This window comes from Gallinula chloropus (assembly GCF_964237585.1).
Source record: "Gallinula chloropus genome assembly, chromosome: 5".
Classification (NCBI taxonomy): domain Eukaryota; kingdom Metazoa; phylum Chordata; class Aves; order Gruiformes; family Rallidae; genus Gallinula; species Gallinula chloropus.
Window position 1 is genome coordinate 39,969,796 of NC_140090.1, and position 71,249 is coordinate 40,041,044.

At 43.8% G+C, this 71,249-nt stretch overlaps 2 protein-coding genes and 1 long non-coding RNA gene across 3 annotated transcripts; 2 read left to right on the top strand and 1 right to left on the bottom strand.

Annotated features, from left to right (window-relative positions):
• Window positions 1–9,097: 9,097 nt before the first annotated feature.
• LOC311192570 lies at window positions 9,098–20,224 on the top strand. The gene is made up of 3 exons (XR_014617346.1): window positions 9,098–9,184; window positions 10,334–10,462; window positions 20,207–20,224. It is a non-coding gene; the product is annotated as an uncharacterized lncRNA (long non-coding RNA).
• A 3-nt stretch (window positions 20,225–20,227) lies between these two features.
• Window positions 20,228–39,807, top strand: MFSD6 (major facilitator superfamily domain containing 6). Its single transcript, XM_084265089.1, has 6 exons — window positions 20,228–21,797; window positions 27,162–27,259; window positions 32,578–32,739; window positions 33,328–33,426; window positions 35,530–35,810; window positions 37,601–39,807. Exons 1-6 carry the CDS (start codon window positions 20,260–20,262, stop codon window positions 37,781–37,783), a joined length of 2,361 nt encoding a protein of 786 aa, XP_084121215.1. The 5' UTR covers window positions 20,228–20,259; the 3' UTR covers window positions 37,784–39,807.
• Window positions 39,808–44,239: 4,432 nt separating this feature from the next.
• On the bottom strand, window positions 44,240–55,575 carry NEMP2 (nuclear envelope integral membrane protein 2; the record flags this gene model as incomplete). Its single annotated transcript, XM_084264339.1, has 9 exons — window positions 44,240–44,593; window positions 46,705–46,881; window positions 48,303–48,528; window positions 49,029–49,143; window positions 49,847–49,940; window positions 50,907–50,979; window positions 51,152–51,380; window positions 52,900–53,015; window positions 55,458–55,575. 9 exons carry the CDS (start codon window positions 55,573–55,575, stop codon window positions 44,359–44,361), a joined length of 1,383 nt encoding a protein of 460 aa, XP_084120465.1. The 3' UTR covers window positions 44,240–44,358.
• Window positions 55,576–71,249: the final 15,674 nt, after the last annotated feature.

The window sequence follows — 71,249 nt, forward strand, 5'->3', positions numbered from 1 at the left end:
AAGAGCACTTCTTTAGGCTCTAGGAGCGAGAAGATGCTTTATTGTGTGGTTAACTGCAGGAGTTAACAGCAGAGTTTCAATCTGGGACCTGCCAAGATATTAAAGCACACAAATCTGTTGCTTGAATTAAAGGCTGCATGTCTGCCTAGGATGTAGCACCGTGTAGAATTAGCCTGGGACCTCATTTCAGAAATTTGAAACACGTTTTTTGACTTTTGTAGCCTAAAAAAATTAAGGAAGAGAAAGTTTTGGCCAGTTCCAAAAAGAAAAATCTTTTGTGTTTGTTTATGCTAAACTATTTTCTGAGAAAGCAGACACTGTTACAAAATCCATTTTCAATCTGAAATATTAATGGAAATCATCTATTCCCCACCCCTACCCCGCCCCATGACTGAACAGGAGAATCATGAAACACATTTGGACTGTGAATTCCTTTTCCTGTGCCACCACGAGCATCCCCATAGCTTTTCTGAGCCTTTTGGGACGTTCACCATGGACTAGTTTCTTCCTAGTAAGAGACAGTTGAATTTTGCAAATGCAGCTGTCTGACAGCTTAATTACAATACCAACACAGCATTTTCAACATTCTTTAAATAGTCAGGAGCAGTAGACGTTGAGAAATAAGTTTGTAACTCTTTCACTATCCTGTTTCAGTTTTCACCTCCGTAAAGAAAGTATCCTTTACTGTCTCTTTGTAATACCCACGTTACAGTTTAAACTTCGAGATGCTAATCACTGGTGATAACAAATGGAATCTTGTCACACCAAAGATAGTTCCTGTTATTGAACTGAAGCTTTAGTATATTCTATTTATATGTTTGCGGTGCATATACCAGAAAATGCCACGTAGCACGATGACCCTGGATTACGGGATTCAGACACCACATGCTTTGAATTTCTGTTGTTGCTTTACAAATCAACACATGGAATCTATTTTACCCACTTCTTTATTAAAGAAAAGCAAAGCTGTTCCATAAGCTGTTACAAACAGGTATCCAACCAGGGGCTTGTATGTATGTTAGAAAGGATGCGTATGTCTCCTTCCCCAACAGCTCCTCTGACCACTGCTTCACGTGCCGGCCTGTAACACGGCCATCTGCCAGCTCTCACCCAGCTCTGCAGAAGGAAACAGGGATTTTTCTTTACCATAGGACAAACAAATCCATGCTGCATCCACTCAGTCACACTCCTTTCCTTAGCAGCATTTAAATTCTCTTGTCTTCTGAGGAAATTTCCCACCTATCTAGGAATTTCCCACCTTCTTTGCTTTTTAAGTAAAAACAGCCTAGTAAAGAGAAAACCAATTCTGTCAGGTCCTCAAGTGTGCAATTGCAGGAAGTTTGTAGGGTAATTGCACAAGCAGTCAGCTCTGTCCTTCTCATAAACCGTTTGCATTCGTTAGATATTCACAATGAACAGTCATAATGCTTGTAGGTAACACAATTACAGCAAAATTACCACAAAAAAACAGACTGTGACTTTGTCACTGCATAATAACAGCCAGAAGCAGATTGCTCAGGAGTATGTGAAGTTATTTCTAGAAGGTAAAGGAAACGATCCTCACTGGAAGATGTCACTTCATTTTAAATACCCGGCATCTTTTTGCCGAAGACTTTGATGACCCGTGCTGTGTAAGTTTCACCTTTCCTGTCCAGGAAGGGGACTTGTTTGCAGATCCATGTTAATCTTTCACGCCCACTTAACATGTAGAATGTGGGAAGTCTTTAATGATCTTATGAAAATATATATATATAGGGAGAGAGCTCAGCCATGTTTTTAAAGTGCTGCTTTGCAGTAAATAGCTACATGAAAAGTTCAACTCTGTGGCATTGAAACTAGTTTAGTTCATTTTCTGTCTCACTATCTTTTTCCCAGATAGGCCTGAGTTAATTAGTAGCTAACCTTCCAATATCCGTTTCCTCCTTTTAAGCCTTATGTGTATAAACCACGTATGTTTGTTCAGCCGCTGTTGTTGCAAGGAGATCACCCCCACCCAGCTCAGAGTCCACTGCTCTACAAGTTTTGTTGAGCTAATAAATCTGAAGGTGGGCAAGACGAGACCAGTTTTGTAAACCGATTACTGTGTTCTATTTCAGTGATGCTGCATTGACTTCAAGTGCTGTTGGGTCAAAATTTAAAATCAATTGCAATTTGAGGTCTCTGAAACTTTTCTCCAATACTACTATTTGGAAGGGTAGTTGATGCTTAAATTGTTAATTTAGAAAGTGACACATATAAGGTAGACAGGCAGTCTGTGTGTCATGTACATTCATGTCCATATGCATTTTTATTTTTGCCAAAGGGAACTACAAATAACCCAGTTTACCAAAGGATTTTCAAGGTAAGAAGGCTTACTTTTGACAGTTCTGTCTGAAGGCTTTCAAGAGGACTGATTCTCAATTGTCCTCCATCATCAATATGGAGGTTTAGTCATAGGTAATTCTTTAACTTTTGTATTCCACTACAGCCTGAATAACAAGAAAACCCTACAGTTGAGAGCCAATAGCACATACGCTCTCTGTAGTGATACTATTCAGCACGTGTGGTAGAAAGAAAGAAGGAACTGAGACATGAGGCTTTGTTTAACATTCCTTGCTGTTGCTACCAGCAGTGGCCAAGGCCATGGAAGACACAAGAAACATTTGATTACTGCTTTTCTGACTTAAATATGACTGATGTCTCCTTCTGAGATGCATGTGCTGATGGACCTGCACTAAGAGGAAAGGTTATTATTTGAAGTATGTTAGAATGGCTCTGCAGAATAGGAAAAAAGGCCTTCCTAAATCAGTACATCTGTGAGCTGTTGTTTAAGGCAAAGCGTGAGGGTTAATAGCAGTTCTTACATGGTAGCCTAGGGAACTTGAGGGTCCATGAAACCCTCAGTGGCCTCAAGGTGATCTGCTAAACCAGATCTAGAGCTTACTTAAAACACTTAATTATAGGAATGCATGATATTTTGAAAAACTGAAGGGACAATAAACTCTGGTACAAAATGTTTGAGAATTATTGATTTATTGTTATTCTAATTTCTCTGAATTGTCCCCCAGAAGATTTCAGCTCTTAGAAATGAAAAAGACATAAAAACAACCATTGTGAGTCAGACTGATGGACTGTCTAGCCCAGGACATCATCTCCCAAAACCAACCCTGAGTGGAGGCTGCCTAGGGAAAGGTAAGAAGAGGGCAAACATAGCTCACACTTTTACAGCTCAGGGGACGCCTGAGTTGCATAGTTGGATGTGGTGACATTTGGGTTTTTTTCTGCCTAGTAATCTGGGACTTTCTTTTTCATCAATTTGTCCAGCCTCCCCCAGAACTCAACAGACTTTTAGCATCCACAGTATCTTTGCAAGCTTTGGACATGTCTCCTACTGGCTTCATTTGATGTGCCCTAATCCATGAATGAGAAGAACTGCTTTTAGCAGTTCCTGACTTTGTAAATGTGCTATATCCCTGTTAAATTGCCTCTTTTGCTGACTGGTGAATACTAGGCTTCTCAGTTGTTCCAGGCAGAGAAGTCATTCCAACCTTTTGAGCATCCTTCTTTGAACCTTTTCCAACTCTAATATATTCTTTTTGAAATGAGGAGACCATACTGCTTTTTTTCCTATAATTCATATGGGATCCAGGTCTGAATTTTTCTCCATGTGAAAAAAATCCATATATTATGCTAAAATAGAATTCTTCCTTACTTTGCAATTGGCTTTGCACTTACAATCTTTTTTCTTTTTCCCCTCTTAAGTACGTTAACGGTTTTGAACTTTCTGGTAATAAACAGTTAACGTCACACTGTAGCAGTATAAGGAATCCTCAGGGAGCTAGGTTGTACATCCTAAAAGCAGATAAAATAGTCTAACCCTGCAGGCAACAGACCTTTTCTCAACTATTAATAGAACAGGGATAAGAGAGGGGAAAGAAGAAAAGGGATTAGTAAATGACTTTAAAAAGCATAGGTACTTAGAATTCATAGCTGGTGTGCTGATTTAGGAAGTCGTGTGAATGACATATGAAAAAAGGTAAGAAGTATTGATACTGTTACATAGACAAGGATTATTTTTCTGCTTTTGTCACTCCTGTGTGTTTTTTTTTCTTTTCCCACCCCACTGTTTCAAAGGCATATCCCTGCAGTGACGCATCAATTTTCTGTCTGCTTGCTGCTTGAGGTTTAGAAATAGCTGAGCTGTTATAAATAGATCCCAATCTGCAAGAGACAAAAGGAATGGAAATATTGTAAAAGGCTAGCTGAAAAATTTAGGTGTGGATTGAGATTTTGGATGTCTCTGACAGTGGAAATACCCAGTTTGAAACGCTTTATTAACCTACAGCAGAGGAACCCATGCTCCTTGTGCAGCAGTGGGGGACAGCCAGGTGGAATCAGGTGGTGCTTTTGGTCATGCTGCCAAGCAGAGAGTGACGTCCAGCATTGTCTCTGGGAGTTCACAGCTCAGCGATGCGAGTAGAAGGCACCTTGCCATTCCTTACTGTGAAGTTAAAACATGAAGAGATTACTAAATGTGTATCTACCCTTAAGACATGGGCAACCAAAGAAAAAATTTTAAAAGTAATCACAGAATATGGAACAGTGCTGTGTCTTTTCACGTCTTTATTTTAAAGTAATGATTGGGTGTTCTACTTTCTAAAAGAAAAGCTGGCTGACTCAGACTCTTGCTGTAATTATTCTGCCCTGTAAGTCCAGTTTCATTAAGGCCCCCTGCTATATGTCACCATCAACTGAAACTACATTCCTAGGAATTCTGTAGGACTGTATCCCAAACTAATCTTAAGTAACATAAAAGTAACTTTAGTTTCCAGAGTCTGCAATTCTATTTTAACAACTAGATAGTTATATACAAGGATATTTTAGTCTACAACAATGAACAAAAAGTATTCTAAATTGAACACAACAGAATGTATCTAAAAATGTTAGGAGTTTGGGGGACAGTGCTTTGCTGTGGGGTTTTGCTTTTATCCTTTGCCTTTTCTTAATCAATAAACCAGGCTACTCTATAGGCTTACCCACTTATAGCCAGTATAAATCAGAACGTATAACTTTCAGACCATCATTTTTCTGGCAGTACTTGTGCCCTCTGAATGGGGAGCAGTCATCAAGTTTGCTACTTTTTTCCACTCTGCCTCCAAAGTGCCTTTAGTGAAGTGTCCATTTTCTTCTATCTAAATGTGTTAGAGCGACTGAGAGAGATGTTTTGGTGACTTTGGGTAAAATAAGACATTAAATGGAAGGGACAAGCTTTCTCTATGATGTGTTTTTGTTTTGAAGAGAAGCTCTGTCCTGAAACCAGGCTGGGTTTCATGGTAGCTATAGGCTGGCAACCAGCTTGACATAAGCTATGCATTCTCAGTCCTTGCCCAATACAGTGTCCTACCACAAAAGCAGGACCGGGTCTTTGCTTGAAGTGTGTCCCCACTGTCATTGGTTTTAATAGACATTTAGGCCAGTACACACTGCAGAATCAGGTTCTTCAAACCTAAATTAACGTTCTGTTGGACACTAAACATATGTTGTTGTTTTTCACTGTCAACAATTTAGTTTCCAGGTTTGGAAAAGAAACATTGCTGGGGAGGAATCCAATGAATTTATTAATGAGCTTGGAAAGTATGGAACTATTAATATCTTCTAAGATGCTGTTTGTCTTATTTTTATCTTCAACTTCAGACTCTGAAATAAACAGATGTTCTGAAGCTTTCCACTGCGAATACTACGGTTATGTTAAGTCCTATCTTAAATATATTCTGATTATCAGGAAATTGTAGGAAACAGGCAAATAGCTGTGCACAGTATTTCGTGTACCATTATGTGAAGTCTTTAGGTCACATTGCACTCATAGCCCTAAAAAGAAAACTTCTAAAAGATTTCTTATATGTTACTAACAATTTTACTATCCAGCTTGAAATCTGAACACAAAAATGGTAACACTATTTTATTCTCTAATATCATCAGAGAATATTAAAGATGGTATTACTGTTCTGTGTCATGAACTGACCACGTAGTTTACCTGTCCTAAGCACATTTTAAATAGATGAGTGCTTCTTATTTGTTACTCACTGTAACTGAAATCTTATGGCAATCCTCCTACTGACACTTAAATACCAAGGTTCTTTGCTCTTTGTAGTGAGGAACGCAATCTCAAGAATTTCAAAAGGGCGTCTGTACATTGCTTGTTGTTTTCACACTTTGGGGAGGGGAGAACTTTGAAATTCACCTTGTAACTGAATTCAACTACCAGTGCTATTTGGATGTTGTCATATTAACTAAGAAAATAAGACCGATTAACCGATCAGTTATGCTGGAGGTCCCGAGATGAAATATGAAATATGAAATAATAAAAGATCAGTCGGCTTTCGGAGAAAGAGGTTAGGTGGCTCAGCTAATGGTGTGACCCCCTTCTCTATGAGAAATTACATTTACTGCATCTGTTTGCAAGGAGCCAAATTGAGATCTTGAGACACATGTGAGGCCTCTGAGGTCAGCTGTTAGCCTTAACCTGAATTTCGTACAATGTGTTCTTCGGTCCAAAAGATTGTTTCACTGCTTGCCTCAACAAGATGTTTTCATCAAAAATCACTTTCACATATACTGAGTAAAAATGCCTGCCTTAGTTTTGGTTTAAGTTTACAAAGCTACATCATAGATGACCTGAATTTAATCAGGGAGATAAGATCATACGACTGTGCTTTTATGTGATTTAAAAAAAACCCAATTCAGTTAAAAACTGCTTTGAGCCATCAGCATTTTTCTAGCCATATAAATGGTTAGAGCTAGTCCTCAGAGTAACAGACAAGAATAGATAATGCTGTGTAAAATCAGAAGTAATTTTCTTGAATAGTATTTCAACATGTAGAATACCGAACCTCAACTAAAATCAGTTTTGGTCAGGGAATATTTTGCTGTGCAAGGGTGTTGTATTTCCTTTAGAAGCTATTCTCAGAAACCAAGAACTTAAGTTCCCATTGACCTTGAGTCATTGACTAGTAATTAGGAAAACAGGTATATCTGACCCTATATCCTTTTGGGGGTTTTGGGGGATTTTTTTTCAGATGTAAAGGACAATGCTAGAAAAGTATTTCTTGCTTGAATGCCAGTATTTGCTCAACCCTCTTCTGTCAGAATGGATAGAAGGAACTTCCTAGGGATCAGGGACAACTGGTCAGTTTGCTGTCCCTTGGTCATACATCTGCAGTTATTAAAACGTTAGGCTTAGTAGTGTTTTAGTATGCTCTGAATACAGCATAGAAGGCATGCATTTATGTTACTGAAGCCAAGTGTGGATGGAAGAGACCTATCCTGCAAGGACACAGTGGGCAGGGGAGGTGGGAGTATACATCCTATTTTTAACTATTGTAGTTAAATTACTTAGCTATTCACCCTAGGCAGTTTACATTTTGATTTTAACATTTCTACATTTATTTAGAATAAAACGTGTGCATGTGGAGACAATTTTAGAAGTTTGGTCTTCTCTGTCCCAGGATCCCACTATAAGAGAAGGTCCAAGTAGATCCATCTCAAAGCTCTGGCCAGTTAAGCTTCCCCGACCCTGTGAAGACAGGCCCATGCAGAATTCTTCGCAGGTTCAGTGGCTAAGTTGCATACATTGTCTCTAGTTCCTGCCTGGACTACAGAGTCAGCAGGGTGTCAATGTTAGCAGCAGCCCAACGTAAACAATTTGCTCTGTGGACAGCAAAAATGAAGAAGGTTGATTCCCTATGGGTTTGTGTATTGTGCTTTTATAATCTGTTCCCTTGTCTCTACTGCTTTAAAAACCTCAGCTGTCCCTTCTGCCTTTCATCCCGTTCCCTCCTCGATTCCCTTCTCTGAGCCTGTTGTTCACCAGTAAGGTAACTGCTGCTCAGACACCAGCAGTGATTCACTGGCCAAGGAGCCTGCTGTGAAGTCGGTGCTGAGGGCTGTCCTGCAAGGGCACGCTCCTGCCTTTCCTTCAGCAGCCACTGATGGTCATGCAGCCTTGTAGGAAATTGTATTTGTGAGACTGTCCTCGCACATCAGAGTTGATACCTGCCTGTGGGTACAGAGGTTCTTGGGCTGAGGAAAGGCTGAGTAATGTATAAGCAGGTACCGTGCAAACACAAATCTAATTTTGACAGGAAAGAAAGGTCTATCCCATAGGAAAAAGTACGTAAATACACACAGAGTAAACATAAGTCACAGTAAGACACGGTTTCTGTAATTAGTATTTGCTTTTGCACATTGCTTTGCTTTCTCTTTGCTAACGAATGCAATACTTATAAATGTGTTAGGTTAAAAATCAGAGGAAGAGAATCCTCTGTTTCCCTGCCAAACCAGACCGACCGCTGCAGTGGTGGTAGTTGTCTTACCAGCTGTGAATATTTTGTCATTGGTTACCATTAACATTGCTTGCAGCTTAGGATGCTTTGCTGAGTCACTGGGTGACTGTTTCTCAGTTCCTCTGTTGGGATTTTTCTCTTACTGGTAATACAGTCGCTTTTCACCTTTGAAACACTGGGGGAAAGTTACTTTGTTCCTCAGAATTACTTGACTTCTGCCCAGATTTATACTGGGATATGTACAAACTCTTAGAAGAAGAGATTAACGTCATAGTTGCCTTAATGGAGTGCCTCTCCTAGCAAAGGACTGACTAACAAAAGTAGTTTTGTTCATGTTATGCAAAATGTATTAAAGGTCTGATGGAAATGAAAGCTTTTCTCTTGCCTTCAGTGTACTCTAGGGCAAGTCCTAGCAGCACAGATCTCTTGGTTTATCTTTCTAATCTGACTGATGTAAATTTGTTTCTTTTTTTCTTTCTTTTTTTGTTGGCTCAGAGTTAAAAGCTGCTAAAGGACAACAGAATATTTTGGGTCAACTGGAAATTCTTGCTTTCAAAATACAGTTTGAGCTTATCAAAGAAACCAAGAAGTTTTTCTAGACATTAACACACTCCTAGGAACTGTTTCCATAAGATGGAGCTGACATACATTACCTATGCCATTGCTGGAAAGTACCAGAAGCACGGGATACAGATATAATACATAAAACATACAAGATATTTTTCCATGAAAGTTTTGTGTGTTGTGCTATATCTGCTTTATTTTTCCTCTAACCTAAGGAACAAGTCACTGAGTCAGCTGACACCGCTGAGTCCTTTTCAAGCAAAATCTGCTACAGTTAGCGATGTGCAGTTCCCTAACAGGTATTTGTAAATAGCTTTGTTTATTTTACTTTTAAAAATAACTGCTTTATTTTATCAGGTTTTTTGGAGCTTTTTTTAGATGTTGAAGTTTTTTTGTGTGTTTGTTTTTTAGGCAGTGAGGCATTTGTAACTATTTTTGGCAAGCATTCTCACCATTATATATCATAAAGTGGTATAGAGCACATAAATTGAAATCTTTATAAAGTAATATATGCATTTAACCAAAACCCACAGAAATTTTTCATTCCATTTTCCAGATAAGTTTAACCCAGGTGTGGGTTTATAGTACAGAGTTTACTATATGGCATGCATGTGTATGAATTACATTTTTTTTTTTAAAGTAATATTTCCAAATATTCTAATGACATGTAGTCAGGTACATATTTGTTAGTGTTGCTCTATATATTAGCTAAAAGGAAAAGATTGTTGTTTGATAGTTTCTCCATATATCACATTTTATTGTGATTCAGAGCTCGATCCAGACATATTTGGTGAAAAAATATCTTTCCATTAATTTCAATGGATTTTACACCTGACTCAGCTTTATTTTCTGTAATGTTTTATGCTGGTAACTGTTTTAGTAGAAAACACAGTACTTTAAGTAGCTTACAACTGTGTTGCCTTTTTGAGCACTGCCTTGACTAGAAATATATAGCCCTTTGAGATAAAAATGCATTAGGACGGTTTGCGTGCAGTGCAGCAGTTCCTCCATTTTTGAAAGTCCTCATTTTCACAGCTGAAAGAACAGAGGAAGAACTCTCTGAACAAGTGTAATAATTTCTAACAGGCTGTAATCCAGATCTTTGCATGGAGCCTCACTGAAAGAAACGCCCGTGCAGAGCCCTATTATGTTCAGTTCTGCTCACGCTGGAGTAGCGTGTCAGGCTGTGTCAGACCACATGGCCAAGCTCAGTACCAGACTGTGCTTTTCAATTAGATTAAAAAATAGTGGTGATATTGTTTAGATGTTTATATATATGAAGAAAATGTTATAAATGACTGCATTGGTCACATCCAACATTCTGGTCATCAGCTGTAATTTCTTGCTCATGTATGTGGTGATGCAACAGTCTGCATAGAAATGTTATGCATTTTTTTTCTTCCATTGAGACATCATTTTTAATTTTTTTTTTTTTTTTTTTTTTTTAGGAAATATCCCTGGCACTTCAGAAATGCAGTGGAATGAAGTGGGGTGATCAGGGTGTAAGTCCTCAAAGACACAGCTTCAAGAAACAGTAATACAAGCAAAGCTGCAGAAAGAGGTCACCTTCTTATCAGGTATGTGTGGGTCCCTGTGTTTGCAATGTTATCAGAGCTTAGGGAAAGACTCCAGTAAATGTAGTTGGTGACTACAAAGATCAGCTTTCCCTTTTCAGTTCACAAACAATGACTGGGAATTATTTGAAATACTCGTTCTTCCTAAAAGCATTTTTAGTAACTTGCTGAAAGGTCTCTATCAAGGTTAAATAATTTCAGTTGGAGTTGGTATCTGGTTTATTGCAGTAATACTTTGTAATAAAAACCCCACTGTATGAGCCAAGAGTTCTCTGTCTCGGAGTTCTGCAAAATTATGGGAGACCTGTGCTCTTGGTTTCCTCAGACATGGTTTTTCTTGGTGGTTAATTAACTGTGGCAGCATTTTTCAAAGATTAAGAGTCTTGAAAAATCCTTCCAGAGATGGAAGGTAAACAAGCCTTCTCCTGCCCCAGGTCATCTTCCTCCAAAATTCAGCTTTTATTTCCTATGTTCTTCAGGAGAGGCATTTATTGTCGGGGTCGGAGAGCTTTTAATTGGATGGTGTCCTGAATGTTACCCCATACAAAGATCACACCCCCATCGGTCCATTTGTGGTGGGGGAATGACCTTGAGAGAGAGCAGTGCCTTCATAGGGACTGGTGTACCTTTCACTTTGGTGAGCACTCACACTAAATGGGTCAAATGCCTGTGGTGCCATTGTTCCTCTTTGGCGGCCTCACTTACACAAACCTATAGTTTTCTCTCAATTTTGTCCTTCAGGCAAAATAATGTTTTTTTTTTTTTTTTTTCCTTGAGGAATGGGGGATCCTCCTTCAGCAAAGGGGGGTACAAAGAAGATGATACCAGGAGTAATGCATTTTCCCCAGTTAGCATTGCCAGCAGTCTGGTCACTGTCCTGGGGAGAAATGGGGAATCTGATTGCTTTATTGACTCAGCTTGGCTTATGGCCCAGCCTGAGCTCTGTGTACAGAACACCAGCACTTGAACTTAATCCTCAAACAACTTCAGTTCAGGTCTGATAAACACCCCAAATCTCAGGCTGGCCTTTCGCTTTCTGTCTTGATTATCCCTCTCCTTTAGCTCAACACCTCTGACCTTCTGATAGTGCAACACGACTCAGCTGTCGCTGGGGCAGTTATCCTCCCTGCCTGGGCTTTTCTGCCTCAGTAATTACTGCACGGGGGTGGGAGTTTATGTTTTTTAAGCATTTACAGAATTTTATCTGTATCTAGTTCTAGCAACAATGTTACTGACGGGATGATGCCAGTGGCTGCCGAAGGCGGTGGGGTAGTAATTGAATTCCTTGTGCTGTAATACGTGCCTGGTGCTTCAGAGGAGCAGGAAGCGCTATGAGAGCTGTGTTGTTTGGCTGCTTGGGGCCCAGGAGCGCTCCCCAAACACTGTTTTTAAACCAAACGCCCATCCCGTAGCTCGGGATCTGCCATCCGCAGCCTCAACAGAGCAGCCTCTAAGAGAGCTCGCTCTCCCTGCCGGCAGACACCGTCAGCCCTCCGGTAGCCGGCTGGTCTGCGACTGACCGGGGCGCCCAGGGGGGCGCGGAGGCGGCGCCGGTCGGGCGGGTGCGCGGCTCCGTCCCGTCCCCCCCCCCGCGGCGGGGGGTGGCTCAGTCCCTCCCCGTAGCGCCCCTGCGCGGCGGCGGCGCGGCGCGGCCCGGCCGGGGGGGGGCGGGCGAGGGTGCGCGGAGCCGCCGCCCGCAGCAGCCGCGGCGGCAGGAGGCGGCGGCGGCGGCGGGAGGGGGCTGCGATGCTCCCGGTTGAGCGCCCCCCCGGAGCCGCCCCCGGGCGAGGTGAGTCAGCGTGGCCCCGCGACGCGCGGGGGGCCGGGCCGGCAGCAAGGCCCGCGGCATGCCGCCCCGGCGGGGTGCCGCCGCCTCCCCTGCCCGCGCTCCGCGGGGAGCCGGCAGCGGGCGGGCCCGGCCGCGGGCCGGCGGGTACCGACCCGGGGGTCGCTGCGGGCCGCGGCGCGGGGCTGCCGGCGGGCGAGGCGACCAGCGGGCCGGCTGTGGCGCACTTCGCGGCTGCCTGTGGGAGCCGGGCAGCCGGCGGGCCGGTGAGGCCGTTTCCTCCCGCTCCGGATCTCTGACCCGGCTCCGGCTCTTTCCCCGCTGGCGGCGACGGGCCTTGTACCCGCAGCTGCCCAGGATGCTGCCGTTGGGCCCTTGCCTCAGCCTTTTCCTTCCCTGCTTAACCGCAGCTCTGCGCCGCTTTTCCCTCGGACGCGTTTCCTGCCGGGGCCGATCAGCTGCTCCTCAGCTGAGCCGGGTGGTCGCCTTTGCGCTCGCGTCGCTGTGGCTGAGGTCCACTGGAGTTAGTTGTGGCTGAGTGATGACCCCGTTAGGATGCCGGCCCTTGTCTCCAGAAGCAGCGCTCTGTCTGAGGTGTAACCACTGCCCGTGAGACCCAGCCATCCAACGCCAAACTCCTCGTACCCTCCCGTGTCACCACCCCTGATGGTGATGGGATGCCCGTAGATGGCTGCTGGCTGGCCCTGTCCCATGGGAATTCCCGCACAGGCATCCCCAGCTTGTCCCTGCTGCCAGACCCAGGTGTGGTGTGACGTGTGGCTGTCGCTCGGTTTCTGAGCCCTCAAACCCGTAGAATGGGATGATTTTTAGTAAGCTCCTCTGTTTATTACAACTAGCATAGGAATAGTTATTTAAGAAATTGGTGCTGGAGGTACCATAGGTGTTGCCTGTGCCTGTTCTATCATGTTAGATGGAGTTTAAACCCCATGTTTGGTCAGCAGCACTGAAGTTTTAACAGCAGACTCTTCAAATGTGTTAACGAAAAACCCTGTGTTGAAGAGCAGTAAAAGTGGAGTTTAAGGCAGAGTGGCTATCTGAATATTGACACTGAAGTATTTCAGTAAAAACTCACCCAAAACATTAGTATGTTTCTAAGATACATACTACATACATGCCCACAGTATTCAGTAAAGGAAAAAGATCATAAAATGCTGGTTTTCTAGCTTGCTTAGTTGGTTTGTTTCTCTGGATATAAATAGTGGACAAAACCAACATTTACTGTACTGTTTGTATTTTCTGAAGACCTACTGGGAAACAGGGAAAAAACAAAACAGTCCTCTTCTGAAGGCTGGGGCTGTGATAAACCCAGTGAAAATCCTAAGCAGGTTTTATAAAAATAAAATCAAATAAAAAAATTCAAGCAGATGGAGTGAGAGAATAAGAGCAAGAGCTGATGATTGGAGGAAGCTGATGTAATTAGTGCCAGGGCACAACCTAAACACAACCTAAAATTCATCTTAATCTCCAGCCACAGCACAACGGGCTTGAGTTTACACTGCAGTGCAGGAGAGTGAACTGCTGGTGAGATCCAGCTGCTGTCCCGAGGCTGAGTGTCACCTGGCTTGAGACAGGGCATTGCTCCAGCCCCTGCCTGGTCCCAGGGTGCAGCCAGGGGCCCGTGTCCCTCCCCAGTGCCAGAGGAGGCTGTGCCTGCCGGGTGCTGCCACTCTGACTCAGGGAACTTGCTTGGTCCCTAGTTGACAACATGCTTGTTATTTGCCATCCTTACTGAAGTGTAAACCTAGGCACTATGGATATGTGGTTGGTAAATTAAAAGCTGGTTCAGAAATTGGAGTCTACTAGGACATCTGAAGTTGCATACATTAAAGCTTGATTGGAAAGCAGTCCTAAGATGTAACTGTAAAATTTTTTCCTTAGCAGATGAGGATCTGATAGTGTTCTTGTTGTCTTTAATGTTAATACTAGCACTATTTTATCAACTTAGCACCTTCAGACCTATTATAAAGTGAATTAAACCTCTTATAAACCTGATCTTGCCATACTCCATACTGTAGTCTGTCAATCTAATTGGCTAAATGTATCAAAGTTTGTGGGGTTTTGTATGTGTATTGAATGAAACAGAAAAGCCTATAGACCAACATGCTAAGTGCGTGCATGGGAAACACCACAAAACAGAGCAGTTTTAAGAGTTAGGTGATTTAGAATGAAGTAGTTTATAGAAGCCCTGGTAATGGTTGTTAATGTTACAGTGCCTCATGTCTTGCTTCAGACTTGAAACAAATACATTTCCCAGTGCTGACTTAATCAAGAAATGTGATTTATTCCTGATCGTATAAATTCTAAGGCCCCCATGCTGGAGCCTTGAGAGAGCAGGGGGTTGGTCATGTGGGCAGGTAGGTCAGCCTGCCCCGAGTTGGTCTGCCTGGCTTGACAGGGGACAGCCCCTTTGAGGGCACTGCATGGAGGTTGGCCTGCCTGGGATAGGTTTGGAAATGCGATGCAAAAGTAAATGAAGTCTGTGCACACCTCTGTCATGATGTAAGTTGTTTGCATAACATTCTCCTCCTTGGCAGGGACCAAGACAGCACCAGGCTGTTCCTTAGGGGTGAAACTTGCTTGGAAATGGAAAGCATGGTCTATTATTCATGTTTATTGCAGCCATGCCTTGCAGGCTGCTGGGTGCAGGGCTTGACTCTGAGAGGTGCTGCACAGATACTGTAGCAGAACCTCTTTGATCCAAAGGTTGTACAGTTTATGTCAGTGCGAGAAAGGGGCTGAGGAGCAGGTGGTGTGTGAGCAGTAGGATGGGTGTGCTCATCATGGCAGTTTTGCCAGCCAGGGGATGGGTGAGGTGAACTTTCTTTGGAACATGCCTGGTTTTTAAGTCTGCTTCTCTAGCACAGACCTGTTCTGAATCAAACAATAATTAGTGACTTAAAGGTTTATTCAAGAAACATGTTTTCTGTTAGCAGATTTTTAAATGGCCGCACAAAAACTTCATGGGGAGTTTCATGTGTCTGGTGCAAAGTCAGTTTGCTGGTCTGAAAGGGGTGAAATAAGCTGTGATGCCATGTTGGCTTGATTTAACCACTCTACAAACAGTGAGCTGGTCTGCTCCGTTCTTGGAGCTGCATATGTCTTGAGAGGTGAATGAAGGATTCCTGTTTTGAAATTCTACTCTTGGCTTATGACTGTATAGATACAAATCTTCAGCAGTGTTTTTGCTAGGTATTAAAGGGGCAAAGCTACTCTTGAGCATTTGTACTGTCTTCTGTCCTGTGGGGTTTTTTGGTTGGTGGCTTTTTTTACATTCACTCTACATCCAAACTCTGAGTTGTAGGCTCTGCTTTGTCAGTCTTAATTGTACGTTAATTCTCAAAGCCTAGTGAATGGAATATTTATGCTGAATTAAGTTTCATTTAAAAATGGCAGCGTTCCTTCACCCCAAATCTAATATTCTGGTGGTTGGTCTGCAAGTGAAGTTTTAATGCCTTGTGCTCTAAGTGCCCTGGTAGTTTCCCTAAGAGGCTTAGGGATTTGCCATCCCAGTCTGATCTGTTGATTGGTTCTTTTTTCTTTTTTTTTTTTTCCCCTGAGACATAGTGCAGAGGAGGTTTTGGGGGTTTGTTTGGGTTTTTTTCCAAGGTTTTGGGAAGAGTGACTCTAAGAGGAGAGCTGGGGTTTTAGTATACTATATAATTTTCTGTTGTTTTATACAGCATATCTTCTAATGTCAGGTTGTCTTGAATAGATTACCTTTTTATCCTTTCTGATCTTGAAATCCTCTTAATTATCAGGAGAGCCAGGCTAAGTGAGGATCGATTTAAGAAATAAAAAAGACAAGAATGCCAAGAAGATACTTAACTAAATGTAGAATACCCATATCTGCCTCTTTCTACCTGCTTGCCAAAAAGCCTCGTTACAGTCCTTAAAACGATCATTGCATTGTCACCACTGAACTCCTGGGAACAAATGGGTTTTCCTCTGTTCCTCCAATAGTTTCTCAAAGGTACAATTCTGCAGGAAAGTTGCTGTAGCTGTTTGCAGAAGGTGACTGGGTAGAAGGCACGTCATACATAGCTGTAAAGGTTTGAAAGTTGACTTAGAATCGCTGGAGGAATAGCTGTAAGCCAGGCAGCAGCAATCTGCATCAGGAAACTTAGAGACACTAGTACATACCTTAAAATCTGCACAAAGCTTGAAGAACGACTAGTCTTGTGGTTAGCAAGTATATTCTTTATACCTACAAAAAATAAGCACATGCAGTTGTGGATAAACAGCCTTAGAGCATGAGCGATCTTGCAGAGCAATCCCCAATCTGAGAAAGCCGGGTTGGCCGCAAGCTTCCTGTGCAGCTGTGAGCAAGGGACTGGTGCTCCTGGGTGTCTACGATAGCATCATGGCTTGGGGGGGCAGCTCAGATTGTAATGGAGTCTTTGTCTGTTGCAGCCATGTCAGGGGTGACGGGATGGTGAGGGAACAAAGCCTCTGTTCCCTACTCTGAGTTCTGTTCTGGTTGGGAAACATAAACCTGTGGGAAGACAAAAGCTTGTTTGTCTGCCAGAGGACGAAGGTGCTTTCTCGTGACACGGATCTGCTGCGCTGCCCACTTGCTACGCCTCTTCCCTTTCCTTTTGCGGGGCTTTCTCAGGATCTCAGCAGAAGCTTCCAGTTTGTGTGTTAGGGCTTTGTTGTCTGTGTCTGTGCCAGCTCACCTCAGTATAGGGAAGATAGCTTCAAAAGTGTTACTCCTGGTTTTCAGAGTGACGTTACCACTCTGGAACCTCTCTGGTCTCCCTTGCCCTGGCTGCGGAGGTGATACTCAGCAAGCCCCTACCAAAGTTTGGTCCTCCATTCTGCCTCACACAACTTAAATTTTAACTTCACACCAAACCTTTCTTCCTCATTCCTATTCTCTGTTCTTTGTCTTAAGCTTGCCAGTAGGGCTGTCTTCTATCCTCCTGCTGCCTTGTGCCAGGAAAAGGTTTTGCACAGTGAAGATACAGTGTTTGAAGGCTGTGGTTAAAATAGCCAGTAGATAACTAGTCTCTTCTCACTTACAGTTATGTCGGTTTTCCATCTGTTTGAATTGCTGCACACTCAAGCCCTGACTGGCATGTTTTGTGGTTGGGTTTTTTTGTCAGTAGAAGGAAAACCCTGTAGATTATTAAGGTTTTTGGTGTATTTTTTCAGTAACAATACCACTTTGTTGGTTTTCTCATTTCTAGTCACTTATTTTTAGAATTTAAAACATTACTAAATAAAATCACTTTCAAAAACCTGACTCTTAAACAAACTAGTGATCAAAACATTAAAGAATGCCATATGGCTCCTAGCAGTCTTGATGCTGTTACATTTCTGAAGAGTATATTCTGTGTTTTATTAATAATATTCAGTGAAGCACTCTAAGGGTGGGAAAATATTTACAGAAATAATTGTGAAGTATACTTTTCATAGCATTCTTACCCAAGATGTTCTAGTCAAAATACTAGAAGTGGATCTTTTGGATTAATCAGTGCACACAATGGCTTAGAAGAAGATGGATGCTGGGGCAGATATAAGTTATGGGAGGCGGTGAGGGAAGAAGATGCAGCAACTGAAGTGTTTAAAGATTAACAGTGTAACAGTTTTTAATATACCCACTATTCATACAATGTACAAATTAAAGTCCCATTCCAATAGAAAAAGGAAACTGAGTAAAAAAATGATCAAATACTAATTGCTCTCAAAGCCTTCAGTATAATTTATATGAAATCAGACGGTTCAGGTATATGTCTGTATTGTTTAAATCAGGATAATTTCAATTTATGCTTGCAAAGAAGCTGTCCTAATATCAAAGTGGCTAAAACGTGAGTTCTATCTTGTTATGTCATGGGGACAGGGGAGGAAATTTATTATTCAAAATTAAATACTGTAAAGCTGTGATACAAGTGAGCAAGCTGCTGTAAACAGATGAGCGAGCACTGATTTTGCTAGGACACGGTAACAACACTGAAACCTCAGTTATGTCCTCTTGACATAAATGGGGCCCTGCACAAGTTCTTTAGTCTTTGTTGTCAAAGCAGGGCAGGGCATGAAGAAAATAAAAGCACAGATGATGACTGATTTAACTTACTCATTAAAAGGACTTGTTTTATGGATATAGAAGCCAAAAATGAGCAAATATATGAACAAAAGAACCACACAGTCCTTCCAGCTGTCAGGTGGAAGTAGCTGAGTGAACTGGCAATTGGAGGAGATAACTAGACTGCTGCTGGGTTTTGGTTCATTTGGCTTCTGATGGTAGCAGGTAAGAGCAAGAAAATGTGTTTTCACATTTGACTGTTCTAACAATTTAATGAGGACTTGTAATCTTTTCACACTTGAAATACTTTGGTTTTTTTTAAATCTGATTGTCTCTGAAGAAACCAAAGAAAAAGCAGTCTGTGTGTGCGCGCGGGCATCGCTTCCATTGGCTTAAATACCCATCACCTTGAATACATGGGTATTTAAGAGTCCAAGATTTTTATGCAACCTTTTCTCCCTAACTAAAAGCAGAGATCCTCACAGATATTATCCCATAGGAATATATTTAAAAAGTGAAAAGCACACACAAGCCTCCTGAATGTTTGGGATTTTAATGATGATATTTTTAGATTTGTCTGTCACTGAACTGTGTAAGATTCAGATTATTTTAATGGACTGCTGTTTTTAGAAGTATCCGTGGCTTGTTCTGTCAGCTGTTATGTGCATGTTGAATCAGTAAGAAACAATTTAACGTACTTGTGAATGTTAGAGTCTCTTTTCTGTTATTAGCCTTGCATCAGCTTGCCAATCCACTGTCACTATTTAAATGAATTCTGAATTAAAATTAATTGGTTTAAAGGCACTGGATAGATGAATGCATGACTAATTTTAAGGGGGTGATCCTTTGCTTTTAGTTGGGTTTTTTTGAAAGACTGTGATTTCATTGGGGGAATAGAGTTCAGGCCTGCAAAAATATATTTCAGATTCTTTGAGAATGTATTCCTGATCCTAAATTGAATGATCTTAATGAAATTCAGGTTCTCCTGGAGTAAAACGCTCTTTTCAAATACCAGTCCTTGAAAAGGTTCCTGGGGATAGTAACACGAAAGCCAACAGCAATGACAGGGGTGTCAAAGCTGAAATACATTAAATGTTTGACTTTCTTATAATGAACGTGAGCTAGGTTAAATTTACAGATATTAATATAGCAAAAAATATATTGCCTAATACAATGACTTTGAGCTGGTAGCCTGCTGGTAGATCTCTTTTTTTTATGCCTTGAAGGGAAAGCTGCAGTTAGCAAGCTGAGCTTATTAGAAGGGTTTCTTGGTTTTAAATGTGAAAGCTGGTTGGTCAAATCAAAGTCTAAGTAGTGGTAAATTTATTTTTAAGTGTTGCTTGTCAGTTTTGCAGCCTTGTGCAAAGGATAAGTGTGGGCAGTTGCTTAGAAAATCACATTTCAAGAGGAGATTGATGTATGTTTTGAAGGCCATTGTGAGGCTTCAGATAATTTGTTTTGATAATTAAAAAATGCTGTGTATATATATGTGGCTGCATTATTTAATTATGAAATCATGGCTGTCCTTTGGTATAGTAGGGAATGCTTGAAATAAAGCAGTTAGCCTTGGGGGAGAAGAGGCAACTTGAAAGAAAAGATTTAGAAATGCTAGTGCTTAATTGCCACAGGAACTTTGAATATATAAATTATTCTCTGTCCTAAACATGAAAGATGTTGTATTGCACAATATTAAAGCCGCTCTTGGGAGAACTTCACAGGATTGGTCATAAAACGCATCTTTATTGATGCTACCATGTACCACTCTAGACAGATGGCCTTCCCTGCGCTGAATACTGCATTTATTGCTCAGGAATGTCACTTATAAAGAAAGAAGCTGTCTTTGTCCTTGATGACTGGCATTGCAGGTCTCTTCCCCTGTGGTACCTTAACCATGTTACGTTTTATTTGCTTGCAGGGTAGACCTGGTTCCTTGAGAGCTCACCAGCTACTGGATGCTTGTGGTAAACCATGGCAGCTGATGATAAGGTTGCCATTTTAACCGATGATGAAGAAGACCAGAAAAGAAAGTATGTGCTTGCTGATCCTTTCAACGGCATTGCCAAGGATCAAGACTTGCCACCCCAGAATGAATCCCCTTCAACGGAGACAACCACTGTCCCGGACGAAGAGCTAGATTGGTTAGAAAAGCACTGCGTCAAAATAAACAATGATCTTCTGATCTCAAAGGTCTTTTATTTTTTCTTCTATTCCGCATATGGCTCGCTCTATCCCTTGCTGCCTGTGTATTACAAGCAGCTGGGTATGACACCCAGCCAGAGTGGACTTCTGGTGGGCATCAGGTATTTTATTGAGTTTTGCAGTGCTCCCTTCTGGGGAGTTGTGGCAGATCGCTTCAAGAAAGGGAAGATTGTTCTCCTCTTTTCGCTTTTATGCTGGGTTTTATTTAACCTGGGGATTGGATTTGTTAGACCAGCCACCTTAAGATGTGTACCAAAGGGCCTTCCCCCAGCACATCCCACCAATGCAAGCAGCCTTTTAACAACAGCTTCTCAAAATGCCTCCATGGCTTCATTGCTAACCACAGTGAGTACTGCGTCCCTGAAAGTTCGTGGGAAGAGAGACCTGCCCAGTCCAGTCACTTTGGAAACAACAGGGACAGCTAATCCTGAGGTAACATTCCTGTTACCTACACAGAGCAATGATGTAGACTTTGTACTGGAAAACAGTACCCACTTTGTGTTGAAAAACACCACCTCTAGCCCAGTCTCACCAGGGAACATGACTCCGAGTACCACCCCAGCTGCCATCACCGCAAAGCCAATGCCTTCTGACCAAGCTGTGCTCGTTTATGATCAACAAGAAGTAGAAGCCATCTTTCTGCTCATTCTGCTGGTTGTCATAATAGGAGAATTTTTCAGTGCTTCCTCTGTTACTATTGTGGACACCGTAACCCTGCAGTACCTTGGCAAACACAGGGACCGGTATGGATTGCAACGTATGTGGGGGTCTCTGGGCTGGGGGCTGGCCATGCTCTCCGTGGGAATTGGCATTGACTATACCCATACAGAAGTTGTCATTGAAGGTCAAGGATGTAAAGCTCCTGAGTACAAGAACTACAGGATAGTTTTCATAGTTTTTGGTGTTCTGATGACAATGGCATTAATTGTGGCCACCCAGTTTCGATTTCATTACGCGCACTTCAAGCAAGAGGAAGATAAGAGAAAAGAGGTGGAAATCTCCCAGGTTGACAGAAATGCCTCCAACGAGTCCTCCGATAACACTCCTACCAGTATGAGCCAGTCACAGTCTTTCAGTTTGTGGGACCTAATAAAACTGCTGTGTAGTATCCAGTACGGCTCAGTGCTCTTCGTGGCTTGGTTCATGGGGTTTGGATATGGCTTTGTGTTCACCTTTCTCTACTGGCACTTGGAAGACCTGAACGGCACCACAACTCTCTTCGGAGTTTGTTCTGTGCTCAGTCACGTCTCTGAGCTGACTGCCTACTTCTTCAGCCACAAATTGATTGAATTGGTTGGTCATATCAGGTATGATGTGAGTGATCATTAGAGAGCTATACAAAAAAAATGTAGAATTTCAGGCTTAGCCTTGTTTAACAAAGCGAAATCCCAGCTAGTCTGTTTATTTTGAAATACCAAGTCCTGCTGAGTTACATAGTTTGCCTGATGGGTTTATTATTCTTATTTTAAGAGTTGAAAATGCTCTGAAATGCTTCCTTTGCATTTCAGTTGCATAGTATGTGCATTATGCCTGGCAGCGTAATCTTTAGCAGACAGTTCCAGAAGACATCCTAGATTCCTACTGATGCAAAGCTCTGTTAGAGATCTTTACAAATCACCACCCACTCAAGGATTGTCTGTTTTGACATAGAAATACCATTAATTTTGCAATTTTTTTTTCCTGTGAGTATCAGTGTTCTGGAAACCTCCAGCTTTAAGCCTGCTGCTCCGTGCAGGACAGGTCTTTGCCCCCACAGTAACCTGGAAACGTGTCACTTGCGCACTGCGAGGGGGTGGGGGGAGGAGGAGATGAAGCAGTGAGGTGAGCACCTCCTGTGCACATGCCCTTGTAATCAGACTCTGGGTGTTGGCAGAATGAGGTTGCAGCCCAGCAGTGTTGCTTACCAGTTCTGTTCCCTGCTCCCTTCCTTTAGTTGTGACTCTGTGTGTTAGAGCCGAAGTGAGATGGCTGTGCAGGGCTGCTGTAGTTTTTGCTTTGTTTTAAGTGGAACAGATTCCTTCCGGCCTGTTAGTGAACACCCAAATTCACAATTGACTGAATTTCTGCATATTCCAGATCCCTTCCATATTTTCCCTTTTTCATATTTACTCAGGTAGTCTCTGTAAGTGAGCAGAGGGCTCTGCATGCTGTTAGCATCATGCCTTTCCCAACTAACCTGTTTATAATCATATAGTCATTGAGATACAAATACTTTTAAGCTGTCTGTACTGTTCTGTTTGTATATTCTGTTCTGTGTTTTTGCTCCTTGTTTTTTTGTTTTGTTTTTATTGGCATTAAGTTTTTGATTCATTTGATCTCTTCTAAAAATATTTGAGATATTTAACATTGTCATTTGAGAGATTACTTAAAAGATGGTGTTGGGGGTTTTCTTCCCTTAAATTGAGGAAGATTCCTTTACTTTGAATTAGTTTTTTAATCTCTGCATTTTGACAATAATTAGTATGAGAAAATATGACACCTTGCATGCAAAGAATGGAGGAAGGATTTGATGATGGAGGAGTGGTGAGAACAGATCACAGTCTTGATAGCTAAAGATAGCTTGGGTATGCTTTTTCAGTGTGCATTGTTACAGTACAGAATTCAGGCTTAGGTTTTAAATATAGAAAGAATGGAAAACAAAAGAATTGTGAATAAGAAGAAGCAGAGAGGGGACAGCAACCCCTCTGTAAAAGGAAAGATGATGTACAGGATTAACTTCGGTTTCTTGGGTTTTTTCTTTGCACTGTTAAGCCTATGAAGCCAAAATTGGATCAAGATTAAGTTGTTAAAACACCAGCTCCTATTTGCAGTGAAACAACTTCTTTATACCTACACCTGGGAAATGGGCATTAGTCATACTTTAATGTTATCTAATGCTTGCTTGTATTTAGTCATCCCACTTTATGAGATGTCTCCTTCTGGTGGCCTGCTGTCTTGTGCTTTTTGAACTCTGCCTAATGTAGGGTTTGTTCAAGAGGAGGCAATTTTTTTTTTAAAAGGGGGAATTATATGTATTTTAATATACCTATTAAAATATTATAAATTTATTTTTATAAACATAGTATGAGTATACACATAAATCTTATATATATTTTAAAAGAGGAATGTTCATTGCTCACGCTCTTTGACAGTTCTGTGTATGTCTGCTGCCTTACAGTACAGACATTCTTTCTCCCATTGCTAAGAACCAATAATCTCCAACTATATATCTTTCTTGGAATTGTTTAGTCAGAAACATTTGGGACATTTGTTTGTTTGGTAAACCAGGAATTTTGAGCTGCTATAAACATTTTGGCATAAAAGCAGTTCTGTGTTCATGGGAATTCTGGTATAAGGTCTTGTATGATGTAAGAAAGAAGTACCTCTTAAACCACAGGGTATTTCACAGTTACAGGGAAGGTGCCTTGACGTCTTTCTTTGGTAAGATGACCTCAGTGCTGAGGTTGTCCCACCATCCACTGACTTCTTTCTGCCAGTAATGTTATTTTTTTTAAAAAAGAGCATTTGCAGTCATTCTTCTGGGTTGCAGGCAATCTTTGGGCAGTATTTATCTGGACATTATCATTCAATTTACCCTGTGTTCCCCCCACCCCACCCCCAGTTCTTTGAAGACAGGCATGAGAACCAGGATTGTTTGCACTGTTGCAGTACCAGGAAAGGACACTATTAACTGCCCTTTGTAGGACTACAAGAAGCAGGCTTTACACGCTGGTCAGGTAGAAGGGCTGTTTCTTTTTCTAGCTTGGCAAAGCTTTCTGTTTCTACCACTGTATGTGTTGGCGTGTAAGATCCTTATGACATTTTGAAACCTATTCTGTTTTCACAGGTTATTTTTAACTAATATACTAATTGTTGTCCAAGCATTTTAAGCATGACCATGCTAAACATGCTGATTAAAATGCCTGTTTTCTGACTTGAGCTTTACTGCAGTGGTTGTGCGTGTACATTATACGTGCTGCTAGTGTTTCAGACACTATGTTAGGTCACCAGTGAATCTGGAGTAATGCCAGTGATCAGTTCAGCTAGAAAGTGTTCTGTGACTGTAGAGGTGTTGGAAGGGTATTTTCTGTCTCGCCTCCTCCAGCCATCTTCCAAGAGGTGACAGTAGATTTTCATTTAAAAATAAAGAGTTAAAAAGAAATAAGTCGTTAAAAAGCGTGATGAAGGCCACAAGTTATTTGAGAGGATGTTGTTAGGGAAAAGCCTGTAAAACTGGCTGTCAAATATTTAGACACCATTGTTGGATGGTATCCTGTGTAGAAGCACTCATAGCTGTTGTTGACTTTAGGAAGATGATGTTAATCTTTGAAAATAACCTCCTACTTGATGTTAAACTTGAATGTGTTTGACCATAATTCCAGCATGTGAGTTTTTATAGGAAGCAGAGACTGGTAGGCATGGCTGTAAACAGCTTAGTCTCCTTATCATAAATAAGGTTCAGTGCTTTAAATGTTTAACCTATAAATGTTAATGCTGATTAAAATGCCTGTTTTCAGACTTGGTGTCTCTGTGGATACTTCACAGGGGGTTCATCAGGAACAGGTTTACATTATCTGTTTTAGTCTATTAAAGAGCCGAAGTGGTTATTATAAATACATTTTTGAAAAAGTAGAATTATAGAAATCTTCATGAACTATAATTTACCTAAGCCAGTACATATTCTAACCAATTAAAAAGTAGAACCTGATGAAATTCCTGCTCTTAAACTCCAAATCCAAATCTTTCTGCAAGTGTAACGTGGTAGAAAAGCACAGGTAGACAGATGTGTTAGTGATGATGGAAAAACTGTGAAGCAGGAGATGACACATCTCTGGTTTGGCTGTGGTATGGCAGAGTGAGGTGGGAGGAATGTTCCTGGTGAGCAGGCAAAGGTTTTACTAGACAAAAATTAAATTAAGCTGGCAAGAGTTGATCCTAAACAGAGAGTTGGGTTCGTCTGTACTGCTAATCAGGCAAAAGAAGTATGTGGTATACTCTTTGTATCCCTGAGTGCCCATTATCACGGGGTTTAGTAGTGGGGACCAAAGAAGGGAGCTTGCAGACCTTGGATGTTTGCTTGCCTTTGATGGGAAATGTGTCATGCATCAGAAACACACTTCGAACTGTGATTGTATGTAAGAGTTACAGTTAAGTTGTGGCTACAAAAGGAACACGATTCCTTCTTTGGAACAGAAGACATTAATGGAAGGGGGAGATGAAATTTTTGATGCATGGTGCAAAGAGCAAGTTTGTTTTCTTTATTGCATATTACTGAACTTTTTCATGGCTTCCCATGTTTTCTTCAATGATGCCTAACACAGCTTAAGCCAGCTGTTCATGGACCTTACGTGTATCTGCAGGCAACACAGCTTGGTCTGGTATGTGGTTCAGGGTGAGGGAGGGAGGCAATTTCCTGCAAGCTTATCCAGCTTGCTGAAAGTAAAATATATTGTTTCTGTAAATCCACATTGTTTTGAAATGCATGGACCTGTCTTGTTAATTTTGAATAGTTTTTAATATCACTCACATGATGAAAAGTACAGTACTGGTATTTTAGCTGTCAACATGTCTATTTGGAGACCTCAAATGTTAACAAGGTGCTGCATTTTTGGGGTTGAATCTCACTCTACATTTTTCAGTAGCTGTGTACCATTTAATTAAATCTTTGTGTGCTTTTGTAAAATAACTTAAAAAGCAGCTCAGAGAATAACGAGACCTTTCACAGTGCCTGTGCTTACACCTTAATTATCAATTATTGCATTTATTTCATGTGTGCCAAACCAAGGGTCAACCAAGAAGCCATGTTTGGACAATAGATAATTCTTGTCCCTGAAAAAAACATTTAAATGCTGCAAAAGCATATTTTCTCAAGCTAAAAACATGTTTTCAATTAGGTCTTTGTTTCCTAAGATCCATCTAAAAATAAGAGAAAGATGGCTGGATGAATAAGCAGCCCAGAGGTGAGCTAAACTAAATCTGAAAGGAAGGGAAAAGGCATCAGGATAGCCATGCAGTGGGAAATGCAGTGCACAAATAGTATTTGTGCTTCATTGTTTAAAAACTGTTATAAAAGCTTTTTTTTCTCTTCGTTCTGAGATGCAGCATCTGCTGCTTTTCAACAGGATGGTTAAGTTTTATCCTGAGGCATGTTGTTATGAACCATATTGCTTCTGTGGGATGTGTTTTTAGAGTAGTTCTGAGCAGTTTGCAGATACTAGAACTATAAACTTCTATTAATTGGAGTAGAATTAATTCATCTAATACAAACCTGCACCAGCTTTACATTAAAATGGAAGAATGAATATCTGAATGATTAGAAAACAGGATTGTTTGGAAGGGATGTTGCACGTGTTTAGAAATGGTCTCTAAAATGCAGTCCTGTGTAGAACTACAGAGCTTTATTGAAAGCTCAGTGGGTCTGCTGCCCCTTCCAATTTCTCCTTTATTTTTTTTTTTTCCCCGTAGGATTTTGAAGGCATAATTAAGTTTAGCCTTTGTTTGAATATGTGCTTGGAGTGGGCAAAAGGAGAGTGTATATTTGGGTGTAGGGCTTAAACTACTTTGTGTTGAGTGAATGCTGTCAAACAGTTTGTACACGTGCGAGTGATTCCTGAAGCAGTAAGGCCTATTACAGTATACCAAAAAAGGCAAGTGCAAACTATCCTGACTTCCCTTTTCCTTTCTTCCCTTAGAGTGCTTTATATTGGTCTTGCCTGCAATACAGCTCGATATATTTACATCTCATATTTGGAAAATGCCTGGACTGTTCTCCCGATGGAGGTACTTCAAGGTAAGACAGTGCAGTAATACCCTTCCAGGGTACCATCAGGTGCTTGTGTTTCTCTGGTTTGCACAGGAACTGTGATTAACTAAAAATCTGGTATCTCTCTAATTTTTTGACCGTAAATATCTCAGAAGACCTAGGTTCATAAAAGATCACTGTTTATCTTGGGAAATACTTGACGTCAAAAGGGTGGGTTTGCATTTGATTGTGCACAGTTCTCTGTTTATTCAAACAGAACAGCGCGAGAGGAACACACCCTTTAACTAAACAAAGACACAGAAGGCAGAACCCAGTACACACCTACTGCAAATCCTGTTTAGTGTAAATGTGAACTTCATTACACTAAAAAAGGTCACAGTTCTTGAAAGGATGCTGTAAGGGGGGGAAAAAAAACCTCACCGAAACCACCATCACAGTCTGGGTCATCCTGTCTGTTAAAGGATTTTGTAGGTTTTGAGTGTTATTGTTCAATCTGTAGCTTTAGACTATAGAGTTTTCTTTTTTAATAGAGAGGAATTTCTTTCATTAGCTTTGTGCTAATGAGCTGCTTTGAGATACTTTCCCTTTTAATTAATTTAATTAGAAGGACAGAGCTGTGGTCTATGAAAACCAATTTGAACCCTGTTTTCAAGTCGTGCTGTCAAAGAGGTCTGTAAGACCTTCATTGCAAAGTTAAAATATAAATTGTCCTAATGTAGATTTTACAATGGCTTTTGTGTCTTTCTAGTGGGTACCACTTCTCAAAACCAGGAAGAATGTAAATTTTGGTATTTTCCATTTCTCCAGTATTTAAGCATTTGGATTTGTAAGCTTGCAAGACAATGGTTAAAGTAAATACAGAAAATGTTTTCCCCGCCTTTAAAAATAATTGTGCCATCTTGGTTAAAGCCAGTATTTTGACTTTATACAATACTACTTAGAAAATTTTCCACAGATTATACTTAGAAGTTTTATTCTTCTACGTGCAACAAAATTTGGATTTGCTTTGCCCTTTTCTACTGTATTTACATAAACCTTTGTAAGGTATATTTTAACTTAAGTTATAAAATGCCATTGGAGAGCACTGTGTTGATCTCTACATGCACGCAGAAAGAAGAAATCTGTGTGTGTCCTGGCCCCTCCCTGCTAACAAAAGCATTTTATTGTATTAAAACTGCCACAGCAGCATGCTTCAGGATTTTGTTGGTAAAAACCCCTGAACTACAGCTATTGAATTGATACTTCACTGTGCATACTAAGTCTTAAAAGAAGAAAATGGCACAAAGAACCTGAAGAATGCAGGTGTGTCATACTCCTGCCTGCTTGAACACCTAGGGGTGTTTAAGCTTTGGATATTGCCTTTAGGTAATTCTGTTTGAAAGATACTCCAGCTCAAAATCTAGGTTAAAAACCACTCTTGTATCTCAACAGTACAGCAGTATGTTTGTTCCCAGAAGCATCCTAGGGTCATGGCTGAGAGAGGTTTCTTTTAGTTTGAACCTTGTTCTCACTCTGCTGAAATTTCAGTATGAATTGCTTACTACGTTGGTTTATAGCAAAGTTGCAAGGGAGCTGCTTTGGTGGGGTTTTTTGGATGGTATGATCTTGAGTAATTGAGATTTAAAGAAAAGATGAAGGACCTTCAAAATAATACTTTCTCATCAGTCTACCTGCCAGACTTCTGTATGTCTAGCCACTGCTGAGACACGCACACTTGGGTTGATCTTGCTATTTGTAGTTAGTTATAGTCAGCAAATGGGAAAGGTAAAGACAAACCAAAACCTCTCACCCCAAAAGCCTCTGTGTGTACTTTTCAGCCTACATCTAACATGGTTTATTAGTACTCATGAAGTCCATATGTATGTGGTGTGCGTGTCTAATTGCTGTCACCACATTTGTTATGTTCCAGTAATGTCATTCAGTGTTGCTGAATGGGAGATCAGAAGACCAATCTTGAGACTGGTCTAGAGATCTTTTTGACTGTTTGTTGGCTGGGTCTCTGTACCCCCTCCCTACCCCACTTTATTATTTTCACCTCCTCACACTACTGGTTTTAAATTCAAGTCATTCTTTCTTTTGCAGCAGTTGCCAAATCCTCTTTCTTTGGGCTCTGCTTTCTTTCCTACAGATCCACCAAATCTGTCAGTAGGGATAAGAGGTAAAACCCTAAGAATTTGGTGAGGTGGAAGCTCTTACTTTTCTTAAGTGAGGCTGTTGATAGAGGGAGATAAGAATTGTAGCTGCTTTGTGTATGTGTAAGGTTAGAAGTATTTAAGAACACAAAAAAAGAGCAGGTTATGCAGAAGATGCAGGTACCATATGGGCCATATGACTGAATCAAGTTGTTAGGTCTTTTAAATCCCTTGGTGCAAGTCCTGGTTATCATTGTGCGTAGCTCTTCTTCCAGGAAGCTGTCAGATACTGTGTAAATTCCAGTTCCATCACCTTGAAAGGCTTTTAAGGTCAACAACAGTTTCAGTTGACTTTTGTAAAGGACTTATTTTTCTTTTGAATCGGTTTCTGCAAGACAAGAAGGATTATCCCCATGTGCTGTGCTGAAGGGCATGGGCAGATTTCTGGAAGATGACTCTGCAGTCTGCATCTATTTATTGTAATAAGACCCATTCTGTGTTTCAGTTGAGATTAAGTTTTAATATGCTAGGTAGCTGCGATTTATATTGTTCCAAAGCAGTGGTCCAATTTCTTTCTCTAAGCTAGCTCACCAGTTTTCCTAACAGGAATCTTCTGAAATGCAAAACCGTATTGCTAACCTGAATATTAGCAGTTTTCACTTGGCAGTTATCCAACAAACTCCAAAACAAGTACTCTTCCAAGAAGTGACTCCTACGGATGCTTCAGTGGCACAGTTATGTCTGGAGAGCAGAAAGCTCATGTCTTTGACTGGCAATAATTAGGGTATATCTCTCATGAAATAAATCTGGCTCCTCAAATCTTCCACTCTTGGTTTTGTGTGTAAATTATCCTAAGATTGCTAAACATTGTTATTCAAAGCATAACACTAAGGTTCTTACACTCCTTGGAGCTATAGTCCAGGTGGTGAAATAAATGGTGGTTAGCAGTTTTAGCACATGATATCACAATATATTGTGAGCAACTTCTTTTAAAAGAATTGTGATTAGCAGTAATCCAGACCAGAATCCTTATAAAAGGTGGTGTAAAAACTGTTCCAGTGGTCATTGTTGTATAAATAATTATAATAAAAATCATATCAGTAGTGTACACATAGCGAAGACTGGAGAAAAAAAAAAAGATAAAGCCTGTACCTTTAAAGGCAAGTTAAATAAAATGGCCTAGAAGTATGGATTTGTTTTCAGAGGAACTGGGAACACTGTGTTCTATCTGGATTGTCTAGTAAAGGTGAAAACATCCAAGAACCTGTTGGTTAAGTAGGGCCTTTTGTTTTCAAACAAACACAGTGCTGTTGTGCTTCATGGTTCAAATAATTTCTTATGTGTTTTTGATTTACCTGGCTTTAATACTTGACTTACTCTTTAATGGCTCATAAACCTGAATGTTTTACATTAATTGTTGTCTTTTCTAAAATAAAACCACACTATCTGTATTCGATCAGCTTTGCTCTGCTACTGGGATAGTTTTTGGTTGCCCTCTGGTTGCCATTTCCAGCGCATATGTGGGTCTGCATTAAAAAAAAAATAAAGTAAAAGCAATTATTAAGTGAGTGTTAAAATTAAAACTGAGCTTTTTGGATGGAAAATACGTGAGTTTTAAAGCTTTAAATTGTAAATGATAAGGCAAAATACATTCATCCTAATGTAAGGCTTTTCTTTTTCAATGAGATGCTGTACTGTTGCCAAACGCAGCTCTACGGTGTATAGAGGTGGCCTTCACAAACCCAGAGCTTGAGAAAGTTTTGGTTAGATTTGGAATGAAAATGAGCTGTACAACCTTGTGGCCATCTGACATGTCTGTACCTGAGCTGCATCAATTCTGTACAGTGTTATTAATCAGACAGCTAAGCAAAATCCACATTATTCTGTATGTTACAAAATATCTGTTTTCATGCTCTTGTGAGTTGTCAGCCTAAATGCCTGAGTAATTATTGAGTGTCCAGCTGTTTGTTAGTAAGTTAAGTGTAGAGGACAAGAACGTGTTGACTGACTCATCAGTTGTGCCAGCATTGTTTTCGAAGCAAGGGAGTAGAGCTTAGGTTTGGTAAGCTCTGATGACTATTTTTAATAGCACTCAAATAAGAAAAAAAAATATTCCCACTCACTCTGAGGGTGGCAAAATAGTTCAGGCTTATTTAATGTGTGATGAGCTACAAAACTGTTTTGTTTTTCCAACTTCTCTACAACCCTGCCTTTTCCTGTCCTGTTCCTTCCCCACTCCACAAAACCCCCACCAAAGCAGGTGCTCAAGGGCGATGGCTCCACCTGCAGCCTGTTCCTGTGTGCCCACCGTCACTCACTGCCTTTCCTCTCAGCCCTCCTCCTCCCAAGGTAGCAAAAATGTTCCTACCCCTGAACCTACAAGGTATGTGCCAGGAGAAGACTTCCAAAGTCTCTGCTGGGGACCTGGGGCTGCTGCTCATAGCAGTGAGGAACTCTGCTCAGTCCCTGTAGCGGGTGAAATGTGATGCGATGGCAGCACCTACGCAGGATGTGGTCACAGTGGGAGGAAGGGTGTGCTGGCTCTGCCTCTGAGCAGCAGGGGTGAAAACCAACATCTTTGGCCTGCCCTGAGGAGCTGGCCTGCTTTTTCCATCCAGACCATTCAGCGCTAAAGGCAGAGCGAGCGTGTTGCTGTTGTTAGGAAAGAGTTTGTCTGGGGGTTGGTTTTGGGAGCAGTGGGAATGGCAGGAGGGGATTAATTTTTGCTTCTGAAATGCCAGGGATATCTCTGATACCATTTGACTTTTATAACCTTTGCACTGCCTTAATTGTGGCAGTAAGGAGACTGCTGAGAGCCATCAGTGCTTTAATTGTCTGCAGCTTAGTTTATGAAATCAGAAGCACCTTTCAAAGGCCCCAGGTCACTCTCGAAAGGACAAGGAATCTGGCAGAGAGACTTTAAGGAGCTTTGTTTAGTCTTCCCAGGGACTGCATGTCAGGAAGAGAAGCAAGGTCATCTTAGTGGAAGAAAGAGCTATTAGACTCTGCAGAAGGAGTCCTCATGTCTCCCTGTGGCTTGGTTGCCAGTATCACATTACCAAAAGCTGATTTGCACTTCAAAGGCATTTATCAATGAAGGAGTTTTATTGTTTTTCCCCAAGGCATGATGCTCCAGCTGCGGAGTGGGCTTGCTCTGCCCATGTGTTAGTGTGCTCTGGACCTGTACTCTTCACAATGTTTCACTCTCTCTAGGTGTCACGCATGCGGCTATATGGGCAGCTTGTATTTCATACCTTAGTGCAGCAGTGCCTCCGGAGCTGAGAACGTCAGCCCAGGGAATCCTGCAAGGTCTCCACTTGGGTCTGGGCAGAGGATGCGGGGCTATGGTTGGCGGGGTTTTGGTCAATTACTTCGGTAAGCAGAATTTGCATCCAATTTTATTGTATTAATTGAAATTCTGGGTTTACTGAGCTACCAGCTCAAAATGTATTTATGCTTAAGGTATCGTTATGTTTTAAAGACTGTAATACTAATAAAGATGTCAAAATCATGGAATCCAGAAGTGCTTGGGCTGGGAGAGACCTCAGTGATCCCCAGTCCAAGCCCTTGATCAAAGCAAAGTCATCCCTGAATTCAGACCGGGTTGCTTATGGCTTTGTCACGTCAGTGTTACAGTTTGATTAAATATGTTATGCCTAGATATTTTTAGTGTTGCGTGAGCACGTCTCCAGCTTCATCCTTAAATAAGATGAATGAATCCTTTGTGAGAGAATAGATTGATACTACTATGCAGCCTCTTGATGAACAAATGAGAATCTAATTACTCAGTTAAAAATCCTTTGCAGCGCCTGTTGAAGAAGTGTTGGGGGAGGAAAATGTAATGCAACAAGCTAGTAAGAGTCTACATGGGATGATACGTACCCAAGGAGTGCATAATGCTGACTCATCTTGTGTTAATTTTGCTAAGTAGATTCTCTAAAAAAAGAAAAAATCTCATTACAGGTCCTGCTGCCACATTCAGAGGAATAGGGATGGCTTGTTTAGTGATTCTTCTTCTGTTTGCACTGATCCAGTGGCTGATGGTTCCTGATGAAGAAGAAGGTAAATACTCATGTCACTGAGGTGCTAGAGATTTAGAGCTGGTAGTGAAAAGGGGTATCTCTGAAGCTGCTCCCTGTATCTTTAGTTTTGTATCTTTGGTGTCTTGACTCAGCTTTTGACAGAACATTTTGTTTTCAAGTGAGAAGTGGGTTGATTTTTTTTTCCCTGAGCAACGATAGATATTGATGTTCCTGCTGTAAGGGTGGGGATGTCGATAGGAAGAAAGCATAACGCATTTTACTACCTATATGTCCTCTCAGTTCTTGGAATCCCTGAGGTTTGTCTTAACAGTGAGTCATTTCAGTTGCATCAGTTCTTTAAGGTCACCTTGACCACTGTGTGTTCTATTCTACCAAGCCACCTCTTCCAGGAATTGTAGAGATGGCTTCAAAGGACACAGACTTCTATCCAGTCCTGTCCTGGCACCTGAGAAATCTTCCCCCAGCTGGAACAAGAACTTTTTCATCTCCACCTTTATTAATATAAAGGCTAACCAGAACTTAAATATTTAGAGCAAAGTTAAGGATTTAGCATAAATGTTTCTTACAAAGACAACAAAACTCTGTCAGATTCTGAAAATACATGAATTTTTGAGCTGCTGCTTACCTAATGGTTACTTTCCAATAGGAGCTTTGAGTATGAAAGGAAAGTTGGTTTTCTTTAGCTGGAACATTAAATAAATTGTCCTTGACTAGTCACCAAGTTGCCTATACTGAAGTATTCAAATATTTACTGTGCTAGAATGTTCTTCATCTCCGTTCAGATGATAATGGCAAAAAATGGAAAGGTGAAAAGCATATTTGTTGCTTCAGTTTCCCATCAACGTTAGGTTAATTAGTTTTGAACCTACAGAAAAATAGTTTGTTCTTAGTGGCCTTATTCTATTTAGTTTGTTGCAGTGTTTGGTTTTTATTTAATACACGCTGCCCATCTTAAGGAGTGTGTAAATTAATTTTAAGCATGGCAGTAATTAGGTTCCTTTCAACAAGGCCAGTTGGATGAGTAAAACTAAGCATGTGGTCAAGTGTGTGCAGGATTAATCTCTATTTCTTCACTAGTAGAGAACATCTAGCCATTGCTTAAAATACCCAGTACTATCTAAGCGTCTGTAAACAAAACATAATTTTATAATTTTGGGAGAAAAAAGTATTAATGGGTAAAATATTTCTACTCAGAAAACATACTTTCTCAAAATTTACAGAATGTGTTATTTACAGACTCGTAGAGAACTTACAGCTATACAACATCCAAGAGTTTCTAACAATCTGTTTCACTTCTTTTCACACGTAAATACTGTGGCTCTTCAAGATTGTAAAGCACATCGTGTTGGGTCATGACAGTCCTGTTACAGGTGACATTTTAAGACAGTTGTGAAACCTATTTCAGATTGTCAGATCTAAAGGTCTGTTGGGTGGATTTCTTCCTTTTCCTGAAACTGCAACAGATACTTTGTCTCCCTGGTGTGTCACCAGCCTTGTTCTTTTCTCACTGACTGCGTAACTCCCTAGTAACTATGGAGGGTGGTTTGTTTCATAAATAAAAAAGTGGTGAAGATGTAGAACAACCGAAGTCGTATTGGTAGGTTTAGAAATTTTAAGATCAGAACAGGCTCTTCTGATGAAGTATGCCCACGGACCTCACCAAACGGTTTCTGTTTGAAGCCAGTGTGTAGTTATGAGTACGGAAGGTGCAGGCTTTATGCAGGGAAAGAAGGTTGCTACAGGTCTGAAAGATGCCTTTTCAGGTAGCTTGTAGCATGAAGATGGCTTCTTACAGATTTCCATGTAATGTGAAAATAGGCATTTCTGATGACTAGCTGGGAACAAGGGGACTGCCTCATCCTCATTACCCCCTCCTGGTTATGCAGTGTATAACCTGCCTCGCTGCAGATGCAGAACAGCCTTGCTTATGAAGACAGCATCCACATCACATTTTCCTGACTAGACCGTGGCGTGTCTCACTCCCGGCTGTTTGTGCCACGTTCTGCTTTCAGTACAGTGACAAGCATATCATGAAAGCAAGAACCACTTCGTGCTCGTTATCTGCTTCACGTTTTTTAAGCTTGTTGACTTTTGCTAATGATTGCTTTGTTTTAAACCTCAGAAAAGACAATGTTGGCTGAAAGGATCCCAGTGCCTTCCAGTCCTGTTCCGATAGCAACTATTGACCTTGTACAGCAGCAATCGGAAGATATCATGCCTCGGACAGAGCCCAGAATCCCTCTAAAGAAAACTAAACACCAAGAAGAGCAAGAGGATGTGAACAAGCCTGCCTGGGGCATCAGCTCTTCTCCTTGGGTCACCTTAGCTTATGCTGTGTACCAGATAAAAGAGATGGTTAAGCTATCCAAAACCAACCCAACTCCTGAGAACCAGCCTTTGCAGGTAATCTTCTAATGTACAGGATGTTCTTCAAATGTATCTGTTGGATGCTTGAAAACCTGTATAGCTGTGTAAATTTCTTAGTACCCAGCAGGTATTCTCTGTCAGATTGTAATAAATTTGGAGTTGTGAAACACTAGTTGAGATACAGCATGAAATAGAGTCAGTTTCTATGTATAGCACAGCAGCAATAGCTACTTTTGCAAGTGTTATCTTCCTGAAAATGGGAGGAGAGGGAGAGGCATAGAAAGAAACTCTGTTTTACAGGCCTGGATATACTCGAATTCCCTTTAAGTTTACATTTGTTTTCATATTAATTGGAACCTGTGGATTACACATTTTGCAAAATTGGCAAGATAAGTGAACATGAAGATGCACAGCTGCTTAATGGTGTAAAATGGCTTTTATTTAGTTTTGCTTCCTTGGATGATGCTCTCAAACATCTACGTGGTTGCTGAAATAGGTGTTCTGGACACCTGCTTGACAGGACACAGAACCTTCTGTTCACAGAAAGTTCATTTATCTTTTTGTTTGTTTTATTTAGAGTTACACTAGATGAGAACCATTCATTCCATGACTTAAAATATTGGGTTGCTGGTGCTTACTTTACACCATTTCCCTTCTCTCCAGTCTGTCCCCACGTACCTTTTAATACCTTTAGTGTCATCAGTGATGAAGCATACTGCTTAACAAAGCAGAAAAACACTGTCGATGCACGTTTTAGAACAGCATGGTTCATGTTCAAACCATTGTCATTACCTGTCTGGGAGGAGTGAGTGGGGTCCCTTCTTATGCACCTGGTAGGCGTAAACACAGAAATGCTTTTTCCACAAATGCTGTCTTTAGAAATGGGTAATTTGGGTTATGAGTATGAATCAGCAGGGCAGAGTGTGTAGGATTTTCACTGGGTCAGTGATCTCCTGCCTTTATTTGCCGTTATTCTTGAAAATATATTTACAGGCATGTCTGCTTTAGGTTGGTTGGGTTTTTGTTTGGTTCTGAACTTCCCTGAGTCAAAGAACTTGGGTTTTTATAGTGACACTGAAGATATCACTGGGTCTTTAACACTGAAGTATTTTTTCCAGACAAACCACTGTATTTATTGTTGGTAAATGTCCTCAGGGTCTTGGTTAGTATAAGCTTTCCAAATTTAAAAAGAGGAAACAGAAAAGCAGTTGCACTGAACTTGTGCAATGCGCATGGCAAGAAAAGAACATTTTGCCATTGTGTGGTATATGAGGGAGTTGTCCAGCTCTGCTGGACACCACCCAGCCTCTTCCCTGAGAATTGTGGAGAGGCCACGAAGGGTTTTGTGTCATCTGGCATCTCTTAGTTGTTCTTTCCTTATTGCAAAAATACAGCACTACTTGTCTGAGCAGTGTCTTGGGGAGGGAGGGAACTCTTGAGGAAAGCTGTATTTAAGGAGCATGAAAAAATTTTACAAAACTGTTTGACTGAACAATCTTGTCTGAACACTTTAAAGTCCAGTTAATTGTGGTTTTTTTCCCCTTGAAACACATCAAGTTTGTTTTTTGCATGCTTCTTGGGAAAGTGCAGTTAGGAAAAGAGATGGAAGGTAAGCTGCTGTCTGCTTGCTATTGGTGTCATCTAGATTTAAATGTTCTCCTTTGGCTTTGCTGCTTTAAGTTCCATTTGTTATGTTGCAAGCATTCAACGTAAGCGCTTTGTGACTTTCCAGAAGTGCCTGAATGCATCTGGGGGGATGCTGCCACAGATAGTGTCCTGAGCGTTTGTACTTACTTTCTGCATGTGATCCTTTCCCCTCTCTTTAGAAAATCAATGAGAGTTGCAGTGCTTCATCAACCAGCTCAGCAAGACAACCCCAAAATCTGACAAATTCTGGGCAGTCCAGAGATTGTTCAACACCAACACCTACAGCAACAGCCGACTCCCAAGTAGATGGCGACCGCATTGTGTCAGATCGTGATGCTCAGCCTGCTGCCACAGGGCCCTGAGATGCGCTCATCTTATCAAATCCAGTGCATGGAATTCTGCTTCTCACCTGGGAAATGCTGGAGTAGGAGCTCAAAAGTAGGACTTCCTTCATCTTAACGATCATAATGTGATGCGGTGCAAGCTTTTAACTATATAAAAAGTATCCTTATGACTACACAGAGCAACATGAGCAGGGGAGCCAAAAGTTCAGAATTCTTGAGGGCAGTGATGTGGCCAGATCTAATGGTAGGAAGAATTCTTGGCTGCTTTGCTAAAGCTGAGTCAAGTGCTATGAGATTTCTTTGCAATCTGTAGAAAAAACGAGTTCACTCTTCACTTGTTGAGGCACAGAGTGTCTGACTTGGGTGGATGATTTTCTTCTTTGAATTTGTTGCCAAGACAAAATTAAAAGACTTCTTATGAGAGAAACTTGAGTCTCCCTGCATAGTCTATTAGCAGATACCAGAGCCAATAGATATAGGAACAGCATGAAACCGTCTCTGTAAAGATTTCTCAGAAACAGAGTAGCTTTAGCAAGCGTATCTTCATATTACGGTGATGGATTAAGTAAACTCACGCATACTCAAGGAATATGTTTTTGACGCTAATGTTACCTTGTTTGAGATAAAGGTTTAGTTCTGCAAAGCAAAGATGTTTGAACTGGCATTTTAGTGAAACAGAAAAGCTGGAGGAAGGCTTCTGAAGAAGTTAGCCTCTGCGCTTGCAGCCCTTCAGCTGGGCATGGGCTGCATGTGCTTGGGTAATTTTAGGTTTGATGTTGTATTGAGACAAGAATGCTTGATCAAGATTGCACAGCCTGAGTTTGATCAAGGGTTTCAATGGACACACTGTCTTTTGGGGGTTTGATTTCATCATCTATACAACGGTTTATTAATGCAGTGTAGTTTCTGTGGTTATTTATTAAGAAAACAGTAAGCTTTTAAGTGCCTAGGGAAGGTTGGGGGATAGGGGGAGGAATCACCTAAAAATCTTAATGATTAGGATTGTAAGGGCAAAGTTGTTGATGAAGAAATAAAGTAGAGCAAGAGATTCTCAGGAGGAAGCAAATGTCACTAAATCACAGTACATGTAGGAACTTACTTTGCCCAATGTCAAGACACTGGAAGACTTCGGATTCTGTTTTGTTACGCTTTTGAATATTAATTGCAGCCAGCTCTCTTGCTGGTGCACAGTGGAAATTGCTGCTGGAGGGATATCCTTGGGCTCAAGAAGGGTTTAGTCAGAATAGTCAGTTTTGGCCCATTCACTTACATTAACAGCTCGTTCCTGGGAGATGCTGAGCACTCTGCTTCTCCGGGACCACGTGAGTATTGCTCAGTCCTCCTTGAATCAGACGTGTGTGATGTGTCAGGCCTTCTGCAGGAAAGGTGCTGCTGGGAGACTGTACAGTGATCTGGAGGCAAGCTGTACAGGAGCGCAGTGTTGGGGCAGATGAAGGTGGCAGCAGCTAAGCAGCAGGGAAAAGGGTACATAGTTTTACCTGCTCTGACATCTGCTTAGCTTGAACGAAGGGGTGTCCCGCGGCTGTGCTTCAGCTGTGCTTTTAGAACAGCTCATATTCTGGTGGTGTCTGGGACCAACACCATAGACAATAAGAAGAAACATCAATGACTAGCCACTAGTTACTTTTTTTGCACTTGAACTTAAATGTACTGTACTCACGTAAATCCTCATGACTTGTCTAAGTGTCCTTTAAAATCAGAAATGTATTTATTGTATGTTTGTATAGCTTGGGGGAGAACTAAAGACCTAACAAGTGACAGGACAGAAGGATGCTAAAAATCATCTTGAGGCAAACCAACCATTTGCTGAGTTCATGCTCCACAGTGTTACCTCAGCTGCTACTGCATAGCACCTGGATTGTGAGATGAAGAGCTTGTACACTGTGTTTACACTTCAGAATTGTGTATTTGAAATGCCTGCTCTTTTTGGAATTGTATAGTCATTCTGTGTTGCAAAATGGACATGTACACCTGGGTTTTGATATTTGTGCAACTGTAAAAACCGTGGTAAGAAATATAAAGGATCCATAATGTATTTAATGGTATCAATCTGAACTTTTATTACATTCGCTCGGCTTGGGGTGCCAACAGTGAACATCATCACTGAACTGAAAGTCAGTGTCGTGGTTTTACCCTGGCTGAGAGCTGAGATCCACGCAGCTGCCTGCTCCATTATAGGAAAAGAGCAGGGAAAGAAGGCGGGGGGGGGGGGGGGGGGGGGGGAGGCAAGGGAAGGGAAAAGGAAGGGGCAAATAACCCCAAAACCAAGAAACTAAAAGGCCCATGGATTGGGATGATAGTTTACTAAGATAACAGAAAGATAAAATATAACAATGCTAACAGGACTTTAAAGCAAAAATATATGAAGCTGTTGATACACAATGTGGTTTCTCACCGAACCCACAACTCAGGCCGTGCTACCCAGAGCCGTCACAGAACCCAACCATCCCCCAAGCACCGCGCGTCCCGGAGCCGCCCCTGCTCTTCCTCCCATCAGCGCCCCGCCCCAACCCCCCCCCCCCCCCCCCCCCCCCCCCCCGATCTCCTGGGCAGGACGTAATTGGCATGGAATACTCTCTTTGGCCAGTTTGGGTCACCTGTCCTGGCTTCGCCCCTCCTTTCTCATGAATAGAGAAATACGAAGAGCTGAGAAAGTCCTTGACTGTCTGACAGCAACTAAAAACATCAGGGTGTTATCAGCACTGCTTCCATTTTAACTCTCAAACACAGCATTCCATCCGCTGCTACAAATGAAGTTAACTCCATCCTGACCAAAACCAGGACAGTCAGTCAATGGCAATGCTGGGCAGCTGGAGGAGTGTGAGCCTAGAGCCTGGGAACTGCTCTTGCAGAGTGTTAACATGGTTTGTGATAAAATCTGGGCATAGGCACAAAGTCCCTTTTGTGGGTGAGGAGTGCACACACCAGTGTGCATCGTAGACAGCTGGATAGGGAAGTGTGCAGGACACTACGAGTGACAGAACTGGATCAAGTTTGTGACATAGCGGTTTCAAGATGGGGGTGGCTAAGTGCGGGTCACATCGGCTTGTATGGAAGTGCCTCCCCTGCCTATTGCTGCTTAACTAAGTGTATTTGCACTACTACTCCTGCCCTATACGGTGGCACGTGTGCCTCAAATTAATTGTAACATAGGTGTAGAATTGAATTTTTACTGTTTCAACCACTTAACTTGTATGCCTGCACAAGTGATGACAGGGAGCTTTGTTTGTAAGTGCTGATCCTTGCCTGTTGCCTGCTGAACTTGGCTTTGTGGTGGTTTGGATCTGTCCTGAGCAGAGAATGGGAATGGCAGGTTCCTTCAGGGAGATGGGTTCGAGCTCAAGGGGATACAGTGTTTTGGAGCAACCACAGCTAATGCACAGTTACCATTTCTTAAATCTGCAACGAGGGAGAAAACCTCGGGATATAAACACACCCCATTTGCTTCGCTCCTCCATGATGTATCTCCTGGTGCTCTGAAGAGAGTAAATGCTTAAGGTAGGAGAACCACATAGTTGAAAAAACCCTTTTATTTTAAAAAAATCTTGAAATTACGAGACAGTGAATCAAGTCTATCAACCTCTACCATGAATACAAAATAAATACCAAATTCTAACTTTTAACAACCATGAATCAAAATAAATGGAATATCCTTTGTTGTTGAAGAAGGGCTTTTATAATGGGTAAAACAGTGGATTAACATTTAGTTTCTATTCCCAGGTTTTCTGGCTGAACACTGGACAGTACTTAACAGTTGTGTTTCGGTAAACCTGCGTAATCCCCATGTATCACCAGAGTACCACACGAGTAAACTCGCTGTTGGCAAAGGGCTCAAATGACAGCAGTCAGGGCTTGGTGGAGTTTCTTTACAAAATGCATCCAATGTTGGACAGGCTTGGGAGGATTTTTAAGGTCAGTGTCAGCTGTCCACTACAGTACGCGTCATCTTTCTCATGTGCCCCTGTGCTTCTGCCTGGGTGTACCTACGTGTTCCCTGCTCTGCTCTGCCTAGCCTTTACCCATCGCTGCTGATTGATCGCCTGCAGAACTGCATAAATGTGGACTGATGTTTTGTATTTTTCCCTTGTTGGAGTAGGTGTACCTGATATTGCTGTAAATATAGAAGTAAGGACAGTGTCTGAAAAATTTAATTGCCTGTTTTAGGGGGAGAATGGACACTTTCCTGTTTAACATATTGCTTAGGAAAAAGATCTTAATCTGGGCTATTGTACATAAACGCATGTTATGTACTTACTGAAGCATAATCAGTACTACCTCTGTAAAGGAAGGAAATCCAGAAAGCCTGTGGGTTTAGGCTAGGACAAATCTGAATCTCCCCCTTGGCCTCAAATCCCGCAGATGGGAGTTTTTACACAGCATGCTAAAAAACCCTGCGTATTTTAAAATACACAAAACCCATTCAACATCAAGACAGCTCTTCAAGTATCCCGTTTTGACTAGCACGTAATAATTTTACATACTTCATTTCATTATGGCTACACAAAGGTTTAGTTTACTGAAATCACTGTTTGGGGGGAGGAGTTTCCATCCTCCTCCCAAACCATCACAGATAACGAGACTTTTCTCAGTTCTCGCAACACTTAATGCTGCTGGCTTCTTGCTTGTGAAGAGATGCCCCTGAGCCAAGCCTGCCTTCGGAGCATGGGTGGCAATTTATGTGGAACTCTGGTACTACCAGCCTCTCTTAGAGGCTGACTCTTGCTGTTAGTGGCCTTCCTGAACAAAACTCTCCTATTTTTGAGTGCTGTGGACTTACCGGTGAGTATATTTTGGATCACCTGCTTGACAGGGCTTCTCTGCCAAACAAGCTATAGATTCTGCATATGTATTTGTACGTTTATGACACAAAAGGGTGTTAAGTATCTCTTCACTGTAAAATGGAAGAGTTCCTTTTACAGTGAAGCAAAGTGGAAGTGCTATAAAGGCGTAAAGTCCTGTGTAAATAAGGCTTTCAGGTACTAACTCCAAGTCCTGTTTTATGAAGAGGAGCTCCTAGAATATGGTATGGCAGCACTTAGTACTGTTAGAGGCAATAGGTTTTTCTCCCTTGTCCAGCGATGGACAATAAGAAACCAAAATTGTGCGTGTACCGCTGAAGTCATGCTGCATCACTGAAAAGACACCCCGTTGAAACCAGATCTATCCTGGTCTGAGGAGCCTTTCCCATGGGGCTAACAACTGCTTCCTGCCACCCATGCTGGTGGTGGGTTTGTAAAATCAGTGACAGAATTAATGGTCTCTTGTTTTCTGCAGTTTGGGCGCAGTAAAGGAAAACAGCATGGTGAGGACAGAAGAATAGAGGGACAGTCTAAAGAACAGAAGAAATGACCTCAGTGGATGCATGAGCTGAGAGGACACCATCTACTCCCTGGCCTAGGATTGTGCGATACATAAGCTGAAGGACATTTCACTCTCTCTTCTCCCTGTTCTTTCCCTATCCTTCCCACGCACCTTCTATGGCAAGTCTGAAAGAGGGCTGATAGGAACGAGGTATCCCTCCCTTGTTTTGCTGGGAATTACTTTCCACTTTTTACTGAATGAGCAAACTACTCCATACTCTGAGGACAGTGGAGCTACACGTGGGGGTTCCCAGTATTCCCAATTACATGGGTACAGCATCACCCTGGCTCTGCTGACAGCAGTTCCTCTGAGCAGCTGGAACAGCTGTGGCCTGGGCTGTTGAGAGGCCAGGAATGGAGGGCAGCACCCCTCTGAGGTACGGGGACAGTGAAATTGAAAGTTACAGTAAAAATACTCTTGGGGATAGAAATCCTCTCCTGAATCATCTCCAGCTGTCAGAGGTGGAGAAGCAGAAGACTGAAGAAAGGTTCAGCAGAGAGAGACCTGTAGAAGAAGGAAGAAGAGTATGTGAAGAAACAATGGCACGGAAAGAGCAATGTGTGGTATAACTAGAGCAGAGACCAAGAACAGAGTGACATGAGCAGAGGGTGAGAAGAGTAAGGGGAGCTTAAAACTAATGCAGAGAGGCAAAATGAAGCTAACAGAACAGAGAGCAAGCCTAGCCAGAAGAGCAAACCAATCTCCATCGACTCTGTTAACTCTCTTATCTTTAGCACTGAAAAGTCTCTCAGACAATACAAACAGTTTATCAGCACACTAATAACATTATTAAAATTGCTGTCACATAGGGTACTTAGTACAGGTAGTGTGTTAATAATGGCTTCCCTTTCCTGTAGTGCTCAGCACAGAGGACTTGAAAAGGAAAAGGGCCAAAACAGGCTCTCTGTTCTCTGAAGGTAGTATCCTTGGAAGAACAAGGCATCCTGGTGGGACAGGCTGCCAACACTTGCTTTGCAAATAAACAATGTTTACTTCCCCAGTTTAGGTACCAGTAGGTTGAGAATCCTCTTCACAGCCCCTATGGTTTCCTTCTGTTGCTCTCGTCATTGGTGATGTAGAAAACAGTTTTTTCAGATACCCCTTGTTCGTCCACAGGCAACCACAAGAAATCAGTGAGTTCTCAGTCTGTATCCTTGCTTTCTAGGACAAATTTTTTCCTTCTCTCCTTTTTTTGGGTTATTTCCCAAAGCTCAGAGCAATTCGGTAGTGAATGGAAATGCAATTTGTTTATGTGTTTCATCTTCATCCTCTTCTTCTTCGTCCTCTCCTTCATGGATGGAAGTGGCCGGATCACCTTGCTCAGATTCTGCCCTCATCTCAAAGAGCTGCTCTTCCAGGAAGAAGCTCCCAATGCCGTATTGCTCCTCGTGCGCCTTCGATTCTGCAGGTGAGACATGAGGGGATCCCAGAACAAAACCTGCAAACCTGCCAGATTTTTAAAGGGAGAAGTGATCAGCTGAGAAATGGAAGAACCTCCCCTCAGCACAGGGATGCTGCCAGTTAAGCAGGGCTGTGTAAGGATGCGCCCGCCAGCAGTGCAGGGGAGGGGAAGCTGCAATGTGAGCTAGGGAATCCTGAACAACAGAAAGTAAATAGCAACTGATGGCAACAATCCTAAAGTCTTGTTTGCCTGCCTCATCTTCTTTTCAATTCTCAGCCTTTAACTTTTGCTCTTCTGGAGGCCATCTGCAAGGTCTTGTAACTAGGCAAGAAGATCTAACTTTGTGTTCACATCCTGTCAGTAGTTACAGGGTAATCCAGAGCAAGCCTTCGTATAGCTGGACAGAGGGCACTGTACCTTCTAAAAATGGGTTTATTGAAAGCTGGACCACGTTGGAGACAAAGGCGGTGAGAATTCAGGGAAGCTGACATTGCTAATGAAAGGAAAAATGATGAGAACTTTTGCGTTCCTACTTTGCTGTGCTATCACCTCGCTTCTGGTGCTGTGTGCGTGCTCCCGGCAAGCAGAGCTAGTCTTGCCAAAGAATTCCTGCTTTTAGTGAACCTGGAGTTGTGGACTGGGAATTCTGCAGCTGCTCCGCTAAAGGCCAACCTGGCACAACACAGCGTGAACTTAGCACTGTCCCTACACTTCACTTGCCACAAATCTTACTTTCAGTGGACGACTACACTCAAGAGAGCGAGCAGAGCTGAGGGTTTCTGGCAGGCATGTGGAAACAGACGGCAGTTCTGACACCCTGGTAAGTGTCGACAGCATCAGAGAAATGTAAGAAAAAGGAAATGCAGCTACATTCTGGAGCTCTGGTAAACTGATCAATAATTTACATTTCAGACTTCACATTTCTGTGAGATGAATGTTGTCACCTCGCTCTTCTCGGAAGTGCTGTTAGTCTAAATGGGGAACAGCACCGGACTGGCTGTGTTTTACAGGTCTACCTCGTGTTGAACCACCTTCTGATGCTTAATGGAAGCTTGAAGGGGTACTCGGCTTTAAATCAGACCTCTGTTGGTTTGCCTTTTATTTTTACAGTGATCCATTTGTAGGAATTACCTTAACTGAGAGATGGCTGGACAATGCATGTGTCTTGAAGGGTTTGTGTTTTTGGTGGTGTTTTGTTCTACAATACTGGAGTGAGGTTTCACTTTTTATCTCTTCAATCAGGCTACAGAATGCAGGTATCTTAGAAAATAAGATGGTAAATCCCTAAAACCTGGCAGCGGGAGGATGAGGGTTTTGAAACTAATTTTAACTTAGTGTTGATTCCAAGCTGACTAGGGCTCCTTTGAAACTGCAGTACTTGGTTCTGTGACAAGGGCCAAGTCTTTGTGGCTTGGTAATATGTGAAAAACCACTTACTTCTGATATCTTAAAATTTTGGTTTTGACAGAACAACGTTTCTACTGCGATTCATTTTATATTGTGCAATATTTTCTGGCTGCATTCATCTCACCCTTCCCTTCCTAACTCATCTTTCTCCTAAGTGTCTCTTAATCTGTGTTTGGAGTAGCTCTTCTTCCTATTACACTTCCTAGGTGCAGGCACTGATTTGTTTTTTCTCCTCTGTATTCTTAGTCTCAGGTTTGGATTGATACTACAAGTAATAGGATTTCTTGGCTGTGCGGGCTTGCACTTGGAGAGTTTAATGCTGGTGAGATCTGAACGTGTATGTTCAGCCTGCCCTAATTCTGTACAGTGGAAATGTGCTGCTCTACAAACTGAAGAAAGGGGTGTTTCACTAGTTAGGTGGCCACCTGAGTTGCTGTGCGGAGACACTGTAGGAAGCCTGTATGCTTTCGGGGAAGCTGCCATTACCATGAGCTAGCAGCAAACATCTGGAAACTCAGAGAGTAATTTATGGTCAGAGAGGAACAAACAGGGGGTTTAGCACCACCACCAAGTAATGTCCTTGAGAGGTGTGTCTGTGACCTTCAGTGGGATTACTCAAGTAGATAAGGCTACCTGCACATCTGGCTGCATGCAATGTAAACACATCTGACAGGAACAGTGCCTGCAGTAGCTTTTAGGTCTGCTGTGTAACAGCATCTCCCATGCTAGAGAAGCCAGATCTTCTTACCTGTGTGGGAACTGGAGTTTGGACACAGCCAACCACGATGGGAAGTCCGGGTTCCTGCAGAATGAGCGTAGCTCCTCCAGAGCTCTGATAGTTTCTGTTTCACCTTGTTCCCGATACTCCTCTTCAGTAAGGTGTTTAAACACTAATTTTTTGGATTTGAAGTGGTTCTTCATTTTTCTAGAATGAAATGAAAACAATTAGTATTTCTAAAATCTCTTCTGGCACATAATTATTGTTGCCCTTTTTTCTCTACTGCCTGCTGTTAACGTGCATTCATCACCTTTATCCTTTTAAGAGAATGAGTGACATTGCTGCATTGACATTTTAGGACAAGGTGTCTAATATTTGCTAGCCTGTTTACCCTAGGTCTTAACCAAAGTTGTAGAATTCCACACAAGGATGTCTAATGAGCTTCGGATCAGGACCTTATTGTATATGCACGGACTGAAATCTCACAGAATTAAATAGATGGCTGCTTCTTCAGCCATTTTTAGGTGCAATATGCAAAATGTGTCTGTGCAGAGACACGGGCTGAATCAAAACCCAGTCTGCATATGTAACTTCAAAGATAAGCAATGCTTTAAGTCTGTTATGAGTTGTTCATGTTGTTTACTAGATAGCTTCTCTTAAATCTTGCTTTAAATTACAAAACTGAGTAGTCTGAGGCCAAAATGTTTACAATCTGATGTTTTTTTAGCTGCTGCGTAGCAATGTATAATATAATTAGCTATCAATTAGAAAGTGTGCCATGTTCTGTTCCCTTCTGTCGACTGCTTTCAATTTAAATGTTGTGATGAGTTAAGATAAGCAAGGGCTGGATGCCCATAAAACTTTCAGCTCCCTATGAAGACACCTGCTCCAACCAGCACCATTCAACTCTCCTCATTTCCCTGTAAAGCAAGAATGAACTGCAGCCCTTGTTCAGGTCAAATGGTCTTGCTGGCTCAGTGGGATCAATACTGAGCTTAACAACAAATAATGCAAGACTCTTGGTTATTTTGATGCGTCTGCTGCTCTGAAGCGTGTATCTGGCATTGTGACGTCAGTTCGGTGCTACTGCTTCATCCTTTGAAACACAAAAAGGCCCTTATCATTCTCCTGAGAGAGACTGTTGCCACAGATTAAGGCAGACCTGTGCATCTAAGATAACAACCTTGAAAAAGCAAAGTCAGTGGCAAGCATTATTTTTGAGGACATGGGTTTTCAGTCTCTGAACTCTACACTAACCTTACAAGACTGTCCCTTTTCAACATCTGCTTCCTAGGTGACAGTATGCTATTTAATCCTCCAAGGTTCAGTACGAGTTACCTGCAGATTCTCTCCATACACATGGATCAAGGCAGTACTGCTGCAGGCTAATCAACCAAACAAGAATGTTTTGGTTACCATATGCTGCAGCCTAGAAGGTGCTACATTTGTACTTAAGAGCACAGTCATGTTTCTCCCTTTCTTCACAGAACAAAATTTGTGCTTAAAACTGCCAAATGGAAACTAGTACAAGAACGGCGTAAATTATTACTGAAGGGTTTTTTCCTTATCAGCCTCCAGCATTTCCTGCTGATGCAGGGACACAGGCACATCCATAGGCACACACAAACCTGCCTATGTGGCAAGCAGCACCAAGAGGGTAGCCCAGGCCTTTTGAACAGAGGCTGGCTGCTATTACTGCATACGCGACTTGAGGTATAGTGACACCACCATAGATCAAGACAAAGGATGTTAATTGTAGTGTCCATGCGAACAGGTTTATGCTCAGTTCCGTGGTAAGCGGTCCATGCCGATAGCAAGCAGCAAAGCTGGTAATTCCAACAGCCAGAAAATACCCTGTAGAAACAGAAAAGAACATGGAGAACAAGATGCAAACGGCCCACGTAAACTTCCTAGCCTTTGGCTAGTGCTATGAGCTGCACGTGAATTCTGCCCATACGAGCATGTGGAGGCAGGTGCCAGATCACCACATCTGTCAGCTCCTGCAGCCAAATTCACTTAGCAATTTATGCATCCACTTCCCAGGTCTGGCAAAACACAAACCAGCGTAGCCGCCCCTTTGCCATTACAGGGAAAGTATGCAATGGCAAATCAATGGACAAATAATACAGGCAAAATCTGCTCTGACAGCTGCTACTGAGCCACTCTATCGAAATCCAATCTCAGGAAATGCTCACTGGAGTGGATTAGGAACCTTTGGAATATTCCAATGTCTGTGGCTTAGGAGAAAAAAAGTACTTCATAAATGAGACACTTGATCTTGTTTACGGGCAGTTATTGATCTAACCACTAAACTAAACCAAAGCCTGCAGCACATTTTTTGGTCATTTTCTTACCCAACAAGTAGCTTCTGTATTCAGACCACAACCACTGCATATTCTCTTTGAAGCAGTAAATAAAATAGAGAGAGGACATCCAGCAGCCACTCATTAAGATCCAGAAGGTGCTGTGCTGGAAACATGAAAAAAAACCCAACTTAAAAAAATAGAAAAAAGTCAAGTCAGAATCAGGACCAGTGTGTGCAAGGGAACTCACAGGCTTAAAACTAGATGGGGTATTCAGTAGACCTACAGGGCTTCTGATCTGTTGGGACTTCACTGCACAATGCTCTGCACGCTACCACCGAACAGTATCGGTTCTAAGTGGAGCAACTGCTTGTCTGTATTTGTGTATCATGTCCTGGTGTAAACATGGTGTAAGCATGGTGTAAGCCTACTGCAGTGCATTTCCAGTCAGTGCGTGTCGGCAATATTGTGGGAATGCACCGACTTTGTAAAACTGAGGGGGAAATTCACATCCTACCTTGCAATGAGCTGTCTCTGGTGAACGGAAGACCTGTCCCAGTTGCCACTACAACTACAGGTTTATATAGATCGATTCATAGATTCAGAAGTAAGCTTGACTCCAGTCCAATACAAATTATTTCTGTTTCAGAATAAATCTGTATATCAAGAATCTCCTGTCTGCTTTAAATTCAAAAAAGCTAACTAGACCCTGACTGTGATCCATTGTATTTACTTAACGCAGGTAATCCTGCAGTCGTTTCAGTGGGGTTACCTGGATCCAAAACCAGAGCAAGATCAAAATCTGGCTCTGTACTCTTTGCTTCCTATATTATGATGTTGATGATTATATTTTATAAATGTAGATTTACCCTTGGAATAAACCTTTTAAATGTCAACAGGACAAAGACTAGCAGAGCAAGAACACCCAGTATTACTCCAGAAAGGTAGAAGAACTTGGTACTCCTGTAAGAGAACAAGAGAGAATATGGTGAGAAGCATAATTTGTAATTGGTTAAGATGCCAACATTTGTAAAAACAGCAGTGATCTTCAGTAGGAACTTACCACAGCTGCAAGTCAGAGTTTCATGGTTAACGGACCCCCCTTTAGAAAGTAAATCCATGTGAGGAAAAATTCCCAAGAGATACCTGAGGTCACTGGAGTTGTTACACGCTAGGAGATTGTGTTGAGGTTTTTTTAAAGCTCACACACCATTTCTGATTTCACTGACCTTCTACTTTCAAGTCACTTAATTTTCTTCTACGTACTGATATGGTTTTTCATTTAAAATGTAAAACATCTTCCACAAACATACAAGTTGTTTTTTTTCCTAAGTTTATGTATTTATCAAGACTGGCTTTTTAATTCAGAACTAACTCTACGAAACCTGTTGCTGCTCTTCTTGTTTTAGAGGTGCCTCCTGACAATTAATTTGTGAGTCATTTTTCTTTGAAGTCAGGGGACGCGCATTTTGCTACACCAATAGGTATCCTCCCTTACACACTATGCAAAACATGGGGAAAGGCTGGCCCAGAGAGGCCCCAGGTGACCTCACCCTAAGCACTTCTCGTGGCGGGAAGGTATCATTTATCATATGTGCAACATTATTCTGCGTTCAGCCAACCTCACTGGTCTACAAGTGGGAGAGAGATTTTATCTGGATCCACACGCTTGCTTGCTGCGGACTGTCCTGGTGTTACCCAGCACAGGACACTTGGATACAAGGACCCTGACACAGGTAAGTGACTGACAAGAGTGGAGCACTCCAAGGTATGTCACAATCTGTCCAAACACAAATGGTATGACGTTTTAAATATACGTCCAGTTTCCTTAATTCACTTTCCCAAAGAACCGCCTCTTTAGCACAGAAGGCAGACCAAAGATGCACAGGCTTTGGGAAAGAAGTTCAAAACCCAGCAGCTAGTACTCACCTGCTTAGGCTGTTTGCAAAATGGAACAGAAAAATTCCAGCTACAAACAAAAACAAGAGTTTTCCATCTAGCACTAAAAAAGGGGAAAAAAATAGAAATGGACTTTAGACTAATTCAAACTGAAATGGTGATTATATAAAACATCAACAGCAAAGTCCCGAGCTTCTTACAGAAGAGATGGTACATTCAGTAACACTGGCAATACCAATCTGTCTGTAATCTAAACTGAAGGCGTTTCTACTTACTTTCTCGTTTCACACTCACAGTGTATGGTTCGGTTTTAAAGGGCTGTATATTGAAACAAATGTCCTCTCCATATTGTTTTATGCTTATGGAAGCTTCTGTAGATGTCTCAGGTTTCCAAAAGATTTGGACAGCACATGCAGCAAACTCAAAAACGGTTTCAGAATTACGACAGTTGCTTTTTTGTGAAATAGGCTCAAACCTGAACGTTTCTCTGCTGTTAACTTTAACCTGGAAACAAGAACAGAACACACAGAGCAGTAGCTCAGAGTCACTGGGGACTGGGGTCTCAGGTCTCCACTATATAGCATATAAGCTTTGTATGTGGTAATACAAATCAAGTGTAGAGAGCTCAAGAATAAAATGCTAGTGCAGTTCTTCATTGTTTACTATTGGGTGTTTAGTGTTACGCAAAGGTTAATTGTTTAGGCCTTGGCAAGGTGATTCAGAGAACTCTATGTCAGCCAAGTTCTCAGTCCATCCATAAGCTCGGTGGGTTTGGTTTTACCACAACACTGGCCCAGACACAAGTTTCTGACAAGACCAGTAATATTTGACTGACCACAGTTTCTTCTGTGGATGTTCATATGCTTCCCCGGTAAAACTATGGGACTTGCTTTTCTCATAGTTAATTGCAGTCTTCACGTTAGGGACGAAAGAGGGGGAAGGAAAATGAAAGATAACCAGAAATTTAAATACAATTCCTGTTGGGTATTTTGGGGTTTCTTGCTAGTTCCTGGCACCCTCACCCACCAAACTGGTAGCTGATCTTGTTGATGAGATGGGATGATCTTCCTGCAGACTGTGATTCGTTGTGAGCTCTTGATCAGGGCCTATTAACAACAATGGCCCATCTATAAATAAATGATGCAGAAGGTAATAAAACAGTGTTCTACTGGGGGAAGAGACAACAGATCAGCAAGCGGTTTGTTGTGGGAAAAATTGGAACTTCCTGCTTTTAAACATTTACTCCAGGAAAGCTTGTGTGACTCCTGGGGGGTTGCCACCTCCTGAAATCTGATACCATTCACAGTAACACCCGCAGCATGTTCCTGGGGAAAGCAGTCCCAGGAACAGACAAAGAGATGTTCTGCTTCCTTAGGTCTGAGAGCAAATTCCTCCATCAGAGATGAAGTGAAACTGTTTCCTTCCCTTGTCCCGTGACATACTTCCCAGGGAAGAACAACCAAAACAAGAGCCACACAGAAAGCTTGTTCCTTTAGCTATTATTGCTTCCACTGTTGAGAGGTTTGTATATTGTTTCAAGCTAAACTCTAAACATGTTTCTTCTAAGATGACCCTCTGTTACTCAGAAAACCAGAGGTGTACTGCTCCTGCTGGTTTTGGTGTCACAATCTGACACAGCTTTGGTTCCTGTACTGTGGCCCGGAACGCTACAGCGAGCAAGGCGCAGGACTGCATTTTATCCTCATGTTTAAGTTTTATAAAGGTGTTTGGCAAAAATGTTTGTTGCAGAGGGTAACAAGGGTGCATCGGTGGGGAAGCTGTGCAACCAAATGACAGGCAACACTAAGCTAACGTTTGTGTGGCATCGTACTATTCGCCTGGCTGACACCCTTCTAACGAAGAGAGACCACACCTCACTGCATCCGAGGTGGAGGTCACAGAGCTGCTTTTTTATCATGGTCCCACCTCTAAGTAACCCCAAGATACTACTTTGATGCTGCTGACCGGTCCACCCTTTGCTGGGGCCAAAGCTCAGCGGAATGATCCCCAACAGGGCCCTTACCCGAAGAGTTGACCACACGTACTGTAAGCGAATGGTTCTGTTTTGCACGTAGCAGTAACAGCTTTCGTCCCGTTTCTGGATCACATCCATCTCCTGCAAAAAGCTGCAGTTTCTACCTGGGGGAAGAGCAGAGAAGTTAACTAAGCATCTATCAAATACAAATGTATCATCTTCCTTTATGTCCTTGTTGTATATGCCCAGAGATTCACAATCTGCAGATAATCAAATGTAAACCCCTGTGCTGCAGGGTAGCACATTCAATACGATTTAGATGAAACTTTGACTTAAGACTTCTAATTGAGTCACTTAGGCTCCAAAGTAAAGTGCAACACCTTTGGGGAGAAAAAGAAAATTAATCTGGGGGAGGTATTTTTTTAAAAATACAGTATATAAAAGCTTGGCATCGGTATCAGTGTTTTGATGGCACTGGAACAGGGCCTCTGGGCCAAATTCCCTGCTGGCACGAGTGGGTGTAACTCCACTGGAGTCAGTGGTTGTACCAATGGTGAACGCAACTGTGGGAGTCTAAGCAGGTAAACAGGCTTACACGTTAAAGTAGTCATTTAGCACATGACACGGCTGCTGAGCGCAGGCGTCACACTCCTCTCCCTCAGAAACGCTTCCAATGCTACGCACAACTCTCCTCTTTAAAGCAAATTCTCCTGACGTAGTCTGGCCGTGACATGTAATATGCCAACCGCAGCAACAGCTTGCGTAAGTCCTTTAATTAGAGATGTTAATTGGTCTTAACTGCCCTGAAATGCCGGTGACCCCCCTAGGATCTTCAGAAAGAAATTGCCCTTTTGAGCAGAAATGCACCTAGAAGATTTATGGAGCAAACTTCGAAGCGTAACATACATTCCGATCCGTACATGTGTAAAATATACCCTACAGTGCATTACCGCAGTGTTCCAGGAACATAATTAAAGAGAATAAAGGAAATAATTACAGATCTGAACAGAGGGAATCATCTGGCTCACTGGATAGAAAATGTAGGTCTAAGCCAAGCTCGGTAATAACTGCTAAAACACTGTCATGCACTCAGAACGGCAAAATTAATGTGTGCAAAACAGCCTCAATCTGGACAAGGAGATACTGTTTGCAGGTAAAAACCTGCCCTGTCTCTGTAAGGAAAATTAATTTAGGCTAAATTATTTTTTAACCAATTTAATTAATCCAATGAAAAATTCCTATGTGGATGCTCATGGATAAGTTTAAGTCACTCCAGAATTAAAAGTGTCCACAGATGGTCCAGCAGAAGTAAATGGGTTTAAACTCAGCACCTGACCATTTTTGTTGTGAAAAATTAACCACCTGCTGAATTTTCACCCATGGCAAATCCATCGGGAGGAGGCACAACCCTCGAGACATGGGCTGGCTGTACCTCTGGACAGGCACTTCCATGGAAGTCATCAGATGAAGCTGTGGCAAGACTTCTCTGCCTCCAAGAAGCACTGCTGGCTGATGCAGCACGCAGGTGAGGCCGAGCACTGCCCAGGGCTACAACCAGGGCAATTTGGTAATAGGAAACAGCAACAGCGAGCCCAAAGCACAGCCGAAGGCACCCACGCCTTCCCTGCAGGGTGCGTTAGGGCTTTCTGGTGCCATGCATAAAGCTATCCAGCCACAGCAGTGACATCCTCCATAAACAATGCTAGCAAGTATTTCCTTACTCTCTGGGGACATTTTATTGAGGAAAATAACATGCTTCAAACATGCTGTCAGCTCAATAGAGTGAAAAATTCACGTTCCAACAGGGAAGATGCTTCTGAACAGGTAACCATGAGGGAGGAGGATTTTAGCTACCGCAAGAGCGCAGAGAGGGCTACTCTCGAGTTTTGGAGTTAGGAGCAGTGAAAAGAATCGGCATCTGCTGTAGAACCCAGAGGATACCCGAGAATGGGGGAACTGGGGGACAGGACATCTAGGTAAGTGGGGAGGCCGCGGTTTCTCGAGGTACGCATTGCATTGCTGCTGCGGCTGCGAACAACCCTGAGGGTTTGTCACCTTCTGAATGACAGACCTGCCCTGCACCCCCTTCCCCGGAGCCAAGCCCATGAGGAAGGCGGAGGGAGTTAAGAGACACCCGGGGTCAGTTTCCCCCGGCCTCTGACCCTGAAACTCACGAGGTACCGGGCCAGCCCCCGGCGCCTGCCCGCCCAGAGCGGTACCACGGACGGCCCTGGGGAAAATGAACTGCGCTGGGACAGGCAAGGAGAAACCAGCACAGTCGGGATGGGTCTGGCCCCCGAAACCACTTCAGCTCCCGGGCGGGGAGGCGGCGGCTCTGGCCGCCCCGCAGGGCAGCGCCATTTTGGGCAGAGGCAGGAGGCGGCGGCGGGTCGCGCTGCACTCGGGAGACGGACACTCTGGGAGAACCGGAGGAGGTCCCCCCGCTTCCTCCGACCTGCAACCACCTGGACAAGGAAAGGCAATCACCCCTCAATCCCAGACCGCCCCAGACCGCCGCCGCCCCGCCCGCGGCCCGCTCTGCCCCGCCGCCGGAGCTCCCCTGGTCCCGCGCAGGCCCCTCGGGGCAGGGAGGTGAATGCCAGTACCTGCTGCCGGCGCCTCCCCGCTGCCCCCGGCCGCCCCGGCCAGCGCCAGGAGCAGCAGCCCCAGCCCCGGCCGGGTCCGACGGCGCTGCCCGCGGGGGGGCGGCCGTGCCGGAGCCATGTGGCCGCCGCCGGCTCCGGCCTCGCCCCTAACGGCCGCGGCAAGGGCGGGCCCTGTGCGGGGAAGGGGCGGTGCGGTCGCCCGGCGCCCTTCTTCGCCGGCAGGGCCGCGCGTCGGGGTATCGGCTTCGCGGTGTGAACACGGCAGACGGGCTTCATGCGGCTGCGGACGGGGCTCTCGCTGCCGACTGCCAAGGCGCGAACTGGTCCGGAACCGCAGGCTCGCGTGTGCGGGCTGCCGCGCTTCCAGACCTTCCGCACGGCAGCACCCGGCTGCACGGAGTGCGGTTCATGGTCGCCTGTGCCGTCCCCAGCCAGCCCGAGGAGAGGGAAGGGCCGGGCCCGGTCACCGAGCTGCTGAACGCGGGCGTTGCGGAGGCCCGCTTCCCGCCCGGAGCAGTGCTCTGAGCGGCGGTACGCGCTCCCACGGGATGGGGCCGGCCGCCACGGCTGTTGTGTGCTCCCGCGGCAGCCTCGACAGGAGTTGTGAGCCGAGTGCCCGGTTCCCGCGGGCTCTGGGAGGCCAAAGGCTCGGACCGGCTGAGCTCGGTCCCTGCCCGGGGCTGCCAGCCACTGTGGGCCCCCGGGCCGCAGCCAGCCCTCGGGGCTGCAAAGGGATGGGGCTTGTTTCTGCGACAGTCTATAAACACGATTTTCCCATCGCCAGCATCTGCTTTTATACGGCACCCTACTTTGGCCTTCCCAACTGACTCGCTTTCCTACAACGCGTGTCCCCTTCCTCGCCCTGAAAGCTGTATCGTTTCCCAGCGGGAAGGTTGCCTTTGGGTTTATTTTTGACTCAGGGGCCGGATCCAATTCCCGGCGGTGCTGGGATGGGCTTTTTTAACACCTGAAGGGAGGCTGCCCACTGCCTTGCACCTTGCCTCGGTGCTTACGTCTGTGGGGAGTGGGTGGTGTGGGGCTGCGCTGCGCCTCGCCTCCTACACCCGCTCTGCGCTGGTTGGGCGCGCACGTAACCGTATTGCCGCTCGCAAGTACCGAGAAAGTGGAGAATAAGGGCAAAAAATAGTTGGGATTTGATGGCGCATGCAACATCTGACAAACTCCGATCTCCAAAGGAAGCAGCGACCGATTCGTATCTTTGTCTTTTTATGTAATTTGTGTCTCGTCTTTATATAACTTTTCAGGCATTTTAGCGAATGTGAAGAAAGAAATGCTGGATTTTGGGTTCACCTGCTTCCCTAATAAGCCCTTAGAAATGGGTTACCTCTCAGTTGCATGTCTAAACAGGGCGGGGGGGGGGCGCAACACACGCAATCACAGCGAAGTTATTGGAGGAATCCCTTTTGCATCGTTGATTTCCAGGGTTTTTTTCGGTTATGTTAACCTTCTCGATGGTATTTTTTCTGGGAAAGAGACTCCACACTCAGTTCTCGCTTGTATTTTCATTCCTAGAGCTCTTTGCACTTCACCGCTAATTAACTTTCAATAACTGTCGCGGGGTTACAGTCAGTCAGCATGAATCAGATGGAGAATGTAGCTTTAGGGGACCGCGCTCTGTCAAAAACAATTAGAAACCTTTTCTTGATTTCCGAGGAGAACACACTCGCTCAAGCTGGATACAACAGTGATTAGCAGCACTCTACTGCAATAAGAAATCCTTAATAAAAAGGACTTGGTGCCTTCACTACAACTCTCCTTCCAGGGTGGCTGTGAGTAATTATGCGGCATTTTCCTTGCTTCCCATATGTTTGTTTGACTTCCTAGGCGGTGGTGGTGCTTAGGCCAAGGCTCTGGCTACAATCTGAAGGCAGTATTTTTAACTGTTTGCTCAAAAATACAATCAGAGAAGTGGGGTGTCGCTTGCAGGTGCAGCTCAGCCTATGGAAACTCTGCCCTTTCCAGGTCTGGTAAGCTGGGGAGAGCCGAGTGAGACCAGCTTTTGGCTGGCTGAGCTCAGGGGAAGCCCTCGCTGCGGCAGGCAGCGCTGCTGGCAGTGCTGGGAACAGGGCACGTTCCTGGGATGCAGCACACAGGGCTGTCAAGCTCTGTGCTTTCAATGGGTTCACTTGGTGATCAGGAAGGCAGATGGCAAGCAGCGCAGGGCCGTGACCCCAGCATGCGCTTTCCTCCTGGGTTTTCGGAGCTCTAGGTTCTGCCACACTCCAGTCCCTGAAGCACTCCTTAGCATCACCTGCAGTGCCCTTGTGTAGCTGCTTAAAAGCTGACCACAATGTTAGGTGTAATACCAAATCCTCTTTGTGCTGCTGAACCCTTTGTCTTCCACAAAGTCCCCAGCCTACTCACTGCCAGTGACTTAAATGGCCCGTGCAGCCACAGAAGCGGGCTGAAGCCATGTGAGGCACTGACAGAGAGGTTCTCTGTGCTCCTCAAAGCCTTGCCCACCTAAGCTCTGCTGCCATTGCAGACAGCCCCTTTCCCTTGCAGCATCCACAAGCCCAAGCTGGGGCCAGTCACGTACCCTGCAAGGTGATGCTTATTATTCATTTGCAGCCCACCCTTTACTTTCTGATTTGAGCTAATAGAGGCTTTTAATTTCCAGGTGGGCCATTAAAATCTCAACATGTGCTCTGGATGCTTCCTCTGACTTCTCCCCCTCTCCCCACTTTGCTCTCCCTTCCCCTGCCTGGCATCAGCAAGGGGCATAATCTGTTTGCAGAGTTACAGGGAGCATTATCTTTCTTTGGCCAGCCCCAAGCGGATGGGGGTTTGTTGGAGCTGTGGCATTCTTGCTTTCATAGAGTTGGCACGTGGGTGTTGGATTGTGTCATTTGTAGGAGGTGAACGTCAAAGGAAGTGGGATCAACGGCTGAAGGAGGTTTGTAAGCCAGGTACTTAATATTTGGTTTCCTGGAAAAGCAAGGAAAAAAAAATAGCAGAACAGGCAGCCTTTGTGCCTGTAGTTTTCCTGTGTAATCAGAACCACACAATATCTATATGTGCTTATGCACAGTTCTTTTGTTCTTTCTCTTCTCTTTTTTTTTTCCCCATTGGTTTATTCAGGATGGAGAGCTGCTGAATTTCCCTTTAAATAGTTTCACGTGTTTTGGTAGTCTGTTGAATGTTTATTCTGGTAACGCAAATAATTCCTTTTCCGTAAGTGCCCTCACAAATAATGTGATTTATTATCAGGTACATTATGTTGTCTTTTTATTTGATGTAAAATGGTCTCTTAGAGTTAAAATTAGACGGAAGAGCCATTTGAAACTATTTTGTTCATCTCCAACTGTTGGTTTGGTTTTTTTTTTCAGGAGTGCATTAGTCTGAAGTATTTCACAGGCAAAATACAGAGTTATTTTGGGGGGAGAAAAATTATCTGCAAAAGAAAAGTATAACTGCTTATTTTTACAGCAGCTTTATGGTAATCACTGTTTTATGTGACATGTATAGATACTGAGTTAGATGCTGCTCTACTAGGAATATTTCTTTCTCTTAAACTGCTCTAGGCAGGAGGTATTTTTTGCAATCCTCACTCAGGCTAAGCTTCAGAATGAACAAAGGGAATTATTTTTGGACGGTTACCTGTGTTCTCTCTTACTGATTAGGCAGAAGGACTGTATTTTTTTCATTATGCTGTCTTATCTCAAACCTTTGCCTGTTTAATTGAAGTGCAAGGCGCTCCTTCTAGCTCGTCAGAGTTTTGGCACTCAGCATGCCGTCACCCATCTTCCCCATAACGTCACTGGTGGGGGCGGTCAGGCATGCTAGAGACAGGTGAAATCTGTGTCTTTAGGTACCCCCCTCTGAGGAAAACAGCTTTTTCCTTCTTGCATGGCCTGCGATTTGTGCAGCTCTCTCAGCGCAATCAAAGGGAGCTAGGGGTCAGAAGGAAGGGGAGTTCCCTCAGCCGCTGGGAAAGTGTCAGCAGGAAGACCTGCCTGTGACTGCTGGAAACACCTCCCTCTGACTTCAGCTGAGCCTTCTGGTGCAAATTCATTGAGATCGGTGATGTTACTCCTGATTTACACAACAGTAAGCAAGCCCGACAGTAAGTTAAGTAGCAGTGGGCCTTAAATATTTAGCTGGTTTATTTTTAGCACACCAATTGCGGCTATTTATATAGTGAGGAAGCAGTGGTACAAATCTGACTGAATTCCTCCTTCACTCTGAATCTGCAACAGAGAGGCAGTTTGTGGTTCGTTTTTTTGTAACCATGAGTGCTTGTTTATTATGGCAAATTTGCTCTGATTAACACATTATAAACTTGATTTTTCAATGGCCTTTTAACTCCCCCTTCTAAGCATAAGGGATCTTGTTGCTTATCTAAAGGAGCACTGATGAAGCCCAGGAGTAGCTGTGAGATCGTCTCATGGTACTGTGTAGGCACTAATAACTTAACGTGGGTTTATCCATGGGGAAAGGTCCCAAAATTGAAGGGGACTCCACAGCAGAGCAAACAACTTGAACAGAGCCGGTACTCTCTTTCTTGGCATACCTAGTACAGCAAAAAGTAAATGCATGTTTGCTGTTGGTTATTTGCTTGCTAAGGAAATCCTAGGATAAAATCTTCTTGCCTGCGATGATGATGATGATGAGGCAGATGGTGGTACGGGTGGGAGTGAGCCCCCACCTACGCCAGCACAGCGGGGAAGGACATCCCCTCTGAAAAGACACCTGAAGGATAAACAAGGCTGGTGGGTGGAGACAAAGGAAAACGGCTCAGGAATCAGTGCTTTCAGCTCGCAGTCTTAGCTTAGAAGTTGCCCAAATCTATTGCTTCCTTTTGATTATTGATGGTCTGTGGTAACCAGATTGGTGACGCGAGCCCAGCCTGTAGTTGGCAAATAAGCACGTGGTGAAAGCCAAGCTCTGGCACTAACGTCGGCATCTGGGCTGATGCTCTCAGACCATACTCAGGCTTGACTGGCAGTTGGACAGCCCTGGCTGCTCACAGGCAGGCAGGTCATCGCCTTGCTACATCCCTCCTGCAGAGAGACAGAGGGCTTGCCCACCCCGGAGAACTTCTAAAGCATTGTTCCCCGTCGCTGCGTTTGACTTAAAAACAAGCGTTGAGAGCCTGGGAAGGCAGGAGAGCTAATGGATCAAGGCAACCCCTCTGCCTGCTGTGAGGAGCCACAGGAGGTGGTACGACTTTGAAAGAGGTGATGTCTTATTGATGGATAAGTGCATGTGTGTGTCTGCTGCTTTCAGCTATACCCGCTGTGTGAGCGGTTGGTGCCTGCTCCTACGTTTGTATGGTAGCCTTCAGTAATTGCTCTGGGATTTGGCAAAGCGCTCTTGGAAAAATGAATTGCTGTCAATGTTAAACAAACGTGAAAAGAATTACCCTCTTTCCAGTCGTTCTTGAAATGAAATTTTAGCCCTGATGTGCTCAACTATCTTCACGATTAATCTTTGTGGCATCAGAAGAGCCTGTCACTTCACTCAAATCGAGGGATGCTGTTTTGTATTAAGAAAATTCTCATAACTTCTTCCAGTGGCCCTCTAATCCCACCTTTGCAGGAATGCCATTGCTGCTGTGCCATTACACCAGTCGGGGGAAACCAAGGGCTGGTGATCAGCCAGGTGCATGTTTGGTGGACACCTCCGCTGAGCCAGACCCGCCCATGAGCCAGTACTAGAGTTAGAACTGCCCCAGAACCTTCGTGCTGATGCTCTGAGCTCAAGCAGTTTGTTAACAGCCAGTTGTTTTGCAGAAGCCTTCTTGTGAGGCTTCCTCTGAGAAGACGCTCCCCGGAGATTTTGAAGAGAGGCAGCAGCCTGCCTGAGCCAGGGGACTCAAGGGACAGCTCACCCACAGACAGTGCTTCCAAACTGCCTACCACTTCTTGCTCTCCAGAGCCTGTCCAGTCTGGGTTGCTGACTGCTCCTTTCCGCAGCCTTCCTGCCGGTGCGTACCCATGTGCCCCTTCACCCCCTGTGAAACCCGTTGGCGTGTTATTCCTCTTACAGACAAAATACGCCGGCTTGGCATGTGTCCCCTCAGTTCCCAACGCACCTGGTGTCTTTAAATTTCTGCTTTTCCTGCTTTTGGACGTGGTCCTCCTTCACAGTAATGTCTCTGCATCTCTAAACAGGCTGCTTAATGGCTTGTTTTTCCTTATCCACTGCAAACTTATTGACTGCGGCATTTTCCCTATCTAAACCTAAGCATGGGAGAGATTGACAGTGTGTGCTGTGGAATGGTTAGGTAGAGGTATGCTGGTGGCTTTGCCTGATCGGTGGGTTTGCGGTGTACATTACCCCTAGGCAGCCTGCCTGTGCCTTTCCCTAAGAGGAGGCAGTTTGCTCAAAGGGCTGCCTTCTGTGGAACAGTGCTAAGTAGGAGGGACCTGGTGCACCTGAGAATGTATGGGTAGGAAGAGCCAGGAGGTACAGGTGTTGTGCCCCTGCTAGTCACAGCTGCTCCCTCAGGTGCTTGGGATATGCAGGATGTGCCCCAAGTGAGTCTGTTACAAATACTCCCCAGTGCAGCCATATCAGCCTTTCCCAGCACTCGTGTTAACTCTGGCTGACAATGGGGTTTTCGTGATGGTGACTGCACCATGGTGCAGATCCTTATATTTGTTTTTTATTTTCCCTTTTGTGCCAGCTGGAAAGTGAAAGTCTTGCTGTACTGACCGAAATGAAAGGTTGAACAAGCCTGAGCTCCTGTCTCTGGCAGTGACCAGTGAAGCTTCAAGGGAGTCAAAGTAAAAACAAGTGTGATGTACTACTCTTCCTCACTCCAGCCTCCTCACGGAGGGAGAGCTTCCAACTCTGGCATCTATCCTGACAGGGTAAGAAAGAATAACTTAGAGAAATGGGGTGGCGAAGTGAGGAGAGAGGCGTTCTCTTCAAAGCACGAGCTAGCAGGGTTCCGTTTTCTGATCCGCAGCCAAACACAATGAAGGCACTTGCCAAATGCCCTTGTGATGGGACTCGTCCTAGGGCTTTACAGCATTGCACCTCGCTGCCTGCGCACTGCTGTTCTGCTGCTGCTGGAGTCAGTGGGGCTCTTCTGGTGCCAAGGCTGATGCCCAGCCCTTGTGAAAATCCTGCTGCTCCTGACAGCGGGGCATGACTCTGCAGTGTGAAGCACCAGGAGAGCCCTGTCCTGCTGCTAGCAGGGCAAGTCATAGTGAGAGCTGTCATTTCTTCCGATCTGGCAGAGACTGGGGAAGGACAGGGAGACAGCCTGCTTCACGGTACTGTCATTCATTGCAGTGACCTGTGGATTGAGACTACCTTCTGAAAGTTAGAAACGTTTGGGTGGGAAGGGACCTCAAAGCCCGTCTAGTCCCAACCCTCTGCCACAGGCAGGGACACCCTCCACTAGTCCAGGCTGCCTAAAGCCCCATCTAACCTGGCCTCGAACCCTGCCAGGGATCCAGGGGCAGCCACAGCTTCTCTGGGCACCCTGTGCCAGGGCCTCACCGCCCTCACAAGGAAGGATTTCTTTCTCATATCTACTCTAAATCTCCCCTCCTTCAGCTTAAGGCCATTGCCCCTTGTCCTAGCCCTCCATGCCCCTGCAAGCTCCTCTCCAGCTTTCCTCCAGCTCTTTTAGGTACTGGAAGACTGCTAGAAGGTCTCCTCAGAGCTTTCCCCAGGGTGAACAAGCCCAACTCTCTGTCTATCCTCATAGCAGAGGTGCTCTAGCCCTCCAATCATCTTTGTGCCCACCTCTGGATTCGCTCCACCAGGTCTGCGTCCCTCTGGTATTGGGGACCCCAGATCTGGATGGGTAGTACAGTGGAGCAGAATCACAGAATACACTGAGTTGGAAGGGACCCATAAGGACCGTTGAGTCCAACTCCTCTTCCTCAGCAAAGTAATCCCCTCCCTCGACCTGCTGGCCACACCGCTTTTGATGCAGCCCAGAAGACGGTTGGGTTTCTAGGCTGCGAGTGCACATTGCTGGCTTATGTTGAGGTTCTCGTTAAGGTAGGTGTTCGGCTCGTCCCTGTGGTTCCTGCTGTCTACTCATGACCAGCCTTGTATCATACCCTCCGTTTCCTTAATGCGTGGAGCCATGTTCAGTCTGGTTATAAATCCACCGAAGGCTGTGGTGTCAGTGCTGTGTTCCTCTGAGGCACTGGTGCCAGGACAGCCCCGCCTTGGTGTTAGGCCTGATCAACTACATATACATTTACTGCAGAAAATGCATGAGAGATGGAGGCGTAAGAGCGACTCTAAGTTAGAAAACTGAAACTGTTTGTGTGAGATGCCAGGTTTTGTAACTGGGTGGCTCTCTTCTGGGCTTTCCGGTCGTATAACGTGGGTATTAAAACAAAGCAATAGCTCCTGCCTGTCTGTTTTCACATCAGAGGTGTAAAGCTGGCTGGACAGAGGGCTTCTGACTTGGACATTTTCTTTCACTCATGGAAAAACTAACAAACAAACCACTTTTAAAGCTTTTAATCTCAAAAGCGGCATAGTCTCGAAGCATCAGATTTTCTTCTGCGTCATTGAATCTCAAGTCTGAATTCCCAGAGTTGTGTTTCCAGGGGAAAGTGTCCATACACAGGTGCTTTTTTTTGCCATCTGACTTGGACCTTTGGCAGTTCCCAGCTCCAAGCAAGCTTCCTTGGCGTGGCAACACACCGTTCCCTGCTTCAGAGAGGCTGCGAGTACCAAACACACCAGGGGATCCTGCCAGCTTCATTAGCCAAACGGACTGCAGTTTGAGGAGGGCAGAAACAGCTCAGACAAGCCTGGAAAGGTGTCCTAGCAGTTCTGCAAACATTCGGACAATGTGTGAGCCAGACAGGTGTGGCTTCAGCAGCTCCGGTGCCCCAAGAAACTCAGGAGGCTAAAGTCATGGATGTAATGCTTGTCCATTTCTTAATTTGTTCGTAGGTATCTAGCACCTGTGCAGGGAGAGGAGATCCTGACTTTTCCAGGCACCTGGATGCAGAAATGCCAGGAATGAAAACATCCATGGTGGTGTCCAGAGAGGGATAGAAAGCAGTGCCTGCTGGCATCTGATGGAGAGAGGCTCAGAAAGGGTCGCAGGTTGGTGCATCACTGCTGCTGGGAGCACAGTTCTGCTCCTGCCCTTCCTGTCCTCCCTGCCTGTCATCAGCAGCAACATCTTCCAGCCCAGGATAAGCCACGTTCTCTGTACCGATCTGAGGCCACAGGATGCCTTTAGAAGAGCCTTGATCTTGAAGAGAGACGGGTACAGCCACTTTTGAGAACTGGATGCTTCTAAAGCATCTCTAAGTGACGAAAACTTGCAATGCTCGAAGTCATCGCCCAATGTTACGCAGGCATACATTGCTGTGTAGATGTTTCCTGTTGTTTTTACTCCCTTGCTGTGCTTTCTAGCTGAGTCTCAGTCTGGTTTCTTTTGCTGTGAGTCATCACACTGCAGCCTTGGGAGAGGCCCTTGCTACGTCCGCTGAAAACCGAGGCTTGAAACCTTTGAAGGAGAGTAGTGGAACTAGGGAGGTTGTGAAGAGGTTACCTAGTGTCCACATAGATATTGGTGTCTGGGGGGGAAAACAACAACAGGGAGGCTGCCCAGGAGCAATGGCTAGAACGTTCCTCAGCCCCTTCCAGCCAGAGGGTAGACTGCGTTTGGGCTCACCTCCCTCCCTTTATTTGAAGGGGACTTCAGCTTTGAAGTCTTACCTGAATTGCTAACGTGCGGTTAGGATGCTCAGGATTGGAGCCCAGTGCTGCCCACCGCTCAGGGTATCCATGGCTGTGCTGCCCCTGGGACCAGCTGTCAGAGAGCATCTTCAGCAGCTGCTTCTATTCTGAGTGCTTGTAAGTACAGTTTTCCCCCCTCCTGAGAAATACAGATGAGACTTAATTATTCTGTCAATTTTAATGCAGAATAATGGCATTACAGAAACTGTACTGTTATTTAGCATGGCTAGCAGGTGGCCAATGCAAACCTCACTGTGTCTGGATTGATGCTCCTTGGAAGTATCTGAACAGAGTTTCCTGGTCCCTTATACTGCAAGTCACCATGCTCTTCCCAGTGCAAAGGCAGCATTCCTCCCTTGTTCTGTACTGGCATCTGCAGGGAAGCAAATCTTCAGTTCTGTGCTGAAATAATTCCTCTTCTGGGGTTGCTGTGTGCTTTAAGGAGCAAGAGTTCAGACTAGAATCAGGCCTTCTGCTTAACCAGCTTTAAAAATGTGCTTGTTATCCCTAACTATGTCTTTTAGCAACCATGGGGAAGTCAAACACCACCTTGACAAATGAGTTATTCCACACTTAAAACATGTGCTCTTACAACTTTGCACCCTGAAGTCAGGCTTGCTGGTATAGCATGGGGCATGGCACACGCATGTGCAGGGCCACATTTGACTTGTGGTACTTTTTTGGCTACTGCCAGTGTCAGTGCCGTGCCCAAAATGAAATGATGCTTGTGACATGGCCAGGCAAACCTCATTCTAATGTCCTTGGTCCTATTACCTGCGCTGCTGGAGGAGTCACTAGAGCACCTCGAAGGAGCTAGCTGGGGTAGAGGGAAGGAGATGCTGGGGCAGAGTGAGAGTGAGGCAATGCAGTACCACCATGGACGGCGTGCGAGTGAGCTGGGCCTCAGGAGACTTTGGTTGGCAGCCAGTCCTCTCAAGAGAGGCTCAGCTACAAAACTGTGACCCTCAGGCAGCTAGGAACTGTGATTCCTTGCTTGAAGCTGGTATATTCCCTGCACAGAAATGGCATTTACTCCTTTAGTGACAGTTTGTAGCACAAATCCTGGCTGTTTAATTGGATTTATCATGGCTATTGGGAACATAAATGTGTTTACAGATTTGTTGTGAAAGCTTTTTTGTGTGTTTTTCTCCTAGCAAGTCAACTTCCATGTGGTGCAATTATGTTCAAGATGTTCCCTGTAGCACTGGAGTAACGTCAGATTATACTGTGTGTGCATGTTGTTCTTCAGAAGGATTTTATCTCGAGACACGACGCACCATGTTGGCAGGAGAAAGGCAGCTTAGCCTTTTATTAAGAAAGGGGTGCAAAGCTTAAAACATGAGGAATTCTGTCAAATCCTCTTGTCTTATTATAAAGAAAGGCTTGCCTGCTGAAAAGTGAAGCCTTCCCTGTTAACTTCCTTCCTGCTCTATCCGAGCCTGCCAGCACCATGTCCGTCTGTCTGCAGCTTGCTGCCTTTGTGCTGCAGCCCTTTTGGTGCCGAAAGGTTGAAGCAAACACAGCGAGGCGTTTCAGAGACAAGAGTCGGGGCAGGGGCAATAAGAGAGGTGGCTGTCATTTGGTTTGGGAAGTTTCTTGGACTTTGTTTTTTTCACCCCCATACAGTTGGGCCTAGAAACCTGCGGTGTGTTTGGAGTTGCCCAAGAGCTGCGGCATGAAGCCAACTCACAGGGATGCCATGTTATGGGAAACGCCATCGGATGTCAGAGGCTTGGGCAAACAGGTCTGCACTAGGGATGCAGCTGGCCCCTCGTGCTCACTGTCAAATTCTCCTTTTTTGAATTTTTCACTTTATATTAACAGTGCAATCTAACAGGGCGGCTTCCTGCCGGATGGCAGTTCAGATATTAAATGTCACATCTGCCTAATACTTTCATTCTTAACTGTGACAAGTTTTCCCAGCTCTTCTAAAGAGAGTTGTGATGTGCTCCGTTCCCTTCTGAATGATAGTCAGAACCCAGAACTTGTTCCATAACCCACTATTACTATTACTAATTGCTCCTGTTAGTAAGCTTTGCAAAGGAGTTACTCGGAACAGCAGCACAACAGTGCTCCCCGCCATGGGAAAGGTCAGGATTTTCAGATGCTGCCCTTTATTTGGAGCCTGTAACCAATCCCTCTGTGTCAGTCGCAGGTTTTCCTTTTCAGAGCTGCCATGAGGGACGATCTCCATGGACCTGCCTCTGCTCTGGCTTGCTGCCTCCTCAGTCTTTCCCCTCTGTACAATGCCCCTCTGTCCACGGGGAAGCCACTGAGCCATTGGCTGAGGTTGGCAATGCAGGGAACAATGCAGGCGTTTGAAAACCAGACAGCTCAAACCTTGTGTTCCCGTGACCACAGAGATGGGTGGAAAGATCAAAAAAGAGGACATGCAACTTGAGAGATTGTAGCAGGCTCTGGCTTCTTAGGAAGCAAACAGAAGACAGGTTGGATGCCTGTGATGCATGAAGCGTTGATGTTACAGCAGATAGAGTATCTGCACTCCAAAAATGCCTACAGAAAGGTGCAAGGAGGCTGCCATTGTGCTTAGTCTACTGCTCCTTGGGGAGGCCCTGGCAATTACCTGCCTATCTGTCCCGAGTGCCAGTGGTGTGAGAGAGCAGGAAAAAGCACTCAAGTAGACTGAAGTCAAGTAGATAGAAAGGAAAATCCACATGGCTGTTCCTTACTAAAACTAGAGGCAAGGGATTGCTGGTGCTCAGGTTTCCCACAGCCCTACATAGATTTGAGTCTGGCCTCAGAAACTGAGAGTGGGCCTCAGCTGGGAGCAGAGCAACCATGTATGGAAGCTTCAGATGATCCTCCTTAGTAGCTCAGTGAAACCAGATCTGCAGATCTACTTTTCAGTCTACTGATTGAAAATTTGGGCTTGATTTAAAGGGGAAAAACAAAACAAAACAAAACCAAAAAAACCCCAAACCCAAAGCTCCATGCAGGTATGTAAGAATGTACCCAAGAATGTGGGGCTTACCTCTGTGGGCTTAGTCAGGGTGATGTTTGCCAAATTTTCCAGAACAGTTTGTACGTTCAGAAGAAAATCACTCGTAAAAAGCAGAAAGCATTATACTTTAAGGAAGTTCAGTGTCCGGGCTGATGCTGAATTTTACAGAATTCAGGTTTTTACTCTGCTTCAGCGTGGTTGAAGAGCCTGAAAGATGAGCCATTTTTAAGTATTTCACAAGACTTATGAGTCATCCAAAATCCTATCACATTTTTCCCTCTGGTTGAAATCACAGAAGTTACAAATGGTAAAGGAGCTATTAAATCACAGACAAAGAATGCTGCGTGATGGGTTGGTAATAATAAATAAATAAACCCTCCTTTTCCTTCTAGGTTATAATTTCCTGGGCATGAATTCAACAGGAAGGAGCGAAGCATCACAGCTCACCCCCAAAAAGGAGTGGCATGCAGCTGTATCCCTCAGAGAGTCGCTATTCCTTCTCTTACCTTCTTTACTGCCCCAGGCAAATGGAGATTTTAATACCACTCCTTTATCTAGCACAGTTAACTTCCCCACCCTGCACCAGTTCAACTTCTCCAGCAGGTATGTTGGGGGATGGTGTACCCAAGCTTTCATCTGCTCCCAAGCCCTGGGCTCACAAAATTGCCCATTCGTGATCCCACAGAACCTGCTCCGTGCCCAGATGGGCGGGTGGGTAAGAGGTGACAGCGTCTCTGTATACTGGGCTCTACCAGTGCTGCTATTTCTGTAGGTTTAGGATACTTGTATCCCCTAAATACTTTTATTACTAGAATAAATCCTGCCTGAAACTTCTGCTGGGACTGGTGGGTAAGTGCGGGACTCATCTTTTGACTTCATTTTTTTCCCTCTTTCTTTCTTTCCCCCCCCTTTTTTATTTCTTATTCCACTATAATTGCTGAAAACCTTCTCTCTTTAGTTCCTTTTCCCTGAAACACTGTGGTCAGGCTTCCCAGATGCTGTGTTCTTAATTGGGTGGGAATTTCTAAAGGCGAGGGGGAATGGAAGTGAAGCACTGGGCAGGGGGCTCTTATGTGACAATAAACTGTAAGAGCATTTAATCAGAGGGAAGTTTTCGTTTCCTATTTCAGGCATATTTTTGGAGCACATATGGGAGGTCAGAAATTACATTTGCCAGAAATAAAAGTAAATTCAAATTACAAGGAAAACGTGCCACTTCTGCAAGCACTTTGTGGAAAAAAAATGAGGGGAGAATTATTTTTTCATTGCTTATGTGGTTGAAATCTGTACAACTAAACTGGGTTTTAGCCAAGGGGAAAATAGCAGAGTTAGGTGACTTTGCTTGTGACACCGAGAGGAATAGTTCTGCTTCTCAAAAAACCTGAAATGTTCTTGCTATTAAATAGGTTTCTAACGACTTCTCCTTGCTACTTTCTTCAGCTTCCTGTTTTTACATGGACTTTTTTTCCCTCCAGTCACTTCATTCCCTCTCCAACCAGTTCCTGGTGGAGGGGAAAAAAAATGAAAAGAAACTCAAATCACAGTAAGCTAGAACCGTGCGTGATGTTTTCAGTGACATCAGAGGAAGGTCATTGCCACCAGCCATAGGATGGACAGCAGGGAACCTGATGAGCTCCTCTTCTAGCATCTTGTAGTGACTGATATAAAGCCTAATCCACTTCTCTGTGTGGTGTAAGGGGAGATGGTGAGCAGCAACCTTTGGGCACTGACCTTCTTCTTTGTTCCCCATCGCCGGGTAGGATCTGCCACCTCATGTTTCCTTTAGCAGAACATGTGAAAGGTCAGTAACACTCCTGAAGACATCCTTCCATGTAAAATTAAATGTGTTCTCCTTTCAGGCAATTGTAAAATTGCACACATCATAATGAGCTGAGATACTAACTTATTGTAAAATATCTTTTGTGTATGTTAAAATTATGAGCTAGGTCTTGCCAATGCTAAAAAGTCAAGTTATAGAAAAAGTTTGTGTAACGAGCAATTTTGCTCATTCCCCACCCACCCCCCCAAAAAAAAAAAAAATCTGTTGTTAAAAATCTCTGATCATGTAACATTTCTAGCCCTCTGTTTCTTGTGGAGTAGCACCAGACCTGCTCATCCCTGCTCCTGCGGATAGATAGCAGGGCTGGTGGGTGGTTTCAATGTCATGTAGAGTGAAGATGCTGATATAAGCTTTCTGAAAACAGATGCAGAGATGTATGGATCTTAAAAAATCAACTCAAGATAAGTACCTGGCATGGAGAATTTTAATCCAAATTATTAAAGTTTAGCAAGATCAAAGCATCTCAAACCAGGGGTTCACTACAGGAAATGGTAGGTGAGAGATAAAGCGCTCAGCCCTGCTGGGACTTACCACCTAAGATGGACTGGTGCCATAAGAAGATCGTCTATTGTTCTGTCTCTGAAAAACTGGCACCTGTACAGTAATTGTTGGAGTGAACCTTGCAGCTACCCACATATTACTCAAAGGTGACTGTCTTTTCTGCCTTCTTGGCAAACCCGTCTGAAGAGCTTCTGGATGTATTTTAGTTGTGTTCAATACCTGTACATGACCTTTCTCCCTGATCTCAAACCTGTGCAGGGGAAAGCAAGCCACAGGCTTTGCTTTTGTCTGTCTGCTGCTAAAGCCTGGCTCTCACACGTCCATGTTGGCCACCAGTTGCTTTCTGACTGAGCACAAGGCTAGCCGTCACTGGTGCTCTCTGAGGCACCTCCACCTGGATAGTATAGCAGGAGAAGACCGATTTTGCCACTCTACTTCAACCAAGAAGATAGAAGAAGAAAACAGTGGGTCTCCTTACTGCAGTGGGAGATGGCCATGAAACTGGTCGCAGCTGTTGAAGCCTGTGATGCATGCTTCCATGTCTTGGAGGGCTTTGCTTGGATGTGAGAACAAGAGGTGATTACCCGTCTTTGCGGATTAGAAGAAGAAAAGTTGTGTTTTGTTCACAAGTTGGTAGCACTGAAGTACCCCAGGCATGGGTCTGAACCCCACTGCACTGGATCCCGTTGACAAGACAACCCCAGTTTCCGGACCTGGAGGCATGCTCTGTGTATTCAGTAGACAGTGGTGGGGATCAGACTGAATGGATACAGAGTTTAGCAGGAAAAAA

Coding starts and splice junctions, on each gene's coding strand:
- MFSD6 (XM_084265089.1), top strand. CDS start 20,260: ATGGCAGCTGATGATAAGGTTGCCATTTTAACCGATGATGAAGAAGAC. Junction 33,427..35,529: donor GGTTCCTGATGAAGAAGAAG/GTAAATACTCAT, acceptor TTTAAACCTCAG/AAAAGACAATGTTGGCTGAA. Junction 35,811..37,600: donor CTGAGAACCAGCCTTTGCAG/GTAATCTTCTAA, acceptor CCCTCTCTTTAG/AAAATCAATGAGAGTTGCAG.